This window comes from Hippopotamus amphibius, chromosome 11, assembly GCF_030028045.1.
Source record: "Hippopotamus amphibius kiboko isolate mHipAmp2 chromosome 11, mHipAmp2.hap2, whole genome shotgun sequence".
Taxonomy (NCBI): domain Eukaryota; kingdom Metazoa; phylum Chordata; class Mammalia; order Artiodactyla; family Hippopotamidae; genus Hippopotamus; species Hippopotamus amphibius.
Genome location: NC_080196.1, coordinates 110,850,488 through 110,920,796, shown reverse-complemented (window position 1 = coordinate 110,920,796; position 70,309 = coordinate 110,850,488). Strand labels below are relative to the sequence as shown.

Sequence of the window (70,309 nt, the reverse complement as noted above, 5' to 3'; positions counted from 1 at the left end):
TCTGTAAAAGGCATTCAGATGGACAGAGACCTAAATTATCATCAGTTTTTTGAACTCAAATTCACTGCAGTTTTACCCTTGAGCAGACGGGTGACTGTGTCCATAATCTTCCGTTAAATCCCTTCGGTTATTTCTAACCAGGGCTCCTCATGTTCGATCGGCCGCGTTACAGGGCAGCGGAATTGTGGAAAATCATCACCCTTCAGGTTTTCAGGGGGGAAAGAGACAGCTCTTCTAGAGTTAAGATGTTGGTGGCACTTTGTCCGTTACAGCCTGCCCTCTGTTCTTTTCACACTTGGCTCTAATGCTCTTCCACCGCCTGGAGCACAGGGAAAGCTCAGCTGCAGGGAGACGCTCCGCTGGCTTCCCTGCGGGCACACGGGGAGCCCAGCAGAAGCTGCATTCGAGGCAACCTTCTTTGCTCTCACCAGGAAGAGTCAGATAATTTACCTCTGCGGCAGGTTAATTGTCCTTCCCACACTGAGCTACCGTCTGTGTGCCAGTGTCTATTAAATGACCGCAGATGTCATGTTAGCAGATGGGAGCGGAGCCCTGGGAAGCGTGGCTGTGGAGGGACCGGGACGTGACTTTTCGGGTTCAGGAGACGTAGCTGTGCGAGTACAACCCGGTGCAGCCTCCCCTGGGCCTTCGGCATCCAGGACTGTGTGATCACTGAGCCGCTGCTAAGGCTCTCGTCCCTAGTAAGAAGAGGGCCTGATTAGAGAGACACCAGCACGAACAGGAAAGTCAGAGAGTGACGAACCTGCTACAGCAGGAAGAGCCAACGGTGGGCACTCCCCTGGTCGGGTGTTCCCAGTTCATTACAAATACAGATTCTTGGGCCCTGTCGTGGAGTAGGTGGTGCTACTCCCCCAGCCTCCAAAAAAAGATATGTCCCTGTTGGAATATCTGGACCCTGTGATTGTGACCTTATTGGGGAAGAGTCTCTCTTTTTACAATTTTTATTTTATATTGGAGTATAGTTGAGTAACAATGTTGTGTTAGTTTCAGGTGTACAGCAAAGTGATTCAGTTCTACATGGACATGTATCTATTCTTTTTCAGGTTCTTTCCTATGAAGGTTATTACAGCGTATTAAGCAGAGCTCCCTGGGCTGTACAGTAGGTCCTTGTGGATTATCTAGAGTCTCTTGCAGACGTAATTAAGGATCTTGAGGTGGGACCATCCTGGAAGACACAGGTGGGCTCTACATCCAATGACAAGTGTCTTTTTGAGTGAAGGGGGTGAGAGGCACACAGAGAGGAGGCCACGTGACGAGGGAGGCAGCCACAGGAGTGACGCAGCCACAAGCCAAGGGACACGCGGAGCCACCAGAGGTGCAGAGAGGCGAGACGCGGCTTCCCCCCCGCAGCCCCGAGGCGGGGCCCCGCCCACGGCTGGTGCTCGGGTTTCTGGTCTCCATCTCTCCCGTGTACATTTCCATCCCTCGCCAGTCCTCTTTCCTAACGTCTCCCTGGTCTCTTTCCGCCTCGGTATCCCTGTGCCCATCGCCCTTCCATGAGGCCTCCATCACCTCCCGTGACCACTGCACAGTCTCTGAGCCAGCCTCCCTCTTTTTAACGTCTCGCCTCGTTAATCCAGTCTTCGCTTTGCTGCCAGAGTGTCTTCAACACAAGTCACTTTCTTTTTTAAGATCTTTCAATGGTACCCTTCCCTTGGAGCAGAAAATCCAATCTCCTCGGCAAAGGAGCAAACTCTTCCTGCCCACAACCCTTTCTCCTCTTATCCGGGCTCCATGTCTGCGTTGTTATGGGCGGGGGCGGGGGGTAGGGGGCGTGCCTGGGAGACTGACCTTGGGAGAAAGCAGAGCAGCAGTAGAGATGAGAACCAGAGAGGGCCAGAGGGAAACAGGAAAGGGGGTGCAGCAGAGGAAAGAAAAGGGGAGCTGGTGGGGAGTGAATGGGCTGAGAGGAGGTGGCAGGTAGAACGAGAGCTTCGTGGGCTGTGCATGCTTCATGCAGACCAGACCCTCAGGTAAGGGAGGCCACGTGGACATTCCTACCCCACCTTCAGCTGCTTCCCTCCAGGGACCTTATGGTCCAGTCCTCCGATGGCTGAGAGTCCCTGGGCCCGGCTCATAGGAATACTGTGAAGCCCAATCCCACCGCCTAATAGATCCTCCTCCTTCTTTAGTTCCTCAGAAATTGACTTCTCTATTTTTGACATTTTCCTGCTTTATTTTAAAAATCCACTCACTTGTTTAGAGCAGTTTTAGGTTCACAGTAAAATAGAGGGGAAGGCACAGAGGTTTCTCACAAATCCCCTGGCCCGACACTTGCACAGCCTCCCCCATTATCGACACCCCCACCAGATGGGACATGTGTCACACTGATGGACCTGCAGAGACACAACCTTATCTCCCAGAAACTGTCCTTTACACTAGTGTTCATTTGAGTAGACGCTGTGGGTCTGGACAAATGTGTGATGACATGTACTCATTATAGTATCCTACAGAGTAGTCTCACTGCCCTAAAAGTCCTCTGCGCCTGCCCCCAACCCCCAACTCTTCCTCTCAACCCCTGGCAACCACTGGTCTTCTTATTGTCTCCATAGTTTTGCCTTTTCCAGAATGTTATATAGTTGAAATCATGAAGTATGAAGCCTTGTCAGATTGTCTTCTTTCACTTAATAATATACATTTAAGGTTCCTCCATGTCTTTTCATGGCTGGATAGTTCATTTCATTTTAGTGCTGATTAATAGTCCACTGTCTGGATGGCCTGCAGTTTACTTATCCATTCATCTGCTAAAGGATGTCTTGGTTGCTTCCAAAAAATTGCAGAGAGAGGAACACTTCCTAACTCATTCTACGAGGCCACCATTACCCTGATACCAAATCCACACAAAGATATCACACACACACAAAAGAAAATTATAGGCCAATATCACTGATGTACATAGATGCCAAAATCCGCAACAAAATACTAGAAAACCAAATCCAACAATACATTAAAAGGATCATACACCATGATCAAGTGGGGTTTATCCCAGGGATGCAAGGATTTTTCAATATCCACAAATCAGTGTGATACACCACATTAACAAATTGAAGAATAAAAACCATGTGATCATCTCAGTAAGTGCAGAAAAAGCCTTTGATGAAATTCAACATCCATTTATGATAAAAACTCTCCAGAAAGTGGGCATAGAGGGAACATACCTCAATGTAATAAAGGCAACATACCTCAATGTAATAAAGGCCACACGTGCAAACCCACAGCTAACAAGGATGCCCACATGTTGGCAATTATGAAGAAAGCTGCTAGAAACATCTGTGAGCAAGCTTTTGTGCGGACATAAATTTTCAGCTCCTTTGGGTCAGTAACGAATGTGATGGCTGGATTGTATGGTAAGAGTATGTTTTGTAAGAGTTTCATTTTGTAAGAACCTGCCAGCTGTCTTCCATGGTGGCTGCACCACTTTGCATCTCCACCAGCAACGAATGAGAGTTCCTGCTGCTCCACTTCCTCGCCAGCATGTGCTGTTGTCAGTGTTCTGGATTTTGGTCACTCTGCTAGGTGTGAAGTGGTGTCTCATTGTTTTAATTTGAATTTCTCTGATGACATACGATGTGGAGCATCTTTTCATATGCTTATCTGCCATCTGTCTGCTTTATTTTTCAATACTTTGTTTATATTTTGTTTCTACGTGTTGGAGCTTGCTACAGGGCTGCTTGGAACTGTGGGGATTTGTCACCCTTGATCTCAATGTTTCTTTCACTTACTGAGTGTTTAGTATGTGCCGGCACAGTGAGATGGTTATACGAATGAATTAATGTTTTCCCCAAACTAGAGTTTGCCTTTTCCTTTATTCAGTCTTTTTTTTTAATCTCCCTTGGTAGAATGTTAAATTGTTCTTTATGAAATTCTTGTGTGCTTCTTGATATGTTTCTTCCTAGGTGTTTTTTAAGCACTTTACACATAATTACCTAAAGAAATTGTGAAATAGGCACTATTATTATCCCATTTTACAGAGAAGTAAATTACCTACCACAGCGGTGGGCAAAATTGGGACTTTAACTCAGTTCAGATTTTCTGAGTCCTGAGCCCAAATGCCTGATCGTAAAACTGAATGGCTTCTTATGAAAAGTAGATTGAGTCTTTGGACCTATTCACTGCAAGTAAGAAAACAAAATTATGAGGAGCTGGTTTGAGAATAAGCTGGGATCTTGGTGTTAGCATTAACGAGATCGGTGGGACTCTTGGTGTCTTTGACAAGGAAATGACATATTTTAAATTCTGTGCTTCTTCCAGTTGGTGAGACATCCTCACCTCTCCCGATCCAGGACACCCACAAGATCTATCTTGCCCAATTTAAATCAGGAAGAAGAAATGTAGACGTTTGTAAGTCTTCATTACAGTCTGTTAAGGAGCAAACAGGGAGAAGATGAGGAAACGGAGGAGGGAGGAGGGAGGCTGGAGAGAAGAGAGACGGAGGGTGGGACATAGAGGTGGGGAGAAGGGTACATGCTGAGGAAGCAGGTGGGGGACATCGAGGCTTGATGGGTTTTAAATGAGAGAGGTTGCATCCCGCTGTTTGCCTGGGGCATGACAAGCGTCTGTGCGAAGTCACCTGTGGCCCCTGTGTGCTCCCCCCCCTGGAATCCCGAGTCTCTAGTCCAGTCTCTAGAAGTCTGCAGGTGCCCTTTGCATAGGGGAGTGCAGCAGCCCACTTTTAACACGTACGTCCTCAGGGCTGCAACCACAGGAACCAAGTCAAGAACACTTCAAACACCGGAAGCAATCAAACCATGGGCTGCACTCGTGTCCCCCACTGATGGAGCGGAGGCGAGCCCTGCAAGAGCAGTAGCTGCTAGGTGGCATCACTAATGAGAAGCTTCGCACACGCATTGGCACACCCCGGTTACATAAATTAGAAATAAAATACATCCTCTCAGTAGTAGCACAAACAGTGATGCCATCATGCTTGATAAAGAAAAAAATGAACATTTGTGTAACTCTTTGACATGAAAAATAATAAACCTTTTACAATCCAATTATTTGACACTACTTGAAATGACATTATTTTTACATATTATGTCCATTTTGTATAACTATGGGTTAAATGCAAATTGGTATCAATGACTGTGACATTTAGCTTAATAGGTTTATGGTTTTTTATCTGAATTGTTCCTAAACAAAATTGGCACCATTTACTGGCAGCCCGTCACACACAACGGGTTCCTGGAAGAATAGAAGAGCTGGTTTCATCATCTGTGCCTGTTTGGTTCCTTGAGAAATCAATACACAGTCTTTAGAGTCTCCTGTGTAGGCAGAAAGCCACGTGCCTTGCTCAGCACGCATCGGTTTTATGCGTTTACTTCTCTCCGAAACAATGCTGACAATTTTGCTTAAATAAAGGTACATGCCCTTTCCCACGTTCTCACGTGGCAGGAACAGTACGTGGATGTGAACAGCGAGTTCTCGTGCACGAGGCTCCCAGGGCTGGACCATCATTACTGACATGTCATTTTTCTCTTCTTTCATTCCTGTGCTGCTCCGTCCCTGTGTTTCGATGCCGCAACACGTAGCGAATGTAGTGTGAGCAATACGTGTCCCGATTGATACAGGTTGCCAGGAATGAAGTCAGGGTTCTCTAGCTGATGAATTTGACCTTTTCAACTAAGTTTTCATTTTTGCATGCTTCCTTTTATTATTTTTTTAATTCCTCAGATCTTAAAGCAATCAATAGAGAATGCTAAACACCTAATGAGGTCTTTGCGTTGCTGTTAACTGTTTCTAACATAAGTTCACCATAAATTCCATGAAAAAGGGGAGAGGACAGAAAGAAGAGGAGAGACATTTTAAAATTTATCAGAGATCTTCGTATGGTGGTTGTAAACCAGAAGCACTCACTCATCTTTTCCTAGGTTTGGTGGGGGATCTGGAAATGGGATGTTGGTGGAAGAGGGGCAGCGTCCTCCGCAAACTGTCTGGGTGTCAGCGGAAGTGGGGGGCACCTTCCTTACCAGCTTCGTGTCTCACTGACAGCATCACGTGCTTTGTGGTGAGATGCGAGGTGGGGCTGGGATGCTGCCCTGCACAGCCTGTGGAGAATCGCAGAATATCCAACGTGTCTGCTTAATGCAAACGGTTATTCTGAACCACTTATGTTGGAGATTTTGAGTAAATAGTTACACCATTTTCACTGCAGTCAAAGAAATGTTTTACCATGAAAGCATTCTTTTCTAAAAGTATACAAAACACTAGGGTCCAATCAATAGACATAATCATTTACTGTCGTTCTACTACTTGATCAAAATATTTGTATTTTGATCAAACTTTTTCTTTGCATTTCTGTTTTATCACATTATGAAGTAAGTTGTTTTACAAGTTTGTTTTTCTACGAATCATCTTTTGCTGGTGTGTGTGTGTGTGTGTGTGTACTCTGAAGAGCAGTGTATATTTTCCTTTTCCCAACCCTGCTCCTAGAGGAATTTTGACCTTCTAGAAGCGTTAGATTTATGTTATTTTGGTTGTTATTTTGTTTTACTGATGCAGGAATGCTTTTGACCGTGACAAGACTGCATCCATAATTTTTGCAGTCTTCTGTTTCTTAGAGCTGGCATACTAGGATTTCAGCAGCTTTTAAAGTCACCTTCTGGGAATTGTGTTGCCCATATTTTAGAAATATGTATAGATGCTTCTAGGGATTGGATTTAATACAACTTTTGAAAACCTACTCTCTTCCAAATACTCTGAGAACTGAAGGTACAAAAATGAAAATGATACCTTCTTTGTCTACCATCTAAACTTTTTTTCCTAAAATTATTTATTTAATTGGTTGTGTTGGGTCCTTTTTGCTGTGTGTGGGCTTTCTTTAGTTGCGGTGCATGGGCTCCTCATTGCTGTGGCTTCTCTTGTTGTGAAGCATGGGCTCTAGGTGCGTGGGCTTCAGTAGTTGCAGGACATGGGCTCAGTAGTTGTGGCTCACGGGCTCTAGAGCTCAGGATCAATAGTTGTGGTGCACAGGGCTTAGTTGCTCCGCGGCATGTGGGATCTTCCTGGAGCAGGGATCGAACCCGTGTCCCCTACATGGGCAGGCGGATTCTTAACCACTGCGCCACCTAGGAAGCCCTACCATCTAAACTTAAAGGGAAGACAAGTGAGCCTCCAATAGCTTCGATCTAACCAGCTGCCAGCTATTGAGGTGTGCCTTCCACACCTGCTCATGGAATCCTTATAAAAACCCTATGAGGTGGCATTACTGTTGTCATTTGAGAGATGAGGAAACCGAATTGCCACGAGGTAGAGAAATGGGAAAGGCAACATCAGGTGAAACACCCAGGTGGTGAGTGTTTCATATCCCGGGGTTCCGAGGCCACTTGCTGCTCTAGCAGATGCTCGTGGTTGCTCCTGAATGCTGGGCCCCAAAAGAGAAGCCAGCGTTGCGAATGTTACCTTATACGCCAACGATGGGGATGAGTTCATCCCAGGCTACGCCGTTCAGTGGGTGGAGTGTGATTCGGGCCCGGGCTTCCCTTTCGTGGAGGTTTCGTCCTCTCGTGTGATGAGTCCAGGGTGCATCAGCCCCAGGACCTTCGCCTGGACCATTTCCCTAGGGGTGTACCCTCTGTTGTCACTGCCTCCTGCTTTGCCGGCATATTGTGTGATGTGGTATCTGTGATATGACGTGGGTCTGAGAGGTGCAACGGAAGGTGAAACAAAATGGGGATCAGGAGAAGTTGGTCCCAGGTCCCTAGTGGGTAGCAGCCCCACTCTTGTTCCACATCAGGTGGACCCAGCAGGTTAAAAGGTGCTAAAAGTTTGAATGCATGAGTGAGAAATCCTGTTTCTGGTTCCCAAGGAATAATGAAGCTCCACGTTCTCCATCAGTAAAACTAGAACGAACCCCTAGCCGGCCCCCTATGGCTGTGAGGACCTACTGAGAGAGGTGCTTCTGGCTATGCAAACATATGGGCGGGGCTGTAGGAGATTGGTGGTCTACCTCTTTGTGTGCTGTAAATGCACTGCCAATAATTATGGGGCAAAAATAATGCCTTGTGAGCCCAATTTTTATGTGGCATTTTATGGAATGCTGTAGAAGGCTTTTGAAAATGCCACTGAGGGGAGGAAAAATCCTACCCAGTCAAGCAGTAGCTTCCAGGACTGCTTTGCTAAGAAAGGAATGTGAGTGGCCTGATCGAGCATTAAGAAAATTCCAAGAACCTGAGAATATTTAGTCGCAAAACACACATCACCGTCTGAAAACAGCCTACCAGAGTGACTTTGGAATGTAAGGGTCTGAAGGAGTGATGCTGTGGAGCCTGAGCTGGTCCAGGGTGGCTGGACCAGCCTTGGGGGAGGGTGGTCGGGAGAGGGGACTGAGGCAGAGCACTAGGACCTGACGGGATTTAGCGTTTTCAGGGCATCTGGGAGTCACTGAAGGATACGAGAGGGTCAGGGCACAATCAGACCGAGTCTGGAAAGTGACTCGTGCTGTGAGGAGGGAGACTAGTTAGGGAGGGACAAGGGGCAGAGACTAGTGTGGGAGCGGATTCTAAGTTCCTGGCTGAAGGCCTCTGGGGGCACCTGGCACGCATGGGCGGTGGGAACAGGGGGCAGGGGATGGATTAAAACTAAGGTATGCAGGAAGGAGAAAAAAGGTGCAGCCAGAATAGTAAAATTAGATACAAGTTAGGCTACTGAAAGAACAACACAGCACTATTATAGCGGAGAAGACCAGAAAACAGGGTTTTCACATATCTGTATACAATGCATAAAGTCTGGGGAGACTTGAGGATTCAGGGTAATAAGGTAGATACCAGGCCCTCTTCCAGGCTGCAGACTTCCCGTGGTCCTCACCTGGGGAGCCCTGTGGGGTCCCTTCTATAGGACACCAATCCCATTCGCGAGGGCTCCACCCTCACAACCGTAATCACCTCCCCCCCTCCTCCTAACACCATCACCTTGGGGGTTAGAATTTCAACATATGAATTTTGCAGGCAGGGAAACAACCATTAAGACCATAACTGAAATCGTATATAACAGTATTTTTTTAATCGCTGTTCCACCCAAACTCGCCAGGTTTTTGCTCTTACAGCTCTTGTACTTGGCTCCAGGTGTGTGTGACAGAGTGTGGTCTGATGAGGCTGAGGTACCTGCAGAGGCCCACACACCTGGTGAGAACCCAGATCCACCCAGTTTTAGAGCGTGCGCCTGTCCTAATGGGTACAATGCCCCCAATTCACAGAGGGGGAAACATGAGACAAACTAGATGACTAAAAACCACACAATGTGCACACCTATCTATGATAACTCTGAAGAGTGTGTCGCTTGGTTCCCTACAGTTCTCAAATATTTTCAAATGTTTTTCTCAAGTCAGATTCCAAAATACATGGAAAGAAGCTGCTTTTGACATCTTTTTGTTAGTTTCAATTTTATTTCACAGGCTTTATACAGTTATACAACATAAAAAAGCATTAAATACTGAACTCTATTTTCTTTACATGGTGTAAAATTTTAATAACAAAAATTTCTTATCATAAAACATGATGTGAAGTAGAGCAGAAACACTGCCCATGATCCGCAATTCAATGATTTAACGTAAGGTTTGCTTTATTTCATGATTTTTCACTCTGCAAGAAAATCTCTAATTCAGTTTCTCTAAATGCAACAGCTACCCAGTTGCCTTCACTTTTATGAGCTATACTCTTTCCCGTTTTATTCAAAATAGACTCTGGAAGAGGGCTGTGAAGATCAGAGCCTGCATTTTCCACATCCATCAGGAAACACATACTTGCTTGTTCTTTTCATTGTCTTAGGATCGATTATCTTCAATGACAATAGTTCTAGAATAGGGTTCAAGTTCTACAAATATATATCGAAATTCATATTCGCCACTTTCTGGGTTCTGGGAAAAAAAAAAAGAGTATTAACGTGTTGCCTGGCTCTCTGGTGCTTTACGTGCATCCGTGGTCAGGATCCCCATCCCCACAGGGCCTCACCTCTTTCACTTCAAGGTGCACTGTTCCTTGCTTCCCAGGCTCGGAGCCCTGGATGTAGAATTTCACACGCATGTGTTTCAGCCCATCTTTTACATATTCAATAAAGCTGTCAGGAAAAGGAAAAAACACAAGCCTGAATCCCTCTCACTTTAAACATCATCCCCGAGCTCTCAGAATCCAAGCCTGAACCCCTCTCACTTTAAACATCATCCCCGAGCTCTCAGAATCCAAGCCACCTGCAGTACCTGACGTGCTGCCTTCGGCCTCGTCTTGTAGTCTCCCCGTAGCCTTTAATGGGCTCACCGAAGACACTTATGATCTGCAGAAAAAGATAATGCTTCCTCAGCCTGGGTTATTTTTTGTTAAGCTTCCTAGGGAAATATTTTCTGACAAACCAAGTTATTTATTTTAGAAAAAAAAATAAGCCTGGAACTCTTTCAAAATGACATCTCCAATGATAAGAAAACTGGGGAAAAAGTTATCAAAAACCATCCCATAATCAACACTCAAACTTTTCATGCACAGTGAATGAAATAGGTATGGTGTTAACTTGTAGTTTCAGAACAGTTAGGCTGAAGCAGAGCTGTTTCCACTCTCCTTTTACAAAAAACAAACATGATGTAACAAAGTGTTCAAATATTTAAATGTCTGAACATTTTTAGTGAAATTTACCCAATGGGGTCTAATACTAAAAGCTATGAGATCAAAATGATGTTTTAGTCACTAAACACACAGATAAAAACAAGTAATGATCTGTTTAAAACACACCAGATCTAGAGGTAGGAATCCATTATTCCTAATGGGAAAACTCACAATGAAGTGGAAATCTAATTTTTACTGAATTTAAAATGCAAATACCTTGGAACCTTTTCAAAGAGATGGGATTTGATATCAAAGTAAAACAAATATTGCTTTAACTCTGGAAATTTTCCTTATTTTGTCTGTTGGGCATCTTCAGTATCAAAATTTTCAAAGATAAACAAAAAGGAATAATATGTAAGATGAGACATCCTTAAGAACAGTGTAGCTGAAACAAATAATTCACTTCAATAGATTAAACACATCAGTATCAGAACATTAGAATTTTCTTTTTTTTAACCAGGCACAGTACCTGGCAAAGAATAGGCTCCTAATAAATGCTGACAAAACTGAATTGTTAAAGTTTATTCTTCGTAGAGCTCTTTTAGGCAGCAAATTAAGTTATGACCTTAATATCTCACTCTTCGTGTTTATTCTGTGAAGTTCTGTTGAGGATCTATGAAAGGCTAGCTTGTGAATAACAGCAACTCCATCTCAGAGATGCGTCCTAGCACTTAATTATTGCTACTGCTCATGTTTAATTTGTAGCCTGTAGAGCGTTTGTCAGGTATAATAAGGACTCCTAATAACTATCATGGGAACCGCCTCTATTCCTTGATGAGTTTCAACTCAGAGAGGCATCTCCCTCCCTGCCTCCTCCTCCACGGTCCTAAGACTGCCCGAGGCCAGTAAAACAGACGTGAGAGACCGTCCGCTCCCGCAGTTTCTGCCCTCGACGTGACTAGAGACACTGATGGAGCATTTGGAGGTGGAGCCCAGCACAGGGCATGGATGCTGAGAGCATCTGAGGGTTCGAAACCTCCCCCTCCCCAGGGGCTGAAGTTGTTTCTCTGACATTACTCCTTGGTCTGTGTGAGAAACAGGCCTGATGTTTATGAAGCTATCTGCCATTTTCTTTCAAAGTATAAGAATTAGATTTCAATGAGCAAGATTTTTCAATGCTGAAGCTTTCCACCCAGGGAGTAAGAAATCTGGCACTTCCTGGGCTACACTGGCTTTCTAGCTGTGACGGGGAAGCCTTATGTAAAGCTTCCTTCTGGATGGGATTCTTAAAAGAACGGAGGCGGCTTTTCCACGTCTGCCTCCTCCCAGGGGTGTGGCTCAGGCTGGCTGTGCTTAAGAGCCTGAGGTGTGGGATCAGACACACCTGGACTCAGGGGCCGGCTCGCCCTCCTACTGGCTCCGTCACCTAAGGTGAGCTATTGCACCTCTGTAAATGTCAGTTTCCTTCTGCAAACAGGATAACGGTGGCACCCAACACAAGTGGTTCTCCTGAGACTGAATAAAGACACTGCGCTCAAACACTGAGCAGGGTGCTTGGTGCACGAGATGCTCTTAGTAAGCCTCAATGACTACTACCAAGATCATGAGGGCGTGAACGTTTACAAGGACCAGATACTTACTGAGTGAGTTTAATACTCTGGTACAGTCTAAGCATTTATTATCTATGACAACTAGTAAGTCAATTCTCTCCTATAGTTAGGATGGAAACACCCCCGCATGGACTTCTGGGTGCTGCTCGTAATCAAAGCAATTCAAGTACAGAACAAAGAGCAAGTAGCATAATCACAGTCCAACCAGCATGATTTATTATTACATGAATTCACTAGTCTCAGAACTAGTATGTGATTTCTGCCCGCACCCAACCCCCCAACCGTGCTCCCTATTATCAGAGTCTGTGGAACTCCATCTTGAGGACTAACCTCAGGATGTGATCTGCATTTTTCCAGGGCTTTCCCATATATCTTATTAGGGCTGGATGAAGAAAAAAGTTCTCTGAAGATCGTGTAAAACAAGCCACCTGAAAATCACAGAAAAAGAAGATCAAGCAAAGCAAGAGTGAGACAAACAGGAAGTGAGGAAGGTGTCCAGGGGTTTATACTTGCTGTTTTCAACCTGTAATGCCGACTCCAATAAGCACCACTATTAAGTAGGTAAAATCTCTTCCAGCTTCTTTCACTGTAAAGAGAAAACACCACTGGTTACACATATGCGGGACGTGAGCAGGGATGCTCTCGGCTTCAGGATCGCTAGCAGGTGAGACGTGGGCTCAGAACGCATGAGGGAATCTGCATGTATTCTGGAGCAGCTGTTGTCAGAGCTCTCTGTGAATCAGAACCACGTGAAGAAACTTCTGGAAAGAACCGCAGCAGGATTCTGGGAGCAGGGCTTGGGAATCGATACCTTAGGTAGTAGTATGATTCTAATGCCTCCTTATTGTCTAAGATGAGGAAATCCTTTGAACCAGGGATCCAGTGCGTCGGAGTGGAAACAACTGTCCTTGACTGGGTCCCACTGGACACAGCCTGCTGCTCACAGGTTAAGAGACGTGCTGGCTTTGCAGCTGAGGGCAAAGGGATCAAAATGGGCCTCACGCTCACCGTCAGCGCCTTTCCCTGCCCGTCACCTGCTGGCTGTGAAACTGCTCGACGGAAGTAAATTTAGAACAGGAATTTGCTTGGCCAGCAGATCTGTGAATCAAACAGACTTAGAAGATGAAGAACCCACACAGATACTGCACTTTTTTTTGTTTTTGTTGTTGTTTTTTTTGGGCGCACGGGCTTAGTTGCTCCATGGCATGTGGGATCTTCCTGGAGCAGGGATCAAAGCTGTGTCCCCTGCACTGGCAGGCAGATTCTTAACCACTCTGCCACCTAGGAAGCCCCAGATACTGCACTTTTTTTCCAACACTAATAAAAAAAAATGCACATGGGTCAAATATAAGTTGTGAAAGCTAAAAAAAAAATCCAATCAAGATATTATCATGGAACATATACATATGTATATTTACGTTTATAGATATACGTATCTGCACACGTATCTGATTCCTAAAAAGATGTGATTCAAACAATAAAGACTGCATCTGACCAAGCCTGTGTAACTCATGGGCTGAGCAAGGCTCGGGAGCAGAGAGGCTGACAGTGAGAACACCTCATTCTGTTCTCTGCCAAGGTCACAAAACACACTTAGTAAGTATTAATCGCCAGCTGGGAGCCCGGGGCAGGCTGAGGACACAACACCGACCACACGGTCAGGAGCCTCATTGCTCCCCATGACCCAAATCAGGCCTTTGCCCCAACACCCCGGGCTCCCGATTCCCACCCAGCAGGCTCACGGCTGCCTCACTCAGCCTTTCTGGAAGGCTTCCTCCTCGTTTATTCAACCACAGACGTCTGCTGTACCTACTAAGTGCAAAGCTGTGCTATTACTCACGGTCCACACATTTTTAAAGTTTAAGTGTGAATTTATATTGTCTTTAGTGGAAGCTGCTCCTCGTCTACCTTCCTCTTCTTGATCCTTTCAGACTATATACTTTCACACAAAGCTGCTCCTGCCATCTGTCTGAATAGGGGTGCTGTGGTGACCACCCGCGTGCTCCCCCCAGGACCGAGGCTCCCATTCCCCTGGGTGGGGAGCTGACGTGGCTGCTGGCTGAGGGAGTCCCTACATCCAGTCCCTCCCCACATCCAGTGCCTGGCTGGTGCCAAAGCCCCCACATCTTGAGATGAGAGGACTGCAAGGGCCAGCCCAGCCCTCGAGCTCCTGGAGGACAGGCGGAGGCCCTATTACAAATGCCCTGTGCTTCAGCTTCTCCCTCTGCCCAGCCCTGCCTCCCTCACCCCCACAGAAGTGTTCTGAGAGCAGGCCCTCAAACCTCCTGCCTGTAGACCCCACTGAGTCTACTTCCCTGGAACTCGCCCTACGATGGGGGCCACAGGAGTGATCCTAGGAAGCAGCTCCAAATTGGGATTTTGGAGCTGGATCACTGCCCACCGGCTGGCCTCCAGGACTCATTCCTGGTGGCAGGAGGAGCTGACAGGCCCGTCAGGCAGTGGTTGCACAACTGTCTCAGCTCTCGCTGATGGTGACCTGGGGCACTGGTGGGAGGGAATGCATTGGTGGGTCACCGACACGTTTTGGGAACTTAGGAGGAATTAGAATTGTAAGGACTCGGACTGGATGGCTGTGGTTGGGGGCCACCAATGCACTGGAGAAAGCTGATGAGAAGACGAGAAATAATCACCCATGAAGGTGACGTGTGAAAGGCAGAGGCCTCCTAGACAGCAAAGCAAGAGACTCATCTGTTGCACCCAGAGGGCAGAAAAAGCCGAGGGCCAGGCTCAGGGCAAAAGAGTAGCAGAGAGGCTGGACTCTCAACCCCACTGGGTCTCCCATGCCAAGGCCAAGGTCGTGACTTGGGAGGAGAAGGAGCCAGCAGCTTGGCAGGGGGTACCGAGGCTGATGCACTCCAGAAGCTTGAGTCTGCAGGTTCTCCTGAACCCTCCCAGTTAAAGGCTAGCTCTTCCTCCTCCTTGAAGACCTGTTGGGGGCTTCCATCTAGCAAGACATGTGCTCTGGCCAGGATGCAACATAACTGGGAGGAAGGAGGAAACAGGCCATCCCCAAACGGGCTGCAAGCCCCACCAGCAGACCTGGGAGACACACGTGGCTGTATCCTAAGGGCAGTGTGAAGGTGCACAGAATACAGAACCGGACACGTGAGAGCTGATCAACAGGGCAGCACTCCCCTCTGACCAGAAACTGAAGTCTGACAAGCAGCCTGGGAGCTGGTGCACAGCTAGGTTCGCTCTTGGAAAATGGAGAGAGTATGGTCCACATTAAGTAAAAATGATAGAACTGCCATGGCAAACTGTGGGCATGCTAGAGTGGGTATAATACACCAAGGCTGAAACCCACCAGCCGACTGTCCTGCAGGAGGACCTGGAAAACGCTGTTCACATTGTTACAGAACAAGGTGCCCTGACAGCCACGGGGACGGCCTTGGCATTGAAGCCAGGTGGGAGCAACCAGGATAACAAACGGCTCGGTTTCTGGACCTGAATCAGTCTTCAGACCTGGAATCCGTTTATCCAAGGAAGACCAGCTTCTATACTGGGCAAGTATATATGATTCCCCTGGTCCTTCACCAGAGCCCCGCGGCCATTAACTTGGTGACTGTACACTGGAAAAGGAGGGCACCCAAACACTTCAGGGTCTGCTGGACAGCGTCTGTGCTGACACCACTACTCCAGGGAGTCATCACGGTCCCCACATATGGTAGCCATGTAATAAAGAGCCTGGCTTGTAAGAGGCTCACAGCTGGGCCAGGGCCTACCTGGCAGTCACTTTCCTGATTCCCAACGTCCAACCAGGATGGACACACACAGTAACTGGCAACAACAGTCCCTACTTTAGTTCCTTTGCGGCGGGTTAAAAGCTACCATAATGGGTAAAGCTGAATGGAAGCCCCAGAAACTGCTTCCCAAGGGCCAAAACAGTAAATCAAAAGCAGTATCACATCTAAGGGGGAATGCCAGAGGCAGTGCTGTTCTTCAAGGCTGAAGATACCGGGACGGGTGTTCGGGACATCAGAAAGCTGAAGGTGGGGAAATCCGCATTCAGTTCTTAGCTGTGTGATATTGGGGAAAGGTGTCTTATACACACTGAGCACCAACGTCTGCCTGGAAAAGTCAACGTGAGACTCAAAGGAGATGGAATAACACCTGGGAAATCTACGTGTTTGTTACGAAGCATTACACAACGTCTAAGTTTTACACAGCTCCCACCAGACCAATGAAAGTTGAGAAGTTTTATGGACATAACTCGGCAAACTTGTATCAAAGTTAACTTTTAAATCCGAGTTCACGTCTGCGAAGAAAACTGCAGGCCTGTATCTTCGGATTCTACCCTGTGTCTGAGGGGCTACCTTTTAATGTCTGCGAACTGCGCGCCCTCGGCGCTGGACCCGTGTGAAAGGGCGCCGGCCGCTGGTTACAGGCGACCCCCGCTCACCCTTCTGCGACGCCGAGGCGGCGGGCTCCCCGCTGCGAGCTGAGCGCACGGACACTTGTTTGCCGCCATCCTCCTTCGCTCCCTGGCGGCTCTGTCCCTGCGTCCAGACGGTTTTCCGGGGGGCCCCCAGCACACACCTAGGCCGCAGCCCCCATCGCCAGCTGGGCTCGGTCTTCAGGCAGGCTTTGTGCAGCGCGACGTGCGGCAGGAGCCAGCGCTCCCCCGAGCACCCGTGCAGCCTCTCCGCGCCCCGCACAGCCCGCAGGAGCCTGCACATCATGTTCCCGGGGAGCCGTCCCGCGGAGGGAGGACGCCGGCGGCGACCAGCGGACCGTCACGACCCACCGCACGCCCAGCCGGACGCAGAGTCAAGTCCACGCATGTACACGGCGTGTTCGGCCAAAACGTCGGCCCCAGCGGCGTAAGTTGAGATAGGAGGCCTCCCGAAAAGTGCTGATATCCTACCCCCTTCTCTCCGGTCCTCCTCTTACTGGAATTCAAGTGCTTTGATTGCTTTCTAAGCTGACATTCACCCTGTCCCGGCCGCGCCTTTCCAAAGTAGCCTGGGACACCCCTAGGGATCCTGGGACTAGTAGTTTGAGGGCGGCACTCCTACCAGCGTTGCCGCAGCGGGGAAGGCACAAGCACTACACCTCCCACAGGGCAAGGCGGCCGGAGCGTGCGCTGACCTCTGGCCGCCTCCCAGACTCCCCTGCGCGGGCCCCTGCGCATGCGCCGCAGTACTTGGCGCGACAGGAAGGCGTAGCGGTGTCTGTGGCGGTGGCGGGGCCTGTGCGCCTGGCGCAGTGTAATTCAAAAAGAACTTGCAAAAATCAAGTCAGCAAATTATAAACTGCGTGTTCTTGCGACACTGTAGAGAGGCCCTTATAAACTGGGAAATTCGCGGTCTCTTTGTGGCCACCCTGTTTTTCACGGGCAGATGATGTCGCCTTTGCGTTTGTTCTTCCCAAGGAAACCACACAGGGAGCAGCGCAAACTACCCCAACGCCAGCAGACGGATAGGCACGAGGCGGCCACAACGCCCACGCGGCGATACAGAGCCCAAGCAGCCCTCCGGCCGCCAGCCGTGGTAGGCGTCGGCACGTCGGGCGTGCGTAGACTCCTTGCCCCGGAAGTTTCCAGAACCGCCCCCGGAGCCGCTGGAGAGGCGGTGCCGTCCTCGAGCCCCACCGCCCCGCGATTGCGCATGCGTTAGGAGGCGCGCCAGCTTTGGGTGGGCGTGGCCCGGGGCGGTGCCACGGCGGGAAGGCGGGGCCCGCGGCGCGGCGTCTGCGCTGGGTCTCCATGGCGACCGGACGCGGCAGGCTCCTGGAGCGGCACTGGCTCGGCCTCCTGGCGCGGCGCCAGCCGCTCAGCGGCGATGGTTCGGCCGCTGGGAGCGCGGGGAAGGCCACCGGGCGCTCGGGGTTCAGGTGACTCTCGGGGGGCTCTATCCTGGGGAGCCCCCTCGGGGGGAGCTCCTCAGGCCCCCGCGTCCCCGTCCCTTTCTCTTTCTTGGTTCCGCCGTGGCGGGTTAGCGCGGGAGGACTCGGGAAGGACGGCGGGAGGAAGTCTGTAAAACTTGGCAGCGTGGGGTTACCCGAAGTCAGGGTAGACGTAGAGGGGCTTCCCGGGGACAGTCAGGAGGCCCTGCGGGGAACAGCGGCGTGCGAGCTCGGCGACCCGCGCAGCCCTCGTGGGGAGCGCCGTGTGGACGCGCCCACCTGCGGGGGCAGGTGCGCATCTCCGCTCCCCGCGCGCGGACGGCCGGCAGGGTCCCCGCCGGAACGCGTCCCCAAAGTTGCTTTCGAACGCTGGGACCGGGAGTCAGCTTTTGTCTTTTTTATGACTTTATAACTTAGAGAAGTAGTCTACTCATCAAAATGTTATCGGTTTCTCTCCCGCCCCCAAGTTCATGAACGGAGGACTCAACCCCTAATCAGGTGACTCCGTTAGGCAGGTTGGTCTGAGAGCTGCACCTCCGACGTCAAGGCCAGGTCTGCTTCGCTAAGCACACCCTGGAGGGACGCCTTGGAGACAGCCGCCCCTTGGTGCTCAACCGCCAGTCCTCTTCTGCTGTCTTGCTGTCCAAGCTCAGGGGCGTGTGATGTTCTTGTTCTGGTGTCTGGAGGTTCGTCTCTGCCCCGTTTCTCTTGGAGTACCCTAGCCTTGAAGGGCGGTCCTCTTCCGCCGTGAGAGAAGGCAGCTTTGAGGAGTGAGCTGGGGCAAGGGGCGGGGAGCGGGAGCCGGCAGCTGCTTTCCCAAAGGAACTTGAGCTTAACTCCAGCGATAATGGCTCATTTCACAAAGCTAGCCATCCATTTTGTCAGAAGTATCCGCGTGCTGTGGTGAGGCCTTGTTAAGTCCCTCTTTCTTTTACCGTGAGCTGGTCCTAGCTCTGCACCCATTATCCCAGTTAGATTGCCAGGTGGGGGGATAATGCAAAGGGCTGTTTGCATTCTGGAGGACTTTTTCTTGTAGGTCTTCTCCATTTATAGATATAAAATCAGGCATATTATGCCTTCTAATAAACCAGCTGTCTATGCTTAAGCATAGAAGAGGATTCTGTTACTTACCAGTTCAACAACTTAAGGTATACATATATATAATTTCTTTTTTTCCCCTGAATATCCAGGACTGTGCCCTGTGTCTATCATGGGATCCGTTGCCTCACTTACCCTGCTTTCAGAAGCAGGGCCCCCTCCCTTGGTATTACAGTAGTTGTTGTGTTGCAGAAAAAAAACTGATCCCTCGAGAAACCAAGGACAACACTCGGAGAGTTGGAGAACTCAGGTTTATTGAGCCGGCGGACCCAGATGAGCTAACTCTCCAAAATTCTGGGGCCCCGTTTCAGGGGAGTCTTCTCCTTATATAGGTTAAAGCATAAAGCTATAATTGGTACAAACTGATTGGCTACAAATTACTATAGGTCATGGGCAGTTACAGAGCTCCAGAGTTGCCATGGGTTACACACATGGTAGGGGGTCCGAACAGGAACTTGTAGGAGCCAGACATTCCATTCCTAACAGGACTAAGGTCACAATTTGCATTCTCATATTGGTTGCAGGTTGAAGTTAATGCACTTAACAAGTCTATGTGCAAAGGGTCTCAAACAAAGGCTTGGGGTGGGTGCCTGAAAGCGAGACAGTCTTCCCTTATTTGATCACTCTTAATAATTCATTTTACTGTTTAACTGAAAGTGGTGAGCAGGCCTTTGCAAGATAGAGGAGAGTAAGCAATTACAAGTATGGAAGTTTCAGTTTCCTCATCAATTGGTTCTTGAGCATAGCTGTAACGCTAGGCATATCACAAGCCTCTACAAAATGGTGACATTGCCTGCAAAATGTCTGTTATGCAGCAGGGAAAGAGGAATTTAAAATAGGAAGCTTGAACTTTACATCAGTTTGCCACTATTACTAAAATTAGTCTTTATATATAATGCTCTTTTAGTGGAAGCAGAATGATTGTTATATGGTGAATCTTTTTATTACTTTGTAAGTTCAGTGAACTTTTTGTTGAAATGATGTAATTAGAATGCCTGTAATTATGCCTGGCAGGGGAGTCTGCACCGTCAACCTGTTATTTGGTGATATGTAAGTTCTTTCTGGTAAAGAAAAGTCAGCTCCTAAGAATGATTGATTATGGTCTACATATGTGGTTATTTTTAATGTCTCAATGCAGAAAAATTAGGTTTTAACAAGGAATCACACAAAATGTGTGATACGTGTAAACCTTTTTAACACAAAATGTGAATATGTGTAAATAAGTATCTTAAACTGTAAGAAATATAGCAGAAAGCATATCAAGTTGGCTTAATTTCTGCTCAGTCAGTGTCTTTGATTTATCACATATCAAAACTCAGGCCTAGAAGGTAGGTTTTTTAAAATACCGAACTTAATTCAAAGCAACCAGGTAAAGTTTGTCACTTAAAAAAAAAGCGGTTTTAAACTAAATGTTATCTTACTAATTATATCATCTAAATGTGTACTTTGTAGACATATAGAGCTTGTTGTCGAAATCTCGGCTTCTGTGCACCAGTGCTGAATAGAAATATAGAGACAGAATTTAGGAGGAAAAAGAAAAAATGGCTTTATTTCTTTGCCAGGCAAAGAGGGAACACAGTGGGCTAGTGCCTCCAAAAACTGTGATCCCCTTTGGGAGGGTAGTGAGACGTTTTATAATAATGGTTCAAAGAGGGCATGGTCAGCTCATGGACATACTTCTGATTGGTTGGTGGTGAGGTAAGAGGGAGTCAGCATCATCTACCTTCTGGTTCCAGCTGGTCTGGGGTCCACGTGCTTCTGGGCAGCATACCATTAACCTTAACTTCTCCCACCTGGAGAGGGCGTTGCATCTGCAAAACAGCTCGAAGATATTGTTGTGTGTATCCATTGATGGGACAGCAGGACTGCCGCAAGGCTGCACTGTTGTTTTTCTTGACTTTGTTTCTACCTGCTCTTGCATCCCCTCCTTTCCCTAATTAACAACTGTTTGAATCTGACCGTTGGAGCTCAGGGAAGGTCATGGATGCTGGATGAAGCCTATTTCCTGTAATCAAAGAGGTGGGGGACACAGAAAGGCTTTGTGCCCAGGAGCCCCACAGGGCCCTGCTCAGTATCAGCCTGCACGCAGGAGGTGAGGGAGCTGGCTGAACAGACGTCTGGGAGATACCATGAACTTGTTTTTTGTGCAAACACTTCCAACTGTATTGAAACTGTCCCTTTTAATTGGCCGAACATTGCTCACATTACAGAGGTCATGGGGTTTAACCGATGCCTATACTGTTTCTAGTACTTTCCCCAGTGCAGACAGCTTTGAGATGGACGTTCCTGGGTGAAGTCTTTGGGCTTATTTTTTTTTTTTTGCCTTGGGATATATTTCTAGACGTGAAATTCTTGACTTAAAAAAATATGTGCCTTTTAAGGACTTGGCTTTCGATAGTGTTTGCACCAACTCGTGCTCCCACCAGTGAAGGAGAATGCCTGTTTGTCTGCAGCAGAGCTGTCCTTGTCCTTATCATTTATTTGGTCTTTGCCAACTTGCTAGATTGAATCTGATCAATAGGTCATATTAATTTATTTTTCTTCAGTTCCCTCGGAAGGGTCTAGGGTAATAGTTTTGATTTCTTTTTTTGCTTCTTTTGACTAAGGAAATACATAATGGCAGAACGCTGTTATCAATTTACTAATGCTTATAAGCAAATTTATATTTGATCAGCCACAGAAGTTTTCATTTAAGTTAAAAAATAGTGTGCATCAGTGAGAGGTGTTCCTCAGTCTTCACTGGTGTGTGTGCAGTCTCTCAGACTTCTCGGCATGACCCTTCACACTTGTAGAGGTCCAGAGGTCACCACTTGGGGCTCGGGATACTGTTAGTATTTGATGCAGGAATAAGAGAAATTCCTTTTATTTATTTAAAATTTGTCAGAAACCTTTGTCTTCTGCAGATATTTTCTTTGAACATGTGACACAGGTCATACAGAGTTTGCAGGACCACTTAAAAGAAGGAATGCTTTTAAATCACTTTAAAATACTTAAAAAAATAGTGTATTGTGTTGAATAGTGCCCCCTTCTCCCCCCCAGCCCCCCACCACGCACGTGCAAATTGATGTCCACCCAGAACCTTAGGATGTGACCCTATTTGGAAATAGGGTCTCTTACATTGAATGTGACTGCTGTTCTGTAGGAAGACGCATGCACGCACGCACGCATGCATGCACCGGGCTTGTGAGGAGGGAGTGGAGGTTGGAGTTAGCTTAGCTGCCAGGAGCTAAGGAACACCGAGGATTGTCAGAAAACATCAGAAGCTGGAAGAGACAAGGAAGGATTCTGTCCTACAGCCTTGGGAGGGAGCATGGCCCTCCCAGCACCTTGATTTTTGGGCATTTGGCCCACAGGTCTGTGAGATGACACGCCACCTAGTTTAAGGTACTTTGTTAAGGCAGCCCTAGGAAGTTAGTACAATTAGGAAACTGTATTTTATCTCTGATTACTGTCAGGGCCAGGTTGGTGGACTTGAAGCTTTTCTACTGCAGAATTCTTTGCTGAAACAAAATTTTCAACAGAAGTATAAACTTACAGCACAGGTGGAATTCTCTGGGCATTGCAAAGCTCTCCAAATTAGCATCTCTCCGTGTCCTCTCCCTCCTGCTCTGCGTCTTTGCACGTGGCTAGCAAGTTGGATAAGATGGAGAGCACCTTGAGTGTCTTTTGCTGGAGCTGGGATGGAGAGGCGTGGGCAGCAGAAGGATCTGGGAAGGTTTACCGTGTTCCACCTCTCCTGGGTTGCGGTGCCAGCGTGCAGAGGATAGCTCATGTTGCTTGAGGGCTTGCCGTGTGCCAGCCATCATGCCTGTTTCTGAAGAGAAAAGTCTGTCGGGGGAGGAGAAGCGCATTCTCTGGCTGCTCAGAAGCCCCTGGGGAGTCGTCAGGCGGTTTGAGGTCTTGCTGATGTGTACATCTGGGCACGTCTGTCTCGGAGGCAGGCACCAGGCTGCTCCGAGTTGTGGGCGATACACTCTCCATGCCTCCGAAGAGCAGGCGATGCTCGGGGTCGAGGGCCACTCTGTTCATATCCGTGTGGATTTCATTCTTCTGCTTCCAGAGAGACTGTTGCCCCTACTTCCAGTTCTTGGGGCCCCCTCCTTTTGCCCTCAATCATTGTTGAGTGTTAGCCTAAATATATCCAGGAAGTCATCTTGGTAGGAAAAATAGGGTGGGGGGTGGTTAAACCTTGGTGAAGAAAGGACATCCTCAGAGCCATAGTGCTGGTGAACTAAGTATACAGAGAACGCACACTCTAGATTTTAGTCGTCTCTGAAATAGCATGTTGGCCGGGAGGTGGGTCAGTTATTGGTGTGTGTGTTGGGGAGGGGGTGAAGAAGCAGCTTCCAGATCTTCCCAAGAGAAGTAGGCGTCCCCCAGGAGTGCTTGCTGTGGGCTGCTGCCTAGAAGTGGGAAACTGAGCTTGATGACTTTCTGGGTGTTTCAGATCCCTGCCCAGCTGCTACTGAGTACTGCTGGTCTTGAGGACTGATTTTAATAAAGATTTATTTTAGGAACTTCTGAAAAGGACTAACTGCATAAAATATTATACCCCATCTCCTTGTCTTAAAATCCTTTGATTATAAGATTTACTACCATTTTACGTTTATTATTTACCACTAAAATAAAAAAGAATGCCAATTAAAATACGTTTCATTGAATGTGAGATGCTAAAATGTAAATGACTTTGAGGATGAGTGTCTGGTCCTCCTGTGGCTGTGACTACCAGAGCCAGAGCTGGAACCAGCCATTATTCCCCAAATATCGGCAAACTTGGAGATCGCGGTGGCAGTTCTGGTTCACAAATTTTTTGCTCCACAGATATTATCTTTATTAGGTTTCTGCTGTGTTATTGACACATGCATTTTATCTTTTCCCTGTTTGTTTCCATTGAGTACACTTTACAGCAGCTCTTTGATATGCTGACAGCCTATAATAAAACTCATCAGGGTAAGTCCACTTCTCGGGTCTCCTCAAGACACTGTCTCACCATCCTTCCTCCCTCCCTCTCTCCCGCCCTCCCTTTCTGTAGGTGAAGTTTCACAGTGTGTAGTCTTTGGAGTTTGTGAATCCCTTCCGTTTTGTTGAGGGGAACGGACAGTTCACTTTTATAATTTGTATTTTCCGTGTTTGCTTTCAGAACGGGACGAGGTGTCACGTTGGCCGCAGGCTGTGCGGCTCTGGGTCACTGTGCCCAACGGGGCAAGCTCTGTGGGAAATGCTGCGCTGGCGGCTCCGTGTCTCTGGACAGGTAAGGAGCAAGGGTGCCTGCCGCTCTGGGGGGCCAGAGGGATGGATTATTAGAGAAAGTTGAGTGCTGGGTATACCGGGCTGCTATGTTGAGCTCTCTAAGAATAGCCCTGTGTGGGAAGAATGTACAACATGGAGAGTCTGACGTGAGTCATCCGCCTGTCACCACTGTCATTATTAGACTAGTTTCATGAAGCTCAACTTCTAAAAGTGACAAGTAAATTTAATTTTCCTTTTTAAAAAATGTTCTTCAAAATTATTCACTTTCCACTTGATAAAGACTCATGAGAAAGGAGAACAAATATTAGAAAATGTGTTCTTCTGAAAGCTCACGAGATCTCTGACTTTCTCAGCTCTCAGGATTTTGGGAACCCCTTTTGACACAGCAGGTTCTGTCCTGTGACCCTCAGCAACAAGATCTGTAGAAACTTAAAAAGAAATTATCATTTGAAATTGATGTTGAAATGCTTGTGGATTCGTGCTGTACGAACGTTTTTGGAGCCGCAGCTGTAGGCTCAGGGCCGTGTGGGGCCCTGGGTGCTTGGCTCCTGTGGGCAGCTTACCGGGGAGGGGGTGGGGGGTGGGGCACCGGGTCTGCACGTCGCAGCGTTCAGACTCAGGTGTCCGTTGCCTGACTTCAAGTGTTGGGCTTTTAATACCATGTCATAACTAGCCCAGGTAACAGTGTACATACTTGTACTGTGTTTTTAAAAAGAAAGAAAAAGACAAAGGAAAGATTTGATCAAGGATATTGATTTACGTGTTAAGCCGTACGTATATTCTGGGAACAGAATCTCTTACAAGAATCTGAAGCAGAGCAGATACTCATTCAGCTGATCCCTCCATCAGCATCCGGAGACCTTCTCTGTGCCAGATGCTGTGCTTGGAGGCGGATGCAGATGGTGAGCCGCTCACCTGTGTTCTCATGAGGCGTGCGGCCCGGTGGGGACACGGATTAAAACAAGGGATGGAGTGTAAACTGGGGCACGTGCTGTCCAGAAAACAAATGGACTCCATAGTCCAGATCGGTGGCGTAGGATGGTCAGGAAAGACCTCTCTGAGGAGCTGACGTTTAAGCTGAGAACTGAAAATTGAGACGAAAGGGCTTGGAGAAGAGCACCCGGAGGACGGAAGCCGGGTGGGCGGAGAGCGGGCCTGCACCTGCTGTGGGAGCCGGGGTGCGGGGCGGGGGTTGGGGGGCGAGGCAGTCCGGAGGCCGGAGGAGGAGTCGGGACCTCATTCACGATGTGGGATTTTAAGCACAGAGGTGTGATGCCGTTTGATCTCTAACATCACCTCGTTTACCCGTCTCCCACGTCTAGAAGGAGGGAGGTGGAGAGACACTGGCAAAATTGAGATGCATCCAGGGCACAACTGACATGACTCCTGTATGAACCAGGCGTGGGTGTTCGGGGACACAGACGCGAGGTGGGAATCCCAGACTGTTGGCTTGAGCGGTGTGTATGGTGTGTCTGTGTGTCTGTGGAGGTGCGGCCTGTTGGGGCAGGAGCGGAGACAGGGTGAGAGCGGGACGCCAGACATGGGCCTCGAGGATGCCGATGGACTGGAGGGTGGACGTGGGCTAGTTCAGGGCGAGGCCTGGGGGGCAGTGAGACATGCTGGGAGGAGGCTGTGGAGGCAGGGGTGGAGGGGCCTCAGGAACGAGCTTGGAGGGCCCGAGACAGAACGTTTAGAACCACTGAGGAGCCAGGAAAGACTAACAAGGTCCCAGCAAGAGTGGACCCAGGAGAGGAGGTGGCTGTGGGCACGGGTGGCTGGTTCAGCGGTGCTGGGTGGGGGGCAAGGGGAGGCGGCCTGGAGGGGCAGCCTCTCCAGCTGCTCCAGGCGAGTGGCAGGGAATGGGCTGGATGTTTATTTTACGTGTATTTTTTGTGTATTTCACACTGATATGTAGAAAACCAAAAGAAAGTGGGAGGCAGGGTAGTGGAGGCAGCAGGTGTGGACAGAAGCTTGGCAGTGAGAGGGAGATGGGTGGGGGAGGAGAGCGTCGTCTCAGGATGCGGTTTTGGGGGATGGTGTTGGGAGGCTGCCGTGGATGATGGAGAAGAGCAGCGACTGGAGGGCGGGAGGGGTGGAAGGGCCGGGTGCCCGGGCAGCGCGGGTGCGGGCGCGGCTCTGCAGGGCTTGGGCTCTCTCGCAGGGAGTGGGGAGCAGGATGGGAGTGAGCGGGGGGTTTGCGGCGGGTCTCAGCGTGCGCCGTGGACTCCCGCACACTGAGCGTGAGCGTGCGCATCGCACATTTTCTTGGGCAGATTTTCTTTGATTGTCCTGCCCCTCACCATCCTCTGTCCCTTTCTCTCCCCTCCTGTCCCCTGCCCTACCTGTTGCGATGTGAAATAACTGAAATCCAACAGAAGGTAACCCAGTATGGGTGTGAACTTTGTACCAGCTTTGAGGAAATCTTATGAACAATAATTGAGGACATCTTTGATCTCAACTGTTTTAACTGTGAAATGGAGGTTTTCTTCTGTTGCTGGAAGTACCTAGACAGGACCCTGCCATCCCTTATTATGTTCCTCTGGTGGATGGGAGAGTAAAGTCTGTCTAACGCCCATCTTGAATGGGATTTTAGTCCAATTAAATAACTCTTACGGTTGCTGGATACCTTTCTGAGATGTTTTCTTTATGCCCAATTCTATGTTTTTAAAAAAATTACACTGATTTTAAAAATAATAATTATGAAATTTTGTAAAATCAAAACATGAAAACTATATGTATTGGGTAATTTAAATGGTCACAAAATGTGTTTTCTTACAACTTTGTTATCTCTGGCATTAGGGACCTTTTCTCACTAAAAGCACCTAATTTATTGACTCTGAATATAAAGAGTTTCATGGGAGGGGAGGGATTTAACTAATATCTAAGCAAAGTTACATGTTTAAGCTCTCAGGAAGCCTCTCCTTCAATATCTCAGAAGTTTTTGAGCAGGGGTACTACCTGCACAGTAACACGTATTCAGTGTGTCTTGTTTCCATCCTCTTTTCTTCGAGGACCCACTTCATTCTTTCTCAGTATTATTAAAATTTTAGGACTGATTCTTTTGCTATGAAACATTCTTTAACCTGATTTTCATCATAATTAAAAAATTTAAAATAGTTGAAATCACAAGCAGAGAGAATGGGCAAACTGTTCTAAGTCAGTCGAAGGGTTTTACTCTTCCCATCCTTTATCCCCAGACCCCCCACCCCCACCCCATACAGTCTCCTGTAGCTGCTTTCTCATTTTTCCTTTTGCCTGAAGTTCAAAAGTGCCCATTCCTTGGACTGGAGAACTTGAGGTATGGGAGGGGGCGGGGGGTGAAGGGGAAACTGAGAAGAAGCGGGAGAGTAGTACAGACATATATATACTACCAACTGTAAAATAGTCAGTGGGAAGTTGTTGTATAACAAAGGGAGTCCAACTCGAGGATGGAAGATGCCTTAGAGGACTGGGGCAGGGAGGGTGGGGGGGAATCGAGGGGGGGGCGTCAAGGAAGGGAGGGAATATGGGGATATGTGTATAAAAACAGTTGATTGAACCTGGTGTACCCCCCAAAAAAAATAAAATAAAATAATAATAAAAAAAAAAAAAAGTGCCCATTCCTGACTTCCTAACACCAGTCATACTTTGTAGGCATTTCAGATTCTCACAGTGTTTTGTAAAATTCTACCATCATAGAAATAGGTGGGAGATTAAGGATGCATCTCAGCATCCTATTTATTTAGGCAGATAAATGAAAAAGACACTTCAGAGAACTTTCCAGGGCCTGGTGTCTCCTTGAAGCCCCAGAGGAAGCATCACAGGTGTGAGGTCGTGTGGGAGGAGAGTACACGGGCCTCTCATGGGTTGGGAGGAAACAGGTTGACGTTTCCTACTCCACTAGTGTTTTTTTGGAAGGTGGGGTGGCTATGTGTTTCCTTAGTGCTGCAAGCAGGCCTCATCTTCCTGCCTTCACTGCATCACGCTCTACAGATACTGTGCTTTGTACAAACAGGTTTATGGCCTCCCTGTGTCAGCACGTCTATCAGCACCATTTTCCAGGAGCATTTGCTTACCTCTTGTCGCTGTGTCACAGTTTAGTAATTCTCACAATATTTCCAACTTTTTCTTTATTATTATACTATGGCAATTTGTAACTGAAGGCTCAGATGATGGCTAGCATTTTTAGCAATAAAGTATCCTTTACATTAAGGTACGTGCATTGTGTTCTTAGGCACAGTGCTGTGCACACGATAGACTGCAGCGATAGACTGCAGCGTGGTGTAAACGTAACTCGTACAGGCATGGGGAAACCAAACCTCCTGTGACTCGCTGTGCTGTGGTGGGTCTGGAACCGAACCCACCTGTAGTAACATCTCTGAGGTCTGCCTGTAGATGAGACTGCATCCTCTGTCTTTCATTTCCATTTTCAATGTGAAAATGTGATTACAATGCCAAGGAAGTTAGCTGTTTGTACCCTTGGGTCTCTGCATTGGTTTAAATCATGAAGATTGTAATAAGCAGAGCGTGTCAATTGAATGATTGGAGAGGAGGGTGCCTGTGTGCCTCTTGCGTGGGGAGCATCTTCTCGTCGCCTTCCCTTTGGAGATGCAGGGCCCGTAGTTCTCTGGATGCTTCTCTGACCCCTGTCTCTCTCAGTTTGCCTTCAGAACTCCTGCTGCAGATCTTGTCCTACTTGGATGCGGTGTCCCTGCTGTGCGCCGGATGTGTGAACAGGCGCTTTTACCACCTGGCCAATGACAAGTAAGGAGAAAACCACATCTCTGTCATGTTTGATGGCGTTTTGATGGAAGTCGTGAAAACTAGTAAGAGCTTTTTAACCATGTTTTAAAATTTGAAAGAATTTCAAGAGTAGTTTTATACACGGGTAGAAATGTATCTAATGTGTGATATTTTCAAAGATTTATGTTTCTGTGCTTAAAGAAAGGAATTCTCTTTGCATGAACTGAAAAAGGTCAAGCTTGTCATTGGTGTAGCTGTTGGAGAAAGAGGCTTTTGGTCTGTCGTCCGGGAGGCAGGCCGACGTACGCACGCAGTCTGCAGCAGTGGGACCCGCCCCTGCCTGACCCTGGCCTTGCAGAGCAGACCCTACAGAAAGACAAGGGAGGGGCTCCCTTAGGTGTGTGTGGGGAGAACCGACACTTGCTAGCCGTGGAACGTGCTTGGTGGAGGAGCGTGCAGGGGTGGGTAGGAGAGGTGTGTGCTCAGGGAGCCTTTGCCCCTGGGAGCAGGAGGCCAGTGGAGCTCCCTGGGCTGTCAGGGGATCTGTGCAGAGAGGCATGAAACCCCGTCTTCTGTTGTGTCAGTGTGATCTTTGTCTGCAACTCAGAATTTTGTCTTGGGGGTGAGACAGTGGAATCCTCTGAACTTCTGGTGAGTTTTGTGGTGTCTTGGCTTTGAGGTCCCTCTGTCCCTCACCATGAAAAGATCAGACAGGTATTGATCCCACATGGGACCTCGTATCAACCAGGGAAAAGAGCAAGGTAAGGGGGAATGCAGATTTCACCAGTGGCGTAAAGGGGAGGAAACGGAGAGTGACAGACGGAGGGCTGTGCTGCTGCTGCATCTTGGAACGCAGTGGTTCTCAGACGCCTGTTCACAGAATGGCTGCATTAGAAAAGCTAGGAAAGTTAAAAAAAATAGTTGGATCCCTGGTATACATCTGTGCAGATTTTAACTCTGTGTTCTAGAACCTGTGTTTGAGAAATTTCTCCACGTTGCACTAATGAACAGCCAAGTTCTCCTAATAAGAAGGAGACACATATCATTCTCTGGCTGGGCAGGGCGGTTTTCTTATCTCTTAATTTAAAAAGCTATTTCTTTCTTGTATTAGAGGATACATGTCTGTGTCAGTATACGTGCATAGTGTCAACTCCTGAAATAGTTCTAGAGTAACTGTAGAGCAAGTTTTGTGTGTCTCTTTCTTAATGACCCTTAGTAAGAGGTGAAAATATTCACTAAAGCAAAGTGTGGTGAGGCATTTTTCAAGGAAGGGGTCATCCAAATGTCCAAAACTCTAGCTTTTGTGGGGGTTCTTACTTTATTCAAGGATAGAACTCAGACTATTTAGATAAACCAATAAATTATAAATTTCTTAGTCTCTGTCACCTCTATTCACTTACCTTCAAGGCCCACATGGTACAAGCGCTGGGCCTCAGCTCTAGCAGGAGTCTTCCCGTACTTTTATTATCAATTATGTGCCCATCTCACTTTCTTAGAAGTAATTGTCCTCTAAAAATCTGAGCTTCTTATGAAGTTACCTTTGTGTTTGTTTTCTTTTTTGGAAGAGAATCCTTTTTTTTGGTTTTTTGTTTTTTTTTTTATTTGCATCTTCCTTCTGTAATTTTTTTTCTATAAGAACTTTTATTGAGATGCAGTTGACATACAATAAACTGCATATGTTTAAAGTGTACAGTTTGGTTTTTTTTTCTTATTAGTAATGTATATATGGCAATCCCAATCTCCCAATTCATCCCACCCCAACCCCCCGCCTGTTTGGTGTCCATATGTTTGTTCTCTGCATCTGTGTCTCTATTTCTGCCTTTCAAACTGGTTGATTGGCAACATTTTTGTATATTCCACATATATGTGTTAATGTGCGATATTTGTTTTTCTTTTTCTGACTCACTTCACTCTGTATGACAGTCTCTAGGTCCATCCATGTCTCTACAAATGTCCCAGTTTCTTTCCTTTTTACAGCTGAGTAATATTCCATTATATATATGTACCACATCTTCTTTATCCATTCCTCTGTTGATGGACATTTAGGTTGCTTCCATGTCCTGGCTATTGTAAATAGTGCTGCAGTGAACATTGTGGTACATGCTTCTTTTTGGATTATGGTTTTCTCTGGGTATATGTCCAGTAGTGGGATTGCTGGGTCATCTTTTAGTTCTATTTTTAGTTTTTTAAGGAACCTCCATACTGTTCTCCATCGTGGCTGTATCAATTTACATTCCCACCAACAGTGCAAGAGGGTTCCCTTTCCTTTGGAGGAGAATATTAATTGTATAAGTTGAATTGTATTTTTAAGAGTCATAGTCTGATTTTATAGCCAGACTTCATCAAAGGATGTGTTAACAACTGAATAGGTAAATGATGAACGTTTCTGGAAAGTTAATGGCACTTTCTAAGCATTGTCTGAAGAGAAGACAGGAGCCTGTGCTGTAGCCAGGTACACCGCTGACTTACGGGCCGGCACGTCCCAAGGTGGGGCCCTCCCTGGTGCCCGCTGCATCGGTGGGCCTGCCTCCCCGCCCTGCGTAGGGCAGCCCTCGGCACCAGCTCGGGTCTCTGCGTGGGGGTACCAGAGGAGCCTGGACCAGGCTGGATGTGGGTCATCACGCGGGGGTTATTGTCCAGCCCTCTGGGAGACACTGTTTATCGGAACATTAAATTGGCCCCATTTCCTGAACAACCTGATGGAAGTTTTCCTGTGCTTGGCTGATAGTCCAGTTAGACAGGTATGCTCTTGTCCTTAAATCTGCCTTAGCTTTTTAACAAGGTGGAGCATGTTGTGATCAAGAATGAATGTATTTGGGTTTGGGGACTGACAAAAGCATCTTAAACTTGACCTTTGTGTTTTGTAAGTAATCAAGGGGAACAAATATATATAATATTTTAATTCTTTAAGATGTTTTTATTCTCTTGAGGCTATACTGATTGTGAATTAAGTGAGATAACGTGTGTGAAAATGGTTCATCACACTAGCGTGAGGGTGGTTACAGTAACCAACTGAGGGTGTGGAGTCGACACTCTGTACACCCTACGCACCCCCAGCCCGGCAGTGCGTTCTGTAGTTTGTGAGCCCTGTAGCACGGGAGAAATAGAACCAGCTGCAGTTCCTGTAGTGCCGCGATGGGGAATTCAGGGTTCCGTGAAGGTCTTGCTAAAGTGAAAGAACACTTCAGTGGAGTGAAATGAGTAGAAAATAAAACGGGAAGGAGCTTTTATGCAAAGGGAGTTTTTTTTTTTTTTGAACCTTTATTGAGATACAGTTAATATACAATAAACTGCATATATTTAGAGTGTGCAGTTGCAAAGGGAGTTTTTGATGAAACAGCTCCGATTACCTAGATGTACTCAACTAACCATCATTTCGCATCAGTTAGCCCATGTATGAAAGCCTAGACGTTTTTGAGCTGAAACTAAGACAAAAGTACTGGTGTGAAATGATTTTGTGAGGGGAGAAATGACTTGGAAAACTGACACTAGGAGGAGATGTCAGGAGGGGTCTGATCACTTGTGAGTTTGTTGCGGAGTCGAGTACCTCGGGATGGAGGGTGTTTGAGGGTGGCTCCTTTCCTGCTGCAGTTACTGGCCGGTGGTGCCTGAGATGGTGAGTCCGCTCCAGAGTCCTCGAGTCCTGCATCTCTGGGCTCCTGCAGCTTAGCAGCTTCCCCTTCGGAGGAGGGTCACCTTCTCCCCACTTCTCTTGGCCATTGTCCATTTCATCCCTTTCTGCATTAAATAGAAATGCACAGACAGAAATTAGCAAATAATTAATTATGTAAAATTCACCTTTCACAGCAGGAAACTGATGTTAACCCCTGCCTTAGTTTCCCCCAGTGCGACTTCTCTTCCTGAAGGAGAGTGTCAGCCCCACTCCTGTGACCCCAGGATCCTTCACGCTGAGGGGAGGGTCGCGGTCGCAGACTGTGGGTCAGAGGGGAATTGGAATTCCAGCATTGTGGCCGATTGGCTGTCTGAATGTGGATACAGCTGTTGGAGCCCATTTCTCTGTGCTGTTGAGGAGGCAGTAACATGCCGGGGCTGCGTGGATTCAGTGGCGTCCTGTCACTTCCGTACGGACCTGGGCTCAGTCATGTGCGCTGTTCCGAGGGGACAGTAGTAGTCGCTACCTTGTGGGTTTGCTGGGAGGATGAAGTGAGTTAATGCGAACGAAGTGCTGAAGCAGTCTCAGCACCTGGTGCTCAAAAGTGTTAACGGTCACTGTGAGCTGTTATTAATCATCTTTATTTTTTTCTTCTTTGTGTAAGCAGTCCATGTTCATTGTTGAAAAATTAAAATAGAGAAAGCAAAAAGAACATACAATTACATACATGTCAGTTACCGTTGACATTTCTCTGTGTATCTCTATCTATCGATTAATCGATCTATCTATAAAAAACCCCTTTCCGCTCCTTTCAAAAACATGTGTGCATTTAAGATAGGAAATCATGTTGTATACACTTCCTGCTTTTTTCTATAATAGATCTATTCAATGACTGGTGTAAAACGGTAGTTCTTATTTGGGATGGTACCAGGTGATGTGAGATCACTCATTTTAACTACGCCCTGGAAGCAGGCTTTTCCTGTTAGTATGTGATTCTAGGGTTGGTGAACCTGAAACACTTGTCTCACACTACAGTTCACTTTAAGACACGGACAACTGTAAGTGTTCAGCTTGACTTGTTCACGGAAGTAGACTACTTACAAATTATTGCGTATCTCTAATTTAACATATCCCTACTACAGGTGCATGACAGTGCCTCTTAGTTAACATATTTCCTCTCTTCCCCCAGTTTTATTTGGATCAGAATCTTCTCAACTGCCTTTTCACCTAAAAGATCTAATTGGAAAGTTAATTCAGTAGAGAAGACAGCCATGTCTATGAAGTTACTGTCAGTTGGGGATAAAGAAGCTGGATATTGGAAGAAAGAATATATTACAAAACAAATAGCGTCTGTAAAAGCAGCTCTAGCTCGGATTCTCAAACCTCTCCACCCTTACACAGGCCTCCCGATTAAGACCAAAGAGGCCCTAAGGTAGGCGTGGCTTCTTGATGTGGGCGTGGTGGTCATCAGAGGACTGTTAAACATTGAAATATACAATCACCTTAAAAAGAAGGATGGTATAAGCTCCAAGTATTGTGTATATAGGACATATGTGTGGTTTGTATTGTGAGGGACTGCTGGATATTTTGTGTTTTTTGTATATCTATAAAATATATAGTATTTTCCTATTCCATGTGTATGGTCCAAAGGTTTTATGAAAAGCAGAAGCAGCCTGGTCGTCAGTTCTAGTAAAGCAGGAACTTCAAGGCACCCTCCGTGGGCAGAGCCTTTGTCCTCTTTATCGATGCGTTGCCAGTTCCTAGAGCAGAGCAGCTGTTCCGAGTGTGTGCTAGGTGAGGAGACAGGTCCTCAGAGACAACTGTTGTGACTTGAACACGGACGTCGGGCATGTTCTCGGAACTTTGGCGTTGGTTTTTAGGGCGCTAGGTGCTTTAGAGATGTTGTGATAGGTTTTTTTATTCCCCACGAGGCAAACATTTTTGCTCGCTTTTCTTTCCCAAGAATGTCTGGTTTAGGCTGGGTAATTATATTAAAAGGAAACAGTGGAGAAGAGTACATCATGGAGCACGTCGATCTTTCCATCAACGACTCATCAGTCACGGCCGTGTGGTATGGTAGAGACTGGCCACGTCTTGCCACACTGTCAACCTTAGATTTGTGTGGGGTGACGCCAGTGTTTATGGACCGGTCTAAAACCCCCACCAAAAACGGGTAAGTACTAATCAGCAGAACTTCTGGGTGAGGACATTTTTTTTTTTTTAATATATCTTTATTGCAGTATAATTGCCTTACAGTGTTGTGTTAGTTCACAATCAGCTATATGTATACATATATCCCCATGTCCCCTCCCTCTTGAGCCTCCCCCCTCCCTACCCCACCCTTCTAGGGCATCACAAAGGCTGAGCTTATCTCCCTGTGTACACAGCAGCTTCCCACCAGCTATCTATTTTACATTTGGTAGTGTGTATACATGTCAGTGCTACTCTGTCACTATGTCCCAGCTTCCCCACCTGCCCCACCCCCTGCCCAGTGTTCTCTAGTCAGGACCTCTCACGTGTAAATGCCAGCTGGCCTTCCTTTTGTCACTACAGATCCCAGTGGTGTGTTTTAATTTGATTGCATCTTGAAGCCTTCTCTTTGGTTCTTGATCACCATCAGATGGGAAAGAAGGGGTTTATCACATCGATAATTAAGCCTGAGCTCAGGCTTCTCATACCTTGGTTGTCTGTAGCCTAGGGAATGATACTCTTATTTTTTTTAAGTTAATTAATTAATTTTATTGGCTGTGTTGGGTCTTTTTTGCTGTGCATGGTCTTTCTTTTAGTTGCGGTGAGTGGGGCCAATCTTCGTTGTGGTGCGCGGGCTCCTCATTGCTGTGGCTTCTCTTGTTGCAGAGCACGGGCTCTAGGCGCGTGGGCTTCAGTAGTTGCAGCACATGGGCTCAGTAGCTGTGGCTCACGGGCTCTAAAGCGCAGGCTCAATAGTTGTGGTGCACGGGCTTAGTTGCTCTGCGGCATGTGGGATCTTCCTGGAGCAGGGATCAAACCCGTGTCCCCTGCCTTGGTAGGCGGATTCTTAACCACTGCGCCACCTAGGAAGCCCTGATATTCTTATTATAATTTCCTGAATGATAGATGGCTGACCTTTTGAAGTTTTTAGTTTTAACCATTTTAACACAAAGATGTATAAAACTATTATATTTTCCTTCTTTAGTAAGTGATACAGTAATCATAGTTTAAACATTAGATCATAAAGTCATTACTTTTTTTATGTGCTTTTCTGTTGAACTTGCTGGATATGTGGTCTTGTGCAGGCACCTTACTCTTCTGCGCCTCTGTTTTCTCATCTGTAAAATGGGGTGATGCTGGTCGTGATGTAGTACTTAGCATGAATGGCTGCTGTGAAGATGTTCAAAACATTTCACTGTCAAATGCGTAAATCAGATACGTGTGTGTTGTACTGCTGACTCTTACTGAGTACTCATTATTATTCTGTCGCGAGGTGGCTTTGCCCTGGGTTCATACTCACTATCAGGCTTTTGCTTTTCCCAGGAACTCTCTCATGCTCACTTTTCTCACCACTGGTCGTTTTCTTCCACCAGCTGGACTGTGGCATCCTGACCTCGTGACGTAAATGTACAGAAATGCGAGGGTAGCTGCCTTCTCCTTCTCCAGTGTTGGTTTCCTGTCCTGGTCGCCTCCTGCCCGCTTTCGGTGCCCTCTGACCTTGCAGTGCATCTGCAGGCGTTATTCTTACCGCCTTGCAAAGAAGGCCGGGGCGGTCTCCCCGGACACAGATGAAGGTCATGTAGGGTTGGAGCTGAGGTTTCAGCTTCGGTTCCTAGCCTGGTGTTGAGCATCCTCCCAGTGTGTTCTCCCGTGCCGAGCGTATTTTAGGTTCTCCCTCACACGCATGCTCACCGACTGCCTCTCCCTAACCAGAGTAGTTCTCAGTGCAGGAACCTCTCTGAGTGAAGGGCCAGGGTGGTCTGGTAGTCACAGATCTGGTTTCCATGCTACAGCCCCCTCTGCTTTGAAACAGTGCACAGTGGAACACCTCGGCTTTTAAATTCTTCTACTTAATGAACATTTTGAATACCTGTCACCCGCTGTGTGTGTCTTAGGTGCTAGAAGTGCACCCGCGGCCCCAGCTCCTTGGAGACTTTCCTCTGGTGCTGAGCTGTTAACTGACCATGGAGATCTCTCCCTCACCGTTTTCCTCGTTGCTTCTGGGAACCACAGATAGACATCTCCATCTACCATGATAGGGCATGTAGAATGTCTTATTCCGTTGATTTTACGTGTCATGATGAACAGTAGAGTTGGTTGTGTTTTCTTACACATCTGAGTTACTTTTAGACACTAATTCTAATATCGAGTTCACACCGGATATCCCTGAAAACACTCATGATTTTGGTTTAAATTTATTTCCTGATGTTACGATTTTCACTATCTCACTATTTATGATAATAATTTTAAAAGGTAAATCTGCTTTCAGGTAGCCTACTGGACTCCCTGCTTTCTTGTCATTTAAGGGATTTCATCTTTGCTTATGCGTTATTTAGGAATATACATGGAGAATCTACTGCCGATTGCAGCGTTGTGCTGGGTTTTGAGGGGAAGAGGACAGAAGACGGTTCTTCCCCTGCCTCGCCTGAGGTGGGGGGAGTGAGACAGATGGGGAGAAACGTGGACTTCACCGTTGTTTTTTTTATACAAGTTGTTTCTCCTTATTGGCCACCTGTGCATGCTTAGCACGTTCTTAAAAGCCTTTTTAGATGCGCTGAAGAGAATCGGCAACACCAGGGAGCGGGAGCTCATTTTTCTCTCTCCTTTCTTTGGCATGATGTTCAAAGACCCCGCTGGCAGTCCTTGATCGCCAGGTTCAACCTGAGTCACTTAGCCCGGAGCCCCGAGCTCGGCTGTGACGGGCGCATTCGGACCTTCTGCCTGCCGCCAGGCCTCGTGGTGGGGCTCTGGAAGGTAAGCCCCGCCCCACTGCCGCCTGGGCGCCCCGTCGTGCGTGGGGTCAAGGGTTACATACGTCCTTTCCCTTCGCTGACCTCCCCCGCTTCCGGACCCCGCGTTCCCGGCCGCGTGGCCCCTGCTCCTTGGCGGCGGGTCTGCCGGTGCGTCCTCCGCCGTGACACACACGGTTCCGCTCCTCCTCTAGCCCCCTGGGACTCTCCCCTTCCTCCTGCGGCGGCCCAGGCGCCTTCCTTCCGCCCCTCCACGTCCTTCCTCTGCCAGAGCGGCTTCCTGGGCGTTAGCGCGGGCCGTGGCGGGCGGAGCGGCCAGGAGTCCCGGGGGGTCCTGGTCCCCCAGCTCCTCCTCTGGGGTGAGGAGCTGACGGGTCCTGCGCCGCACGCTGTGGCCGCGTGGGGAGGGCGGCGCTCGCGTCTGTGCGGGACGGCCGGGCGGAACCCGGGTCCCCACACCGGCCCCCGGGCCTTGTCTCCGCTGGTTCCGCCGTGGCCGTCGGGCGGTCTTTCTCTCTCCGCCCGAGGTGGCTGGGGGCCAGGCAGCACCCGGCCGTCCTGGGCTCTTGAGCTGGTCGTCTGGGTTGGCAGCACAGATGCCAGGACTCTGGTTGACCTGCTCGTCCCGTCGGCCGCTGGAGAAGGGCAGCTTCAGGCCTGGTCATCTCCCCCCCCGGCAGGGCCGCTGTGCCCGGGGTCGGTTCCTGTGCAGCCCCGCGTCCTGCTGCCCGACCTGCCGATGCGTGGGCTTGGAGACGAATTCTTCTCACCGGGTTTGCCAAGTTAAGCAGACCCTCGGGAGGAACGTCCTGCCGGGGCCGCTGAGTGTGTGTGGGGTAACCTCGAGAAGGCCTGCCCAGCCTTCTCTTTATGTTTGGAAAGACTTTGAAGCAACCTGGAACTAACAATACGTATTTCCACAGTCATCCTGTGTCATACAGCGCTTTGATGCGTCACAAGTACTAGGGTGTTACTCCTTTTGGTACCACGTGCTCTGCGTGTTTGGGTGTCTGTGGGCCTGCTGTCAGTGTGACGTACAAGTCTCACTAGACAGTGATAGTGCATTAGCGCTGCGGGAACCTTAGATCGTAGGGAACCGCGGCCGTCTGTAAGATGAATGTGCTCGACCTTGTGAAAAATTAAAATATTTCAGTTGAAAAAATGTATTCTTTTTCAGAGGGAGGAAGAACTGGCTTTTGTTATGGCAAATCTTCATTTCCATCACCTTGTGGAGAGGAGCACATTCGGCTCGGCTGCTGTGTATGTATTTGTATGTGGGGTATTAAGTTTTGTACAGTCAGTGTAAAGGATTTGGAGTTGATACTATCTTAATATCCCGAGAATAGCAACAGAGGTGTTTTGTTTTAATCAGTAGACGCAAGCCAACAGGCATAATTACATACCTGTTGCTGGAGGAGGCGGGTTGTCCATCAGTAGCTGTTTGCTTTATTTGCTGGGGTTCAGGATGATGCACCTCGTGGAATATAATTTATGGGGCAGGGGAGCTTCCTCACCACAAGATGCCAGTGTACTGAGATGCTGCAAGTTCTTTGCACTAATGTGCATTTTCATGTCTTGAAAAGCAGGCAGCCCCGTGGCCCATTGGGTCTGAGCTGCAGATGTGTTTTTGCTTGGTTTGTGCAGCTTGTCTGTTAAGGATCCGCAGGTCCTCAGGTAGGGGTGTGCTTTCCGTTTCACTGCTCCTCTCAGCCTTCCCCTGGGGCTGAGACTCCCATATGCCGTTTCTTTTTAAACATGAAAAGCTTCGAAATGCTTCTGAGTTTTTACCTTATGTGGTAATGTGTTTCTTACTGAATGAAACCTTGTTTATCATGGCTTTGGGTCTTCTTCTGGGGGGTCCCTGAGCTGTAGGTCTGTTGTTTGGTGCATTTTCCTGCTGTGCATTCAGCCCTCTGGATGCCGGGGAGCAGAGCTGCTATCCTGGGCGGATCTCAGAACCACATTCTGTCGTGGTGGTCTGGGGATGCCCAGGGAACACATGCTTTTGCCCGTTTGTCTGGAAGTTGGTAAAAGGAGCATGGGGCCATTCTTCTGCGTCTGTGGTATTGAACATGATTGGGAATCTATAGAGGGTTAATGGGAGCTGGTGCTTTGAAGGAGTCAAGTGTCTTACCTCTGGTGTTGACAGACGTGGGTATGTGTTTTGTTTTGCTTCTTAGCCCCTACGAGCTGCCTCCTCATACCCCCGTTTTAGATGACAGCCCAGAGCGTGGACTGCGTGGCTACCAACTCCATGTCGATATGCACAGTGGGGGAGTTTTCTGCCTGTGTGGTACATTTCGCAACCTCTTCACCAGCAAAGGTGAAACTCATTGAGTTTTTGTTTTGGTGTGAAATTCAAAGGCTGGAGAGGGGCGGGGACTACTTTTTATATCTGAGTTAAGAATTGGCCCCTGGCTGGCCACTTAACCCTGTCCTGGCCCTCTGTCACCACCATGACCCCTGCTCTGCCTTCTGGAATATTCTCTACTCAGCATTTCTACTGGTACTTACTGCCTTGCCCCACCACATCCCCCCTCTCCCACCCCAACTTCTTCTGTCGCAAAGGACTTTGGTAAATTTCTTTACCAAATTCTTCTCCCCAGACGGGCCAGTGTAGAGCCCGTCCAGCATGAAAATAAAGGCATGGAGCCCCCTGTCTGTACTGCACCAGCGTTTATCACACTCACAGAAGCCGAGACACGGGCTGGGGTAGACAGAGCAGGGCGGGGACGCCAGCCAAGAGGAGGAAGAGAGGGGTTGCAGGGCGCCTGGCTCTGGATTCTCTGATTATCTCCTCTTGGTATCGTTCCTCTGTCTCCCATGAACTTGAAGGTTGCTGTAGACACTTGCGTAGAAGCAAGTTTAACATTTGTCATAAGAATATTTTATAAGGGAAATTATATACTTCATTTCTGAATATACTGTTCCCCAAAATTCTTTCAGCTAATGGATTTGACATCCATTAATACTCCTGCCCAAATAAGTTTTCTTGATGGTTTTAAAATTGTCATTATGTCCACATTAATTAGCTGAGCTTTTGTAAAGAACTTTCCCTCATCAACGGGGTGAATTCCTATAATGGCAGGGTAAATGCTTTCATCCTTTCTCTTTTAACCACCAATTTTCAGATTAGGAAATTTATGTAATTGATATAATTGGTGGAGATGGTTTTGAGTGCACCCTCTTCTCTCTTGTTTAGTGTCACGTTGGACCCTTGGGTTTTTATTTACTCAATAATTTATAATCAATTACAGACATATTCTTTGTGAAGCTAAAATTGTCCCCAGTTTGGTCAGTGGGATACACTTCAGGCTGGCTTCTGTGCCCTCTTCATACACCTCCTTTCTTCTCTGAGTCGTCTTTGCGTTAGTCTCAGGAAGATTTCTAGATTTTGCTTGTTGGCACTTGTAGTAGAATTATGACAAATGTATATATTAACCTAGGGTGAAGTGTCCTCTTTGTTGTTGATTTGTCCCACCCAAGAATGTGGAATGTCTTTCAGTTTGTTCAAAAATACTTTCATGTCTTTCAGGAGTGTGTCAGAATTTTTTTCATACTAATTTTGGACATTTCTTACGATTTTTAGTAAGTATTTCATCTTTGTTATTTCTGTTCTGTCTCCTAATTGTTTTGTAATGTCTTTGTGTGGTTTTGGTCTCAGGCCACCACTGACCTGATAGAATGAGTTGGGAAGTATCCCTAACTCTTGAGTTTTTGGAGGATTTTGCATAGAATTGGCAGTATTTCTTTCTTAAGTAGTTGGTGGAATTCACCTGCGAAGCCTTCAAGACCTGGCGCTTGCTTTGTAGGAGGGCTTTTAACTACAGTTTCAATTTCTTTTTATAGATGTAGGGCTATTTAGGTTATCTATTTCTTCTGTGTGAGCTTTGGTATCTTGTGTTTTTGAAGAAATTTGTCTACATATTAATTATGTTAAGATTGATCAGTGAGTTCAGGGATTTTTCAGCCTGCTTCTTCTATTGTAAGTTTCTCCATGAATGTTTACCAGATGATGAGTACTTATATCAGTTATTTTATTAGAGATTGTAAAATGATGGTCCTCTAATTCTGTCATTCTTTCTATATCTATTATTAGCATTCTTTTATAAAGAAGAGTTTTCTTTTCAACTATTTAGTTACCATGGAAAAATAATTAATATAGGAAAGCCACGGTGCATGCTTAATTCTTTATTAACTTACACCATAGTAATTAATGCTCTAATAGTCTTCAAAGATGACTTATAAGTTTTTTGGGGAGGGGTATTATGAATTCATGGATTAAAAAGATAGAGGTTATGTATTTCAGTCCACTTGAAGTCATTATTCTTTTTACTGCCGCTATGATGTTCAAATTGTCCTGTCATTGGTCCTCTGCTCCTGTTCTTTTGACGTGACTCTGGTCATCTTTGGTAACTTGCTTGTGTTCTAACAGGACAAGATACTGCAAGCTCATTTTGTCTCTTTCCTACTCAGGCTGGGGTTGGCCATTGTCCCTGGGAGCTTGGGTTCCTTTGAGTTCCCACTACACTGCGGTACTTAGAGACCACAGTCTGGGTCCTAGCGATGCACATTGCTCTTGGGTTTTCATCTCTTTTAGGATTTTCAGGAGGCAGAGCTACGAGGTTTGTGGACTTTATAATATGTAGAAATAAATCATGCATTCATTTAAATGAAAGATCTTGAGGTTTTTAATTAACCTTTTTTATTATCTACTTGTATATTTTTTATGTTGAAAGTCTTTGTTCCAAATGTCAAAATATATAATAATTTCAAAAACAATACTGAAATTATTAGTAATAACCTATTGAATGTTATTAAAAAATTTTTTTTTTGAATGTTTTATTTAAGATTTTCCTTGTGGTTATGTGCTTAAGATATGTCATGTTAGAAAAAGTGAAGTCACCTAAAATAATTCTGTTCTGTGTGGTTATGCTACCTTTTTGATATATAATTAGAATGATTTGTTTCAGTTGATTTTTTATTTTTTCAGGATTGCCTTGCTTCTATTTTTACATTAAAAAATTACATACCACATTTTTATGGTCCAGTGTTGAAGTTATACAACAAAGTAGTTCAGAGACATTCACTTCTTCCCCTGTCCCTTCACTTCTTTTCCTCCTTCCAAAGGTAACCCTTTAGTAACTCTTCATGTTAGCCTAAGGTTTTTTCTTTAAATGTTTCTTTTTGAATACATAATGCTATACATTAATATATATTCGTATATATTTTCTCCCAGGTTTTTTTTTAATGAGACATACTACCTTTTAAGTTCCTTCCTTTTTCCCAATTAATAATTTATTCTGGAGATTAGTCTGCATCTCTGGAGACGAGATACAGTTCTTTGTCACTCTATTTTTAAAACAGATACAGTTCTTTGTCACTCTCTATTTTTAAAACACTCCTAGGTAGGTAGTTTGCTAATGTCTTTTTCAGTGGTTTCCAGCCTTTGCTGTTACAGATAGGGGTACAGCAAATTATAAAGTGATACAAAGTGAGTAGCCTTGTTCACACATCACTTCATATTTTGTCAGCTTGTCTTTGGGGGACTTTCTTAGAAATAGGATTGCTAGCTCAGAGGGTAAATGCAAATATAATTTTGAAAGACACTGGCAAATTGCCCTCTTATAAGGGTATTTCCAGCTTAATGGGGAATTAAGTTAATAAAATATGTTCTCATTAAGTATGTTTGTTCTAGGTTTTCGTTATGTGTTCTTACAAGTTAAGGAAGTTTCTATTCCTGGATTTGTTGGATTTTTTGAAATAAATCAGGAATAATTGTTAAATGTTATCAAATACATTTGGGCAACTATTGGTATATTTTTCTCCTTTACACTATTAATATGGTGAATTTTTACTAATATGTCTGCTATTGGTTAACATCCTAGAATCCCTAAAATAAGCTTCTCTTGTCATATGCCTATTTTTAAGGTACTGGTTTCAGGTATTTGGTTTCTAGTATTTTCCATTTAAACTCAGGATAGAGCTTTCATTTTTTTAAATGTTGTAAAGGTGTTTCTGATTCAGTTAAAAGCAGATTTTCTACTTTTAATTGAATCGGCTTTAATATTTGTATGATTCCCTAGAAATCATCCGTTTTCTTCAGGTTTATTTTGATCTTTTTCTAGCTTTTTGAATTGCCTGCTTAGATTGTTTAATTTTCAGGTTTTGTGGTTTTTATTCAGTGGTCTTTGTGCGCAGACTCTTGGGCTCTCGGAGTTGGGAAGGAACTGTAAGGGGATCTAGAGAAGGACCCCTCCCGGGCTGGAATCTGCTCTGCCGGGAAGAGGCGCACACTTTCGTGAAGGTGTGAGAATCCTGCCTTTCCCTGAGCCCAGATTATTTGCTCTGTGCTTCAACCCATTTACCTTCATTCTGTTATTTAAAGCAGAGAATGGCGTCTGCGCGCTTTCCGGGTGTGCGCTGTGCGGGGACGCCTCGCACGCCCGTCCATGCCCGGGGCGCCAGGCGCGAGCCGCCGGCGCTGCGGGGCCCTGGCCTCCCGCTCCCCGGGGCCGCAGCCGGGCGCTCGCAGGCCGGGGCTCCTCGTGGGTGTGAGACTGTCCCCGAGCCCCGGCCCTGGATGCCGCCGGCCGGCCGGTCCGCGTGCCGGAGGCGGCGACCTCCCGCCAGAAGGCCTCCGCGCGGCCCGCAGGGGGCGCCGTTGCCGCCGGAGTCGCCCGAGGACGGCCGGTGTCCGCGGCGGGCTGTGAGGCTCGCCTGCGCGCAGCGTGCGCCCAGACGGTCCCGCTGGGCCCCTGCGGGAGGGATCTGTCCTCGCGTCCCTGGCGGGGGGGGGGGGGCGGGGGGGGGGGGCTGCGAGCGGCCCGGCCGGACTCTGGGGAGGCGGCTCGCGGGGAGGGGCAGGAGGTGAAGCGGCCCAGGCCCCTCTGGCCTCTCTGGCCCGTGCGCGTCTGGTTGGTGCGTGGACAGTGACGGCCGGGAGGCGGGGGTGCCGGCGGGGTGGGTGCGGAGAGGCCTGCCGCCCGCCTCCCTGGGGGCTCAGGAGGGGCGGCCCGAAGGGCCGGGGAGGCGGGGCGCTCCCCAGGCGAGTGGGCGGTGGTCCAGGCCCGGGAGGGAGGGGTCGTGGAGCAGCGGGAGGAGCGGGAGGGAAGGCTTCAGATAGGACCTAACTGATGAACGGAGCCTGAATTTGGTCATTTTGTAGGACCGCTTCCAGCATTCCGTCTATAAGTAAAAATTTGAGGATATACCAATTTAGTCCGCAAATTCATGACAGTTCTATTAAAAAATCCCAAAGGGAATTTATGATGAAACTTGCGAAGTTGACTCCGAAATCCATTTAGAAATACACAGGCATATGGGATGGCTGATAAAATTTTTGTTTTAAATTTTTAATTGAGACGTAATGTAATCTTTTCAACGTATGATATGTTCAGATTGCAGAGAAGCAAACGATTAAAAAAGCCATGTAGCCGTCATACAGTGTAAGACGTAGACCGTTACCAGTAACTCTGGAGCCCCCTGCGTGTCCCCTCCTGCTCTCAGCTCCTTCCCTTCCTGCCAGTTATGTATACGGTGTTAATTGTTTCCTTGCTTTTCTTTTTTTGTAAGTAAACTTTTTCGCGTTGTGAAATGACACATGGAGAAATCTGTAAAACAAATTATCATAAAACAAACACCTGTGTGACCACCATCCAGGTCTTGATTAAAATTTGAAAATAATAAGAGGGCTACCGGTCTTACCAAATGTTAAACACACAGTAAAACTACAGTGACTGGGAACGTGGGGATCGTGGAAGCAGCAGCTACCCAAGATATCGTGCACATCTTTTGCAGTTCCAGATTCCCTTTACAGATATTCTGATAAATATTGGACTTATGGCAGTTAGTGGCTATTTTAATTAATTGTACCCCGGTATGTCTATAAATCTGAGCGTGTCTATCCTTTAGAGGATATGTATATATTTCTTTAGAGTCTTAGTATAGAATGCATTGTATAGAATAATGTGCCTAAGATTGGCTAAAACGATCTCTAGAACGGACTCTGCAGTCAGTTCCTATGCAGGGAATACAGATAATGAAAGGATTCATACCACGTTTATATCCAGGCAGGACAATCTCTGTGAAGCGCTGGGAGTGAGTGCTGGTGGTTCCATGCTCTCTACCTCTCCGTCACAGTGTTTTCTCTGAGGAGAATATCCCTCTGTTCTGTTCTATTAACTCTGTCTCATGTACTTTGCTAAAAGGTTCTTTGGATTTTGGTTGTTTCAGTTACAGTCCATGTTACTAAAATCAAACCAGAGACCCTAGTTAGTTCTTGGAGCTGGCGTGAGATCCCTGAGACACAGAGCTCACCCTGGGGGGCTGAGCGCCCCGGGACCCTGCGCTCGGTCAGCCAGGGCTGTGAATTCCCACACTTCTCTGGTGGGCTCCCCTCCCAGGCAGTGACACCACACCCTGCTGTACTGTTCACCTTCTCTGCCTTTTGGGTCAGAGCAGGCTCTGTCCTGGCAGCTCTGACTGGTCCTCCAGTTTCCTAACCCAGAGCTCCAGCTCTAGACATTATCCTCCTCAGCCAGACGCTGTCCAGGGAGAGGATTTCCTACCTCAGCACTGCTGATGGGGAATACAGAGAGCCCATGTCTTTCCTTCTTTCTCTCAAGGTTCATGTGACTGCTTCTTCTTGGAACTCTGTCACACTCCTCCCCCAAGGACCTGGGATGTTTTCTCTCTGTGTTTTTGTGTGTTCTGTCACTTTGACAAGTCATGGCTGCGTTGATGATTTTCTTTAAAGGAACAGTATTACCTTTTTTTCAAAGGGAGATTCTAGGATCCCTGAGCCTATCCATATTTGCTACCTGCTTCTTTGTGTATTGCCAGTAAAATTAAGCTAAAAGGGAGTTTAGGTGAAGACATGTTTTGTTACCTGAATTGAATTTATGAGAGAAATAATTTGTAAATGGAAACTTGAAGTAAGCTTCTTAAAGTGCCTGGTGGGTTTTCCTGTGCACATTGTTTTCTGTTCTTCTGCAAACGTGGGTAGACTGTTGGCACTGGGTCTCCAAGACCCAGTGGATCTTCTGGGAGGTTCAGTGATCCGCTGGGAGGACTCACAGGACTCAGGGTATATTTGTATTAATGGCTAAGGTTTATTCCTACGAGAGGATACAGAGCAAAGTCAGTGGAGGGAAAAAGCCTCAAGGGGTGACCTCTAGGGGAAGGAGGTGCAGGCTTCCAAGGGTCCCTTCCTGGGATGTATGGTCACACAGGAGTCGTGAGGACACCTGTGAAATGCTGTCTACCCTAGAAGTGTGCTGGAGACTCAGCACCCAGGGTTCTTATTGGGGCTGGTGACCCGAATCCCACCCTCCCAGGCGGAAGGAGGTTCAGCATGAAGCACACTGTTGGCACAGACTGCTCGGGCAGATGACCCACTCCTGTCAGTAATGGATGGCGAGGTGGGGACACTCCTGAAATCCATCCCCAGACTCCAGCCAAGGGCCATCCTCGCAGGCAGGCGTTTCTAAGAACAGATGGTCTCAGGATGAGAATGCAGTACAGCCCAGTGGAAGAGCAGACAGGAAGCAGTCCAGTTGTGTCTTTGAAGTGTAAATAGAGCTTGAAAAAGAGCATGATCAGCAGTGCAAAGTATGAAAGAATGTGTATTTTTTTAATCTTTGTATCAATCTAATTATTACCAATTTTCAGAAGCTGAAGGAAAAAGGCTTTGCATAGAATAGCGTGTTTTAGTCTTTTTATCTGTATTGAGAGGCAGAGTGATGGTAAAGAAGCGAAGGAAAGGAGTTCTTAAATAACAGTGTGCTGCTTCTGTCATTTAAGCTGTTGTAAAATGCATTTAAAAACTAATGTCGTTTTCTTATTATGGGATTTGAAAATTCTGACTATATGAACACTTATAAAGGAGCAAGTAAAAGTCACCCGAGGACAACTCTTGTTCATATTTTGGTTCATTTTCAAATCTACAGCTATATTTGTATTTGTGGACTACATTGTGTGAACAATGTCTGCTTTTTTCCCATGTCACTAAGTGGTCTTTGAAAAATTAGATTTTAAATAGTTGTACAACAACCCATTGTTTGGTTTTCATCATGGTTTATTGACCCATTCTCCTTCTGTTGGGATTTAGGTCTCCATTTTTATGATTATAGCACTATTAACATGAGCATTATTTTGAAAAGTGAAAATGACCTTTGATTTGAGAGGTGAAAATGACATCTGATTGTTTTAAATTTGCAAGTGCTGAATGTTAGGTCGACTGTAGCAGAGGTTTATGGTGACTGTAGCAGCTATTGGGTAGGCCGTTTAAGGGGCGTCTTCATAGGAACCAGCTTCAGAAGCACCTGTCACAGGTGTGTGATGGTGCAGTAGCAGGGGAACCTACCATGTAAGCCTCCTCGAGGACTAAAGTAAGGAAATGAAGGAAAGTAAGGAGTTGCTTCCGGGAGGTGGGCATGTGGTAGTGCTGTCTTGTTTTTATGTTTGTTTCCTAATGGAATTTCCATCTGTTTGTGTTTGGTCCCGTTGTTTTAAATGTTTACAAGATTTATATGAGTTATATTTGCTGCACATGTTTTCTTCATTTTGTCCTTTGCCTTTTAGCTTGCTGCATATTACTTTGGCTCCCTCCAAAGTTCTTAATTGTATGTAATCAGTCCTTTTTTTCTTGTTGTTTCTTCCAGAATTTTTACACGTACAAAGTTCCAACTCGCCAAGATCAGGCGACTCTTCACCTCTGTTTCCTTTACATTATTTCTCCTCGTTTTTTAAACCCAAGCACCCTTTTGATTAACATAAAGTTTGCAGGCAGCCTGCAGGTTCCCGTGCCCTGCTTTGGGCTCTTTCTCTCTGCTGAGGTTCCACGCCCCTTCTCCCTGTATCTCCACCAGGCAGGAGGACAGGTCAAGCTTTACTTGTGTAGTTTGTTAGGAAAATGTGTCCCTCCCACATAATTAATAATCACTTGGCCAGATTTTAAATGTCTTATTTGGATTTTGATCAGATTTGTATTGAATATGTACATTGATTTGGAAGGAATTGATGTGTTTTTATTTAGGGTTTTGGACTATCTCTCTATTTCTTTAAGTTTTCTTCTCTACCCTTAGGTGGAATGTTTTTTATGTAGGTCCTTCACATTTCTCAGCTTGTTTGTGTGCTGCCATTGTGAAGGAATACGTTTAGATTATGCTTCCATTATCTGTTGTTAGTTTTGTTCTATATCCTGTAGAGATTATGCAGTATGCTTTTCGTTAAAATACTGATTAAATAAAATATTCAGTGCCTTACTCTGTAAGACACAATAGAAAATGTTGAGGGTTTTGAAAGAAGTTATGGACCTGAGAAACTTCTTTTTATTCTATGAGAAAAGTAGGGCTGTTCAACTTTTGAGCAGCAGAAACTGGTTAGCCCAGATAACTTTTCTTTAAGAAATTCCACTTTTAGAATTTTTATTGTTTGTTTAAGATGTTTTTCATATATAGCATGTTATCCCATTTTTTATTTTTGTGATTCCAAAAATAGGTACTTTTTTTCCCCCTCTGTTCCTTGATACTAATTACTTTCTGTGTTTCTAGGCCAAATTATCCTAAGCATTTATGATAACAGGAAGGTAATAGAAGTAGTTCAGTACTTTCTAGGTGGTAATTATCTAGAAAAATTAGAACAGATTATTCGTTATGGCATCTTCATCAGTGGTTGTTGGTGCATTGTTCCTGTTTTGTGCATTCGGTGACCCATTATGAAAAGTCAGCATTACAGTTCTGTTCACAGACCAGAAGAGCCCCAGGCGCCATACGTGTTCTGTCAGAGCTCATCAGGAGTCAGTGGTTCTTTCCCTGAAGCAGGACAGGCCACGTGATTTGTGGGGCCCAGTGCGAAATGGAACTGTGGGGGCTTATGAGAAAATTAAGTTCAAAATGGTGACAGCAGCACTTTAAACCAGGAGGGGGTTCCTTGCAGCCACACAGTTTCTGGCCCCTGAAGCCAGTCCCGCCAGTAACACAGCACCTGTGAGGAGGAGCCTCGAGCACCATGCTGTGAGCCCTTTTCCACTTCTTTTGCATTTCTGGGCTCTGTGTGAGATTTCTGTTTGAGATTCTAACCTCATGAATGCCCAGCAGCATCTTGGAGGCTGTCACAAATGCATGTTCACTGGAGCTATCACATTTCAACGCATTCTGCTACTCAGAAATCTTTTAATCAACTCTTGTTAGTCCCACTTTGTATTTCACAGAAAGGCTATTTAAATACAATCACACTCATCTTCCTTGTTCTCAAGGCTCACTGCCTGCTGTGCTAAGAAAAATTATTTTGCTTCCTGATCTTTCTCCCTCATCTGCCAGCACATCTTCACGGTATCACAGTCTTTTTGTAGTCTTGTTTTTTTTTTTTTCCTATTTCAGAGAAAAAGATGTCTCATTCTCTTTCCAAAAGATTTCCCAATTTCTATTCCTAAATATATCTGCTCCTACCTGTTCTGGGAATTTTATTTAGCCACTGGTCTCTTATCTCTTCATCATCTCAAACCTGTTTTCCACCAACTCCTCTTCCACTTATAAATGTACTCATGTTTTCTGATTCAAAAATTATTTTAAAAGAAAAAAACACTTCTGTATAGATAAGAAAATTATTTTTTGTTTGAAAGTTACCTAGAACCTAATTTTCTACCTAGAAAACCTAACCTAAAACTGGCTTAGCAAAAATGATTCATGTTGGGGTCAGTCTTCTAACTAGCTCTAGATCCCACATCCAAAGCCAAGGTTCTTGCTCCCAGGCCCCATGCGCAACCTGCCCAAGAGTCTCACGGCACCTCCCTGGCTCTGGCGTCTGGAACCGCCCCTGACTCCTTCAGTGGCCGGATGACAGGGTGCCGTAACTGAGCCTGGCTTCTGCTGTGCGAAGCATGGGCACTGACCTGGTATCCTCAGAGGATACTGGCCTGTTCTTAGCAAGAGAAGCAGAGCAGGCGTTGGAGAGCCCAAAGAAACATCTACATACTTTCCCCTTAAACATCTTTGGAAGGACTAGTCTAGAAAAAACTTATACTCAGGTGGACTAGAATGATAGAAAATTGGCCCAAAGGCAGGAAAATTGAACCAGGTCTTTTGAAAATAACAGTCTGAACCTTTAAATACAACAGTGGAAAAAGCTATTTTCAAACACTATTCAATTAACGAACAGTGAAGTTTTAAAGAGTCTAAATACACACTTTATTCTCTTTAAAATCAGGTTAATTGTCACCAGTGTCAGGAACGACACCACCAGAAAACGTAGCCTGTTGGAGTCCTACTTAACATGAAAGAAGCAGAGATCCCCCCACCCCTTTCTCAGAAGATTATAGGAGATTTTATTGATGTCCTCACATCCACCAAGACAGACACAGTTTGGGTCCAAGCCTGAACTGTGGAAAGGAATTGTCCTAAAGATTTGAAGCTTCTGTTTTTCCAGTCTCCCACCAATACAGCTCTAATTCATTTCACTTTTGCAGCCTCTGTAAGAAGCGGAAGTGAAAGAGGGAGCTCTGATCCTCCTTGTGTTCACGGACCTGATCGATGACTGTATTTAACTATTTACATTTTATGTGTATCAGGGGTTTGGAAAATAACAGAGGTGTCTGAAAATAATTAGCTGAGAAAAATAGGAAAGCCATGTATATGCCAGGAGATATTTACATTAGACACCTAACGGGATGAGGGGATACTCAAGATTTTCTCTCCTTAAGAATTAGTGCCAGTTCTATTTGATCGTTAGAGTCTAATAACTACCATCTTGTTACTGATGATTACTCTGCAGCGTCAGGTCTCTGTAGCCGTAAATTGTTAATACTCTGTGGCAAATATTTTTAGGTTTATAAGATCTCCCTATCTCTTTATCCAAGACTTACAGACACCTGAGAGTTGCCTCCTGATGGCCGTTCCATTTATTTGTGTTCCTGACTTGGTCTCCAGATGGTGATCGAGGATTCTGTCTCCTTCAGTTTATCTATGTAGTTAACCTGAGCTCTGTTGTCCTTGCTTCAGGCAGTTCTAATGGAACTGAACCCCCTCCCCTCTTCTTTTTCTTTGCTTAGGAAAATTCAATCACCAACGTCTCCTCCCCACTTTTTTTTACTTCGCACTTTTTCTGTGTTCTATTTATGATGCAAAAAATGAACTCTAATCATAGCTGAGAAATGTTATTAGTAGTGCCATTAGTATGCCACAGAAGACATGACCTTTATTCCCAAAGATGGTAGGTTATTTCAGGAAACAGATCTAACAGTCCAATATATTTAAGTGTTCAGGTGTACAGGGGTTTAGGAAAGGAAGAGATTAATGTAGGTAGAAGAGTGCTGTCAGCCACAGGGGTGACTGATAGGCTCCCTAAGGCAGCAGGGGACGGGGATGATCTGAGGCTGCAGGTGGGCCAAGCGCAGAGTCATAGGTTGGATAGGAAACGAGGGGCCGGTGCAGAAGCAGAGAGGCCTTCAGAGGGAGGTTGGTACAGCTAACAACTAACCTGTATTGAGTGCTGCTTTTTCTGTAGCTTTCTGATATACTTTCCAACTTAGAAAAAAATTACGACGATAGTTCAAGAACTCCAATATACGTTCTTATTTTTTCACCGTAGATTAGTTTTGCTTGTTCTAGGACTTGATATAAATGGGATCATACAGTATGTACTCTTTTCTGTCCAGATTCTTTCATCTCAATGTCTTTGAGATGCACTTACAGTGATACAAGGTTGATAATCATTCCTGCTGTTGATGAGCTGTATTGCATTGAATGAATATACCAGAATTTGCTCACCTGTTTTCTTTTGTTGTTGGGTTGTTTTCTCTTTTGGGCTGTTACAAATAAAGCGAATTCTTATGCAAGTCTTTTTTGTGGGCATGTTTTCATTTTTCTTGGCTAAATACCTAGGACTGGAAAGTTGAATCTTAGGGCAAGTTTATAGATTAAAAGTTGCCAATCTTTTTTTTTTGATGTATAAGAAATCTTTATGTATTAGAAATTGTCAAACGTCTGTTTAGAGTGGTTGTACCATCTTACACTCCCGTCGTCTGTGTGTGGGTGTTCTGATTGCTCCATATCCTGGGCAACCATCGATGGTATCAGTCTGTTAAATTTTAGCTCATCTGGTGTGTGGTGGTAGTAGTTCTTCCCTAACGTCCAGTGGTCCCAGCACTTTTGTATGTGCTTATTATTCATTTGCATATCTTTTTATTTGAAGTGTCTTTTAATCCTTTTGTGTGTGTGTGTGTTTTGTTTTTTGTTTTTGTTTTCTTAAATCAGTGTTGGTCTCTTTATTCCTCAATTGTAGGAGCTCTTTTTATATTCCGGACAACAGTCTTTTGTCAGATATGTGTTTTGAAAATATTTTTTCCCAGTCTGTGGCTTGCTTATTCATTTTCTTAGTGGTATCTTTTAGTGATCAGAAGTTTCTCATTTTGATGAAATCTAATTTTTAATTTTTTTGTTTTATGGTATTATTTTCTTTTTCCTGTTTTTTTTTTTTTAACTTTTTATTTTTTACAATAAACTGTATATATTTAGAGTTTTAAAAACTTTTCCTACTCTAGGTTATGGAGATATTCTTTCTTCCAGCTGAAGTATGGTTTTAGCTTTTACATTTAGGTCTGTGAGCCATCCCTAATTAATTTTGTGTGGAGTATGAGTCAAGGGTTGAGTTTCATTTTACTTTCCCATGTGAATAGCAAGTTGTTCTTGCACCATTTGTGAAAAGGCTTTCTTTTCTCATTGAATTATTTTGATGTCTTTGTCAAAAAAATCAGTTGCTTGTAAAAGTGTTGATCTATTTCTGGACCTATCTGCTCTATATTGTTGATCTATTTGTGTATCTTTATAGTAATACTACACTGTCTTGATTGCTTTAGCTCTATAGTAAGTCTCAAAGTTAATTATTTTTCTTTTTTTCAAGATTTTGTGGCTGTTTTAGGTCCTTAGCATTTCCACGTGCATCAGCTTGTCACATCTTATTATTTATTGATAAATTATTGATTGAATGCCTGCTGGGATTATGATTGGGGTTGTATTAAGTCTGTATATCAATTTGGGTAAATGGATGTCTTAACAGTATTGAGTCTTTCATTCCATGAACATGGTACATCTTTCTGCTTGGCAGTGGGCTTGGCTCTTTAGATGGAGTATTGTTGAGATAATACATTAAAGTGCTTCGCAACTTTAGCCTAGCACTTATAATAATCCACCCTGTAATGTTTTTTTTTTTTTTTTTTTTTTTAGAAGTTATTTATGTTTAATGCTTAAAAGTCTGAATGCACAAACAATCTACCATTATAGAAGTACTGGTGGTCAATACAATGCATTAGAACTATGTACAATGCACAGTTTAGTATCAAAATCTTTCTACACTGTAGAGATTTACGAAACTGTTAATGACATCAAACACTAAGCACTTAAGACACCATTTTGTTTTTCTGCTACCACATTAGGAACGTCAATGGACAGTCCATTTCAACTTGCAGCATCCATCCATTTCTAGTATGAAATTAAGTAATTTTCTACTTATACAATAAAGTTTATCTACACAGTTCTCTTGATTTTGATCCATAGCAGCAAAGGCACTGTACATCAGCAGTGTACACCCTGTAATGTTAATATTTACTATTGGTTCCATTAATCACAAAGCTTTATAAAGTACTTTCTATTTGTATCTCATTTGCTTGGCTTTGAGCTTGACCATGGTGATACTGCTAGTAAATGCCTGGGCAGGTTTTGGAACGAGGTCCTTACGAGCCTAAAGTCTGTGTTTGTAAGTGCATGTCACGGAAAGCCTTGCGTTGTATTTCTCTGAGTTTCGGGGATGGCCTTACATGTTGGTAGGTTAAAGTTAGAGTCTCCAACAACAGAATTTATTCTGAATGGTTTAAGCAGCACAGGAATTTAATTAAGGATATGTTAGCTCACAGTCTCTCTGGGAGACCTAGACTCTGTGTTTATATAATTGTGACACACTGTGGCTTCTCTTGTGAAAACACTGCCGTGTCATACCCAGTAGTCAACCCCAGAGTGCTGCCCGTGCCTGCCCTGAGGGCTGGGGCCTCTGCCCCTGCGTCTGTCAGAGGAGGTTTTCCCTTCTCTACCCTCTCCCATGGCTCACTCTGACCCAGGCGAGAAGGGCTGCATCTCAGTGCAGAAGCCAGGCCACTGATGCCCCGGTTACAGGAGGGCTGGGATCGGGAGGTGGTAGCACGGGGAAATCAGCAACAATGTGGGAGCCGCAGCCGGTTCCCCAGTGCATCTGGACTGCGCGTTCACAGAGTGTTCTCTGTTGGCAGTAAAATGAAAACAGAATTTCACGAGACTCTAAATCTACATTGTAAATTCTCAGCTAGTATTTAAACCAGTAGGTGATGATGTTTCCCTGCTTTCATATCTGTTTTAATCTATTGTAACATGGACTCCAGATGCAGAACACGGTCAGGGTCACATTTCTGCCACTGACCAGCCACGGGGCCTCGGGCAAGGCACTGCTCACCTCTCAGCTCGTAGCTTTCTCACCTGTGAGCTCAGAGAATTACAGTGTTTAATTAATAGTACTGTTCTGAGTGTTCTTTTAAGCTGCTGTACACAAAGTGCGTAACACATGCTTGGTGTACAGTAAATACTCAAAAAGCATGACCTGTTTTTTTTGTATTCACCTTCCTCACACATGCGTTCTGTGTGCAGGTTGCTTCCATGTACAGAGAGCTTCACCTTATTCTGTCTTAGAGATGGAAGCAGTTACACAGGGTCGGTGGGAAGAGCTCTGACCTTTTAAGATACCACAGTGTTCTCGCTGTTCTACAAGGAGGATGTCTGGGATAACAGAACAGCAACAGTCCTTGCTTCCTACAGAGATTTCATGTTTATTAACTCAGACAGTTGCTGTTGAGCTGTTATTGGCTGTTGTACCTTGGGGTCCACTTTCTGCCGTGTCCTGAGGACAAGCCAGCAGTGCTGCACGTGGCTGTGTGGTGACACAGGGCAGAGCAGAGCCACATCTGCTGTTCAGGATGTCACTGCCTTGCCTCCTCCGAGGCCTTGCTAGAGAAGCTGCACGGTCCTCGCTGAGCACTTGGCAGTGGAGGAGGGAACCTGGGCGGCCTCCGTCCTTGGACCAGACTGGCTAACAGGCCCTGCAGGGCTGGAGCCGCGTTGCCTAAGGGGACTCCTGCACAGAGTTAATGTCCGGCTTCTGATCTTTTGGCTGCACTTATGTGAGGACACTGTATAGAGTTTCTAGAATGGGGCTCTGGCTCCCAAGGCAGCTTGGTTTTGGTTTTATTTTGTCCGGTGAAATAAGCAGTGTGGGGTCAGAGCATGTGACCTCCGCCCTCCTTCCTCTGCTCTGCCTATGACTTACATCTCACCCTTGATCAGGTATCACCTCTGAAGAAAGGCAGCGTGTGAGTGAAGGCCTGTGTCATGGGTGATGCTGCATTTGCAGGGTGTGTGCACGAGGCTCCCACAGGCCCCTGGGGCGTGCGTGCGTGCATGCGTGCACCTGAGCTGTGTCAGCCCTGGGTGGTGAGGTCCGGGGAGAGCAGGGCTCCGGTGTCAGCACGTGGCGGGATGTCTGCTTGTTTACACACTCCTGCAAAGACATGCACTGGGCTCCTCCCCATCCGCCTCCATGTTCACTGGCTCTCACTCCTCCTTTCTCTGGACGTCTCTCTCCTCCCTCACATTTAATGCCTTTTCTGCGCAGTTTCTGGCCTCTGTTTTCTTAAGCTCCACTGCTCTGGTTTCCCATTTTCCTTGCAGTTTGTCTAATCAAGTCAGAGGAACCCTTGCCTCGCAGTGGTCTCTCCATCAGTGACAGGGTGCCGTGCTGTTCACCGCGGGCATCTCCCCGTCTCACTGTTGAGACATACTCATTTCTCTGTCTCGAGAGTGCAGCTGGATATAGCAGTGCCTTGGCCTTAGCCCGAAACCCGAGTCAGCTGTGCGGGGTCTCCTCCAGCCCTGAACCCAGGCCCTAGCTCCTCGCGCTTCCTTTACGGAGCAGCAGACCTGAAGCATCTTGCCTTGGCCTGCATTGGTTGCCATATAGTAATTTAAAAATCTTTAATCTTTTCAGAATACATTGAAAATGAATATATGAAGCTCAGTGTGATAAGTTTTAAAAATAACACAGAACACCTACCTCTTATTGGAAAAGTTGGCCTTTCTTGGAAAACTAATGTTTTTGATGGCTGTATAAAGGTAATTTTTTTTTCTTAAAGTACTTGGTTTCTGTGTAATAAATGTGTCTGTTGATTACACGTATGATGCTGCTTTGAAAGTCCTAGATTTATGGTTCTGGTGTCTGAAGATGTGTGCATGTCCTCTTAGCCAGTTGATTGATTTATCCAACGTGTATTGAGTGCCTTTTGTTTTCCACTGAGCGTGGCGGAGTTGGTGGGTAGGTGGCACGCAGCACGTTTCTGAGCAGTGTTGACTGCACCCCTGTGCTCCCTTGAAGCCCTTCTGGCTGTTTTGTAGAGAAAGAGTGGAGCCGTAGGGTGGACCAGGCAAGTAGCATTTACTCAAAAACATCTTAATTACTCATACACCAATTTAAAGTTTATTACAGTTATAAGTTCCAGGATACAGATATTTCCTTGAACAGTTAAATCAGTTTTTGCCTCTATCACAAACCAGCCACACAGAGGGGAGGGTGGATGTGGTGGTGGGGACTGGCAGGGGAAGGAGGAGGAGAGTGGTTCTCTCGCTTCTCCTGTGGTCCCTGTGCCATGGGTGCCCGGGTTCCCGTTCCTGTCCATCTGCATGTTGTGGGGTGAACAGGATTTCCATGGGATGGATCTGCTGTGGATGCAGAGGGCCCCCAGGAAGCTGGCCCAGTTCTGCCTTACAGTGTGGACGCCTCGTCACAGTGACTAGGGGTGACGCCTGAGGCCCAGAGCAGCCTGGTCCTTGAGCATGAAAAGCAGCTCTTCGTTATCGTTGAGGATTCTCTCTTGATCCACTTGCTATTTGATATAATGAGATGTTTTATTCTGTTTATTTGTAAACAGATGTTTAAACCTTGGTAAAGATTTATCACATATAAAGGAATATTATTTCATGTCATCAAGAGCGCCGACCTGACTTTTTAAAACGGATTTAGATGAGTCTTACAAAAACATGTAATACAATGTTGACATCACAATGGAATTTGAGAACCAAGAACGGCAGAGTATCAGCATGGCAGACTTAAAGGGTCAGCATAATATAAAAATAATATTTGTTTTGTGTCCCTTGGTAGCAGATATTTAGTTGCCGCTGGGGGAAAGGGAAGGGCTGTAATTGACAGGAATCAAAGCTTTATCTCAGCTCTGACCGTGAGAAACACCGTCTCTGCATTTATTGTCCCGGTTGCTGCGCGGGCGGCAGCGGTCCAGGGATGGACGCAGCCGACCTGGCCCCGCCCCCGCCTCTCGGAGGAATTTGCCGCACTGTTCCCATGCTGTTCCCTCCTCCTGGAACGTTCTCTTTTCTCCCTCCTCTTCCGCTTAACCCTGCGTGACGAGGCTTCGTCTCTGCGTTTGTTAAATCAGGTCTAATTGGCCATTTTGTCCGGACGCTGATGAACATTTGTGTTTATTTCGTAGAACTGCTCTATAATGGACTTAACGCTTCTGGAAGAATATGGGAAGCCTTTCTGGTGCTTCAGCTCCCCGGTCCGCATGCGGGCCTCCCCCGTGCCCCGCCACGGCCCGCCCTTCCCGGGGGAGACGTACCGCGTGGAGCACGCGGACGCGGAGGGGCGCGTGCACGTGCAGCTGGTGCGCATCCCGCACAGCAGCGAGTACTTCATCGTCAGCCTGGCGCTCTACCTGCCGGTGGCCAAGGTGAACCGCTGGTTCGGGACGGACTACTGAGCGCGAGTGGGAGGTGGCAAATTGCTGTTGCTGTTCGTTTCTTTTGGACTAACCGGTTTTGTTCTTGCTGTTTGTTGGAAGTTAAAATAAAGCGGTAGACTGTTCGATGTCTTCTTATTGCACATTAGGAATCATGATCCCCAAGTCATTTTAAAATTAATGTTTAGAAGATTAAGTTAAATTTTAAAAACAGGAAACTAGCACATCACCGTGGAAATTCATGTAAAACAAAAAGAAAAAAAGATATTCTCTTCTGCAGTTACACTTTAAAAAAGCAAGAAAAGAGATCAGACTGAAAACTGATCAGTTTTCTCTTGAGGGTGTGCGTGTATAGAATAAAGATCATGTGATCACTGTGTGTGTGTGTGTGTGTGTGTGTGTGTATATGTTGTATACACAGGATTTCTTCTTTATTGGTTAGAACCCCAAATAAAGATATATTTCAATATGAACTTCATGGTATTCATTAAAATTAGGAAGTGCTATATTCATGGCATCTAGCAGCCACATTAGTCTTCAATAAAGCGACGTAAAATAGACAAACGACCTGCTTCACAAGGAAAGGTGCACCTGTAATCCTCAGAAGAAATTATTATTCCTTAGAAGAGCACGATGTGATGCACATGCAGTTCAGATACCCAGCTCTGCATCAGTGGGGCAGGGCAGAGGGCCCTTCCTCTACGGAAATGCTGTGGGAGGGTCGGCAGACACCTGCGATTCACGTGGAGGTAACATGCACCTGAGCATGTTTTTTCAGGGGTTTGGTTCTAAATTTGTTTGAGATTGTTATTACTATTTTTTTTTGGATCATATTTTTGTCTCCCACTTAAAGTTGTTCTCAGCAGTGGTTTTTGAAATGCCATGTTGCTCACACAGGGGCATACACGATTAAACTCCTCCCCCCTTCTGTTTCTGTTCTTCTCCTGTTGAATTATCTGATCAGTGTCCTCTTTAGAGGTGTTTGTGTGTAGAATAAAGAGCTTGAAGACAGCATTAAAATATTTGGGGCAGGCATTAGGTTCCTGATCCAAGAAGTGTGAAGATAAGAAGGATCCCTGCCCTGAAACCATCCTCACCCTCGCTCCCTCCTAGGTCTTGGGATGCAGCTGTTGGGACGGGAGAAATTTGAGATTCATGTCTGATGTTGAGAGCGTAGGGTGATGCTACTTCATGGGCTCACTAAGGTGGGGATGTGGAGCACCTGCCCCACCTGGGTGGGATTTGGGGTTGGAGAGGCAGTGGCTTGAGCCGTGAGCCAAGAAGAGGAAAAGTTGGCCCTCCACGCTTCCTCAATATCTGCTGATTCAACCTGCCTCAGATTGTGTAGTACAGCTCTATTTACTGTTGAAAAAAATCCGAGTGTAAGTGGACCCGACCAGTTCAAAGCCATGTTGTTCAAGGATCAGCTGTGCATCCGTTCTTCAGTGGCACACATTCTCCTGTCAGTCTCTGAGAGATGCGTTTGGGGTCCATGAAATTCTGAAAATGTCTGATAGTTTAATTGGCTACAAATTGTAGGAGGAAGAATATTTTCTCTTAGGACTTTGAAGACATTTTTAAAAATATTTATTTATTTATTGGCTGTGTTGGGTCTTGGTTGCTGCACACAGGCTTTCTTTAGTTGAGGCGAGTGGGGGCTACTCTTCATTGTGGTACTGGGTTCATCACTGCAGTGGCTTCTCTTGTGGAGCATGGGCTCTAGGCATGTGGGCTTCAGTAGTTGTGGCACACAGGCTCAATAGTTGTGGCTCACGGGCTCTAGAGTGCAGGCTCAGTAGTTGTGGTGCATGGGCTTAGTTGCTCCGCAGCATGTGGGATCTTCCTGGACCAGGGATTGAACCCGTGTCCCCTGCATTGGCAGGCGGGTTCTTAACCACTGCGCCACATAGTAAGTCCCTAAAGACATTTTTTCATGAGCATTTATCTTGTCCTTGATGTATATAATGCCATTTTGGTTGCTCTTCCTTTGCATGTGATCTGTTCTTTTTCTCTTCTCTCTGGAAGCTTTTGGAATTTACTCTTGGTATTTTGAAATTTCAAGATGATGTGCCTTGGAGTAGGTCTTTCTCCTTCATTATAGGTCATTTTAATCTTAGAATTTGTGTACTTCAGCTGTGGGTTAAAAAAATCTGTCAGTATTTTCTCTGTCCCATTTTTTTGCTGTAACTTTTATGAATCAGCTGTCATCCTTTCTGGATTGATCCTCTTATCTTTTCCATCTTCTATCTCAGTCCTTTGTTCTGCTTTCTGTAATAGTGTCTCAATTTTCTTTTTCAATCCTTCTATTTGATTTTCTTTTTTATTTTGATGACCAGGTTTTTTACTTTATGCAAATTCTTTTTCTAGCTGCCTATGAAACATTTCTGTACCTGCTTCATAAATGCAGTCTTTTCTCTAAGGCAGGGGTTGGCGGATTTTTTCCGTAAAGGGCCCAATGGTAGTTTTGGCTTTTGTGGGACAGACGGTCCTGTGGAGTCTGAAATCAGCCATGGACGATACACAAGTGAAGGGCCCATGAAACCTTGATTGACTAGAGCAGGTGCAGGCTGAATCTGGCCTCCAGGCTGCAGTTTGCAACGCTGCACACAAGTCTCTGGGGTATCAATTTTCGTTTTCAAGAAAGTTTTCATCTTCACCATTTGGCAAAACCACAGCAAGAATCATCAGTTGGTGCTCGATTTGTGGGTGAAAGTATGATGAGAAACAACATACTCACCTAGTCTCAGAGCATCTTGCCACAAGATACTTACTGTTACAAAGCAGAGGACACTGAGTCCATGGTGGAGGACCCGGGAAAGGCCACACTCCAGCCCAGTCTCCCTTTGGCCCCTGCTTCCTCCTCTCCGGCTCTGGTACACTGTGGTTGGGTGCTCTGCTCCGAGAAATCCCTTTTCACTCTGTCAGGGACCCCATGCCCCGTGCCTCAGGGGCCCCCCACTCCTGTGTGTTCAGCCTCCTCACCCTGCCTGGGCCATGAGGACCCCCCCCTCCGCCCCACCTGCTGCCAGGTGCCCGCCATGCTCGACCCCACGTCATGGCTGAAGAAGTGGATGTGGGGGAAGGAGGGATTTCTCAAGGATTAACATACTAACACTATATTAGTTCTGTATGTCGTGAATGTCTACAGATTATGCCCAGTATAAATAAGTTATCCCTACTGGGGGCTGGCCATCTTAGTATTGTATGTATTAAAATTACGTTATCAAACATGAAATAAAAGCATTTCCTAATCATATTCCTTTGTCAGAGAGGAAACCTTTTTTTCTGCAAGGCAAGAGGAATTGTTATGCTGGAATATCTTAAATACAAAGAAAGGAAGGAGAAGCAGGGCTCATTGAGTTCAAGAAGTGTAACAGGTGCAAACTCTTCATTATGCAGTCGACAGAGGAGACAAGCGTGACTTACAGAGAAACGTACCTACCACTAGTGTGTAGCCAAAGGGACATATATTTATTTCAAACATACTCCACATGTAAAATCTTGTCTGATTTAAAATCAGACCAAAGATCTGACTGGCCTTTGCAAAGATGACTTTTATATGTGACTTGATAGTTGTCTATTATTTTTATTAAATCTCCTGGTAGGTCCAATGCTTATAACTGCTGCAGAAAGAAAATGTTTACACAGGAAGGTCACTCTGTGCAAAATGTTTTTCCAGGGTTTGTCGTGTAAAGAAATGTGCCTTTAAAAACCTGCATGCAGAAGCGTTGGTCCTACACACTGGGTACATTTTGTGCATGAACGAATACATCACATCCGCCTTCAGCATGGGGCATCTTTTGTGGTCTCCTGCTCTTTCAAGGAATAACACCTGGATTTTCGGTGAGCTCCTGCTAGGCAAGTCCTGGGCTGCGGACACTGCCAGGGCCGAAAGCCTGCTCCCTGAGCACAGCGGTAGGACTAAGCACGGGGGAGGGAGCCCAGAGGACTGGGAGGCTGCTGTGGAGGAACGGAGTAAGACGTGATTGAGGTGGCTTCTGGGTGCATCTCCCACGGCTGGGAGGGGGAGCAGAGAAAGGGCAGGCCTGGGACCACAGTGGGCTCACGGGACAGCTACGGCGGGCCTGCCCTTCAGCAGAGGGAGAGAAGCCGGCTACTCAGGCGGGGGTCGGGCTCACACATCCAGCGTTTCAGTTGCATGTAACATGATGCTTTGTTCCTGAAGATGACACACAGGATGAGTGCGTGCATCCTCTGGGAAATGTATGGAAATTGGAATTCGCTTTCAGAACATCGAATTTTCAAGTCTTCCTGAACTGGCTCAACCTCAGCCTGAGTCTCTAACCTTAGTGAACCCTCTCACTTCACTTCCCAGCCTCTCGGGGGATAAGGTGAACTCCAGGAACAGCCCCGAAGGCAAATGTGTGTGTTTGGTGATTGACATATAGTCCTGTGACTCAGTCACAGGGAAATGGGTGTAAAAAATACATTCATTTTTATGTGTCTGCTTCAGAAAAGGGCCCATGGACTCGAGAGTAAACACCTGTGGTCTGTCACTGACTTAAAGCTGCCTGCGGAGAAAGAGAAATTCACCACGATTAATAATAACTTCCGCTTACAAACATCGGGAGCTCGTGTGCAGGCACTGTGCAACGAGCTTTGCCTGTGCCTTTTTAAGAAAACCCTGTGGGGTGGGTGGTATGATGATGACATCACATACAGAGGAGCCGAGGCTCAGAGATGCACAAAGCCAGGACTCGCCTGTGTCTGAAGCCGGTGCCCTAACTGGTGCCGTATACGTGTACTGTGTTATACCACGCGTCCCGGGGCTCCAGAAGGCAGAAGGACTGTCGAGAATATGTAACACTTGAGGAAATATCTTCAAATAGACAGCGTCACACAAATAAATATATAATGAAGCCAGTTCTGCCTAATAGGGGTACAACTATTTAAAAGACATGCTTTGGGACTTCCCTGGTGGAGCAGAGGTTAAGAATCCGCCTGCCAATGCAGGGCACACGGGTTTGATCCCTGGTCTGGGAAGATCCCACATGTTGTGGAACAACTAAGTCCGTGTGCCACAGCTTCTGAGCCTGCACTGTAGAGCCCGAGAGCCACAACTATTGAGCCCACGTGCCTAGAGCCTGTGCTCCGCAACAAGAGAAGCCACTGCAAAGAGAAGCCTGAGCACCGCAACGAAGAGTAGCCCCCGCTCGCTGCAGCTAGAGGAAGCCCGTGTACGGCAACAAAGACCCAACGCAGCCAATAAATTAATTAATTTAAAAAAATGGATGAAAGACTTGATAGCCATTTCTCCAAAGGCATGCAAATGGCCAGGTATGTGAAAAGGTGCTCAACCCCCCTAATCAGGGAAATGCAAGTCAAACAAAAGAAAGATAACTAGTGTTGGTGAGGGTGTGGAGAAACTGGAACCCTTGTACACTGTTGGTGGGAATGTAAAATGGTGTAGCCACTATGGAAAACAGTATGAAGTTTCCTCAAAAAACTGAAAATAGAACTACCATGTGATCCAATAATCCCACTTCTGGGCATATATCCTAATGAATTGAAATCAGGATCTCGAAGAGGTTTCTGCACCCCCACGTTCATTGTAGCACTATTCACAATAGCCAAGATATGGAAACAGTCTAAATATCCACCAACAGATGAATGGGTAAAGCAACATGGTGTATACATACAGTGGAGGAGTATTCAGTCTTAAAAAGGAAGGAAGGCTTGCCATATATGGGTGCAGCTTGAGGACATGATGCTAAGTGAAACAAGCCAGTCACAGAAGGAAAAGATGCTGGATGGTTCCACGTATATGAGGCACCTACAGTAGTGAAGCTCAGAAGCAGAGAGTAGAATAGGGGCTGCCAGGGGCTGGGGGAGGGGCACGGAGAGTCGCCGTCCAGTGGGTGTAAAGTTTCAGACATCAATACATCCGATGAGTAAGTTCCAGAGCTGGGCTGTACTACGTGGTGCCTATAGTTAACCATACTGTATTACATACTTAAAATTTATTAAGAAGGTGGGTCTTAGATTAAGCGTTCTTACCACTATTGAAAAAAGACAGTCTGGGCAGTATTTCCACGTGCTGGCATCCCTGATGGGCACTCAACTCGGGCACCATGTTTAACTTTTTTAGAAACATGATCCTTATTGTCTAGGAAACACACTTCCTCTTTTGATAACTCTTGCTGAGTATTCCTCCCTGTGTTTGCCAACACCTGCCTCTAAGTACCTGCAAAAAAGAGAAATGTAACTCATTGGCCATGGTCCCTGCCTCCCCCCCCCCAACCCTAACCCTAACTCCAACTCCCCACCCCACAGAGATGCACAGAGTAAGTCTGATCCCACCTGGTCCCACCTGCGTTGTTTTTACCAGGAAGCCTAGGCAGTTCTCAAAGCATCAGCTGAGGAAGCCTGAGGAGTAGTCTGAGTTAGTAAGGGGATTTCAGCCAGTCATGGGCAATTATCCCCACGGGAAAAAAAGGAAGTCTATTTATATAATGTATGCATAAATAAAGCAGACTCTGGACTCGACCATTTTAGCTGCAGCGATGTTTTGATTGCATACTTTATTAGGAAAATTTAGACTTGGTGGAAATAGTAAACCCAAAGTAAGACTGATAGTAGATAAATCTTCACACAAGAACATTGAACTTGGAAGGAGTAATAAGGATATAAGAAGATGCTTAGCGGCGAAAAAAATGTTAATTTGTTAAATTTGATAGGCACAGAAAAGAAATCAGTGTATTAAATTTGTGCTGTGAAATATACGTGGAAAGGGATTGGTCCTGATGAAAATGAAAATGCACACAGTTTACTTGTGTGCTCTAGAAAGCTGATCAAAGGATTATGTGGATTTAATGGCATTTAATGTTGCTAAATTCTAAGGAAAATGTTTTTATTGATAAATAGAGTCTAAACATCCTCAGGGTCAAAACGGTGGGGTTAAAACATTCTGTACTGATTTAAAATGTTGAGTACTTCTTCACTGCAGTGTGTGCTTTAAGCTATGTAAAAATGATAAATTATATATTTTTATTTAACGGACCAGAAGGAAAAATGGACAAATGCAGTTTGATTTGTTGAAGTCATGGGATTATGAGTACATTTTGTTTGTAATTCTATTAATGTTGCTATAATGTAATAAAATATTTAAAAATCTGAAATTTAGTTTGTGGTTGCATGAACTCTACTGTTCAATTCCGATGTAACTAGATTATGGAACCTGCCATAGAAATTATTTGATCTTTTGTTTGCATACATCCTAGTCCCCAGTGGTCCTCTGTTGCCCCTGGTTCTTGCGCTTTTCTAATACACATCGATTTCTTGCCTTCGATTAGAGCACAAGAAATTGCAGTTGTCATGGAATAAGATACTAAGTGGTATCATACAGATTTGTAAACCCCATCCACCCATCTTCCCAGAACAAGATTCTTCCTGTAATAAGATTCTGTTGGCCACTGTTCCACAGCTGAATTGCTCATTCGCCCTGATTTTCGTCCTGCGTGAGTGGCATGAATGGCCACGCGAGAGGGCTTCGTTTCCGCGGCAGTCCCTTAGCGGCCAAGCCGATGCCTGGGTTCACAGCGCGCTCTCCGCGCAGCTGGAACAGGCCCGCGTGATGCCCGACCGTAAGCTGGAGGCTCCTCTCTCTCGCACGAGGAGATAATTATGGTACACTTACAGCTACCCTTTAAAGAGATTCTCAAAGCTTTCTGTAGGAAAAAGTCCCCAGGTGGCAAACCTTTGTTTCATGGGGGGGGGGGGGGGGGGGGGGAGGCAACGTGGAAAACCTTCCTCACAGGTATTAGGAAAAGGTGAAGGGTTTCTCCCTGGGGGCAGAGAGCAGCGCGATGTCCTCTCGGGGATGTCCGTCACCATCACATTTCTCCCGCGAGGGCGGTGTCACGCCGGCAAGTGTACCCAAGCGTCTTAACCGCTGTGTTTCACGGTGAAAACCTCCTCGCCGTGGGGAGCGCTGCTTCTGCGCGCGGCTGTGCGGCCGCCGATCGGTGGGTAGCTGGGCCTCGAGGCACCTGCCCCCTTACCGTCCTGAGCGCGCTTGAAAGCTGGCCCCGGGTCGGGAGCCGAAAGGGTTGCCCTCAATTCTGTGAACCTGGAGGAAGGGCGGATGACCGTGCGCTTTTTGTTTTGCCTTCTCGCGGGCTCTGGGGCTCCGCCGCGTGGGTTCTCCCGCAGCTGCAGCGAACACGCCCGTGTGCGTTGTCGGTTCCTCCCGGTCCTCCACGCGCTCGCCCTAAACCACAGATTGGGGAGCGTTTTCCCTCCAGCAACGACCCGTGACCCTGAGGACGAGCCTCAGCGAACGTTTACGGTGCAGCTACTCAGCACCAGGCGCTGCCCTGCGTGGTGCGCGTGCAGAGATGAAAAGGTGTCCCACCGACTGGGAAGGCTGGCGGTGTAAGGCCGCCCTGGCCTGGGGCTTGAGCTCAGTGCGGGCAGGCGGCGGGGACTGGGAAGACACCGGGGACCTTGAAATATAGGTTGATTTCTGTTTTGTAAAACTGAGCTTGTCAGGTCGGGAGAAAAGCATGAAAAAAGAGCCTGGAGAGAGGAAAGAAAATGGAAAAATATACGAAAAGTATGCGGTAAAAAACCCAGCAGTGTCCTATGCAATGTTCAATAGGCCTGATTTTCACATTGAGGAGGGAGCGTGAGAGTTTATCCAAAGGCGCAGCATCAGTGAAGGGCTCTGAACAAGAGCGTGAAAAGGGAAAGTGGAGGCCAGGGAGAGGGTGGGGGAGGTGTAGGGGAGAGGGTTGGGGGGGCGGGTGGGGGGAGAGTGGAGGGAGGTGGGGGAAGCCGGAGGAGGGAAATGGAGGAAGGGGGTGGGTGGGGGGCTCAGAGAGCGGGGAGGGTGTTGGAAAAGTGGTATGCTTGGCAGGCTGCACCCCTAAGTCCAGGGGTGCCTCTTCTTTCCCTCAAAGGGGTCAAATATACTCTCCTTGTTACCGTGTCTTTCACGTATAGACATCTGGGGAGTAATCTTATTATTTGGATGTTGGTCAGTAATCTCAAGCAGTTCCTGCTTTCGGTCCCCGCCGATGCTTGTGTACTATGTGCATCCCCCGCTGGTACCCACCGGGCAGGAGGTGTTCCCAGGTGCTGTCAGTACCGCTGTGTGTGCTTAGAGGCCACGCGTGTGCCTGAGTCCTGGACCACAGGCCGTGATGGCCACGCCCGACAGCTCAGGTGGGCACAGTGTCTGGAAACAACATTTAAAGAGTATATACTTTATACAGTTGGTTGTCATTAATTTTTCTGAATTAACGTTACAGGTTCTAGTTTAATTGATTTCACGTGACAAACAATGGTCTCCCCTTGTAAATGACCCCAGGTGTGTACACTACATGCTCACCTGTGTAAATGGAGTGACCCATGTTTTTGGGCAAAAGTCCAACAACAAACACTTGTCTTCTGGGTGGGGCTGGAAGGGATATTTATGGGTCATGGTTGAGGAGGCCTCGTGCTAGAGGCCCGGCCTGGAGGGCACCAGCCTGTAGGACGGTCTGAGTTCACATCCAGCTCTGAAACGCGTTGGCTCTGTGACCTTGGGCAGGTTTCTCTCTTAGTTGTCTCAGTCTGTTCCTGCCTCTGAAAGGAGCAGTGGATTCCAGATGTGATCACTCTGAGGCACGGGGCCTCTCCATGCAGCATGAGGGCTGGTGTGAGCTGGGTCCATCTCGGAGGGGTAAAAGCAGACCAAGGCCCCCTCCGTGGAAGTGGCTGTCGCCTCTTAAACACTGTGACCTTAGATTTAACTTAATAACTGCCATGCTTTGATCGAAGTCAGCAAAGATTGGAGGCAAGAGCTGAACTGAGCCCGGGAAGGAGATGAAGGATCACAGAAAATGTGTGTGTGTTGGGGTCCAGGATGGGATGGGTGGGGATGGAATGTGGGGAAGGGTGAGGGATGGGGTGTGTAGGGGATGGGATTTGTAGGGGATGGGGTGTGGGGGGGAGCGGGGTGGGGGATGGGGTGTGTAGGGAATGGGGGTGGGGAGATGGGGCTGGGGATGGGATGGGTGGGGATGGAATGTGGGGGTCAGGTGTCTGAGTTCCCCCAGGAACTGAGGTTCTCCTCTGAGTAGCACAACCCCATTCTAGGCTGGTTTTGTTAGGCTTACAGACTTAAATCTCTAAATATTTTAAAAAGCAGGGGTGTCTGGAAGGAGAGGGCTGGCCCTCGCCCTTCCAGCTCTCCCCCTGCTCACCTCCTGGCTCTGCCCACCAGCAGCTCTTAGGTGTGTCTTAATGTGCTGGTGCGTCACCTGCAGACCTTGATAAAGTGCAGCTTGGGATCCAGTAGGTCCGGGTGGCCCGGAGCTGACACATCTCTCACCAGCTCCCAGGGGACCACACAAGGCCCTAGTTAGAGGGAGTGGCTCGGTCTACAAAAGGGTGGGTTACTGTGCCCTAAACTTAGGGTCCCCGGTCTTGACCCCTCCTGTGCTTCTCGCCTTGGGCCCAGACTCCACCTCCCGTCCTCGCCTTTTCACGGTCTCTGCACAGACGTGGAGCTGGTCTGTGGGCACAGGGGCCGTTTCGGAACTGTTTGTGCCCCTGAACTTGGCGATGGGACTTTGGGGAGGGAGGAGGCAGACCCCTCCCCACTGCCTTGTGTCTAAGCCACACCCTCCAACTCGGCACAAAGGCTTGCTTCTTTTTTACCCTATGTGTTGTGTAGTAGATTCTGACAGTTTAGCTTCCTAATAAAATTTGGGGGTAGAAGTGCTTGTCCTGTTTTCTAGATTTCTCCAGGAATGCTGGGGAAGGAGATTATGCCCCCAGCGTAATTCTTCAACACTTGATGGGGGAGGGGGGAGACTAATGTAATTAAATGATTAAAGCAGTTGATAGGCTAATGAAGAACACGATGCATTAATACTCGTCAAACTCAGATTCCTTAATAATTATGCTATTGACTTTCAGTGACCTTCAGGTTAGGGATTCTGTCTTACACACAGAAGATCCCCAGGGCATGATTTTGTGTCTTTAGTTGCTGTTCAATAACTATGTATTGACTTTAGTTACTTGTGTCGGTAGCAAAATTGTTCTGATGTTACCCTCTGGCCTTGTGATCCCTGGACTGAGACGTTTGCTGAAACCTCAGGTTTTCTGCCTTTGCTGGGACTAGGGTCCCCAGGAATTGCAGTCTTAGATGGGACCATCTGATCCGATGCTGGTCCTGAGAAAATCTCCACCCAGGAGCCTGTGGTGGGTGGTCTTAGGTGTCGTGGTGGCCGGGCTAGGGTACTTGTGGTTTAATCTAACACTAACCTGGCTCCTGCTGGAAAGGTGTTTGGTAGATGGTGGTTGGTCAACGCCCATGGCCAGTGGACTCTCAGTGAAGGACGTGGCCCTCTGGTAGCTTCCCATGCTTCGGAGTAGCTGAGGTTTCCTGCAGAGGGTGGCTCTCAGCCCCAAGGCTGCCGCACAGCCCCTGCCGGAGGGTGCAGTCTGCCTGCAGCTCTACCCGCTGGGTTTTGGACTTCTTAGCCCCCACAAACAGCCGAGCCAGTTCCTCAAAATGACTCATCCGTATGCCCTCTCCTGTCGGTTCTGATCCTCTGGGGACCCTGGTGGCAGAGCGTCCCCGCCGCTCACTGGCCGGGCCTCCCCTTCCTTCCTCCTGCCGCCTGGCGCCCACTTCCCGTCCCCAGTTCCTGTTGCGCCCGCTCAGACACGTCCCTCCCAAGGGCCTGTCCGAGCCCCAGAACTGCCCTTCTCGGCCAGAGTCACTGTCCCACCTAGGAGGGTCTCCGGGGGGTGGGGGTGGGGTGTTAGGTTAGAGCAGGGGTTTGCACCGTCTAGCTCACGTCTGAGTCATTGTTAACATGCTATCA

At 46.6% G+C, this 70,309-nt stretch overlaps 2 protein-coding genes across 7 annotated transcripts; one reads left to right on the top strand and one right to left on the bottom strand.

Annotated features, from left to right (window-relative positions):
* Positions 1-9,380: 9,380 nt before the first annotated feature.
* TIMM21 (translocase of inner mitochondrial membrane 21) lies at positions 9,381-17,141 on the bottom strand. The gene is made up of 6 exons (XM_057700258.1): positions 16,578-17,141; positions 12,681-12,743; positions 12,488-12,585; positions 10,211-10,284; positions 9,966-10,071; positions 9,381-9,871 (listed from the first exon to the last, which is right to left on the bottom strand). Exons 1-6 carry the CDS (start codon positions 16,855-16,857, stop codon positions 9,779-9,781), a joined length of 714 nt encoding a protein of 237 aa, XP_057556241.1. The 5' UTR covers positions 16,858-17,141; the 3' UTR covers positions 9,381-9,778.
* A 7,126-nt stretch (positions 17,142-24,267) lies between these two features.
* On the top strand, positions 24,268-58,866 carry FBXO15 (F-box protein 15). 6 transcript variants are annotated; one of them, XR_009048204.1, is made up of 13 exons: positions 24,268-24,371; positions 25,693-25,798; positions 29,009-29,113; positions 33,895-34,137; positions 34,669-34,878; positions 37,523-37,649; positions 38,242-38,427; positions 38,823-38,905; positions 39,826-39,968; positions 41,181-41,233; positions 56,708-56,832; positions 57,645-57,829; positions 58,221-58,335. XR_009048204.1 is itself a non-coding variant. In XM_057700706.1 (11 exons), exons 2-11 carry the CDS (start codon positions 25,761-25,763, stop codon positions 58,488-58,490), a joined length of 1,530 nt encoding a protein of 509 aa, XP_057556689.1. In that variant the 5' UTR covers positions 24,268-24,371; positions 25,693-25,760; the 3' UTR covers positions 58,491-58,866. The 6 variants fall into 6 exon arrangements, 4 of the variants coding, with proteins under 4 accessions (XP_057556689.1, XP_057556690.1, XP_057556691.1 ...); XR_009048203.1 differs by lacking the exon at positions 41,181-41,233; XM_057700706.1 differs by lacking the exons at positions 41,181-41,233; positions 57,645-57,829 and having other exon boundaries at positions 58,221-58,866.
* Positions 58,867-70,309: the final 11,443 nt, after the last annotated feature.

Excerpts from the sequence above, each read along its gene's own strand:
- TIMM21 (XM_057700258.1), bottom strand. The coding sequence starts at position 16,857 with ATGATGTGCAGGCTCCTGCGGGCTGTGCGGGGCGCGGAGAGGCTGCAC. Across the intron at positions 12,744-16,577 it reads CGCCTCGGCGTCGCAGAAGG|TGAAAGAAGCTGGAAGAGAT; the intron begins GTGAGCGGGGGT and ends TTCTCTTTACAG. Across the intron at positions 12,586-12,680 it reads TATTGGAGTCGGCATTACAG|GTGGCTTGTTTTACACGATC; the intron begins GTTGAAAACAGC and ends TGTGATTTTCAG.
- FBXO15 (XM_057700706.1), top strand. The coding sequence starts at position 25,761 with ATGAACCAGGCGTGGGTGTTCGGGGACACAGACGCGAG. Across the intron at positions 37,650-38,241 it reads TCGTGGTGGGGCTCTGGAAG|ATGCCAGGACTCTGGTTGAC; the intron begins GTAAGCCCCGCC and ends TTGGCAGCACAG. Across the intron at positions 38,428-38,822 it reads CTTCTCACCGGGTTTGCCAA|AGGGAGGAAGAACTGGCTTT; the intron begins GTTAAGCAGACC and ends ATTCTTTTTCAG.